The 72,089-nt window shown below is 39.5% G+C and overlaps 1 protein-coding gene across 1 annotated transcript; it reads left to right on the plus strand.

The window, feature by feature from the left end:
* Nucleotides 1-31,837: 31,837 nt before the first annotated feature.
* TYRP1 (tyrosinase related protein 1) lies at nt 31,838-54,451 on the plus strand. Its single transcript, XM_034410429.3, has 8 exons — nt 31,838-32,058; nt 32,856-33,308; nt 38,580-38,902; nt 39,785-39,989; nt 42,263-42,430; nt 46,385-46,564; nt 48,317-48,463; nt 49,261-54,451. The coding sequence occupies exons 2-8, from the start codon at nt 32,948-32,950 to the stop codon at nt 49,458-49,460; spliced, it is 1,584 nt and encodes a 527-aa protein (XP_034266320.1). The 5' UTR covers nt 31,838-32,058; nt 32,856-32,947; the 3' UTR covers nt 49,461-54,451.
* Nucleotides 54,452-72,089: the final 17,638 nt, after the last annotated feature.

The following is a 72,089-nucleotide window of genomic DNA, read 5'->3' on the forward strand; positions in this document are numbered from 1 at the left end:
GGAGTCACGCAGTCCAAATTGGGTGGCCTTATAAATCTTGAAATAAATAAAATAATAATTTCAATACAGAGGCCAGTAAGACTCCAGATGAGCTAGGTTGTTCCCCTCATTCCTATATAAATCAAAGATATGAAAGTCTGTGTCACAAAGAAGGAGATACTTGATATCAATGTATCTCTTCCATCACCCGAGTTAATGAGTTCATCAAATTTTCTCAGAATGTTTAATAGTATATTGCCAAAAGACCATCTGGTCCTGTGGATTTATTCAATGTTAACTTCTTTATTCAACTTTAACTTCCTTTATCTCCTATAATTGGCTTCTCGTGTAATTTCTTTAGCTGGTTGTAAATTGATCTGTGTTGTATTTAAATACTCTGTAATCTTCTCCAAACCTAGTGTCTCTGGTTTCCATATAGCCAAGAATAGTATTTAATAAATTAGTTTATCACCTCATTAGAAGTTGAAAAATATTTCTTACCACCCCAAAATGAAGTGTTACTTGCTTTTGCTTGGTTTTTTTCTCAGTTGATAATCAACAGTTTACCAGGTTTGGTACTTTGGTACCTTTCCTGTAATATTTCTACTTTAAGTAATGTATATTCTTAAAGTTTTGAGTTAATTCCAAAATATGTAGTTCAATCTGTAGTCCGCAGATCCCTGAGTGACCACAATGTCATCACAGGAGAATCTGTGAAGACTTGAAGAAATGTTATTATTTAAATCTTGAGTTAAGTCTTGGGGGTCTGTGGCCACAAAAGGTATTTTAAGGGGCTCCATAGTGAAACAAATGTTGAGAACCACTGTTTAAGAGCCATGATGGCACAGAGGTTAAAATGCAGTATTGCAGGATAATTCTGCCAACTGCTGGTAGTTCAATTCTCATCAGCTCAAGGTTGACTCAGCCTTCCATCCTTCTGAGGTTGGTAAAATGAGGACCCAGATTGTTGAAGGCAATATGCTGACTGTATAGCTTAGAGAGGGCTATAAAGCACTATGAAGTGTATATAAGTCTAAGTGCTATTGCTATTACTATAATTACAAACAACTTAATCTATACCAAGCATTGGATTCTGCTTAAGTGTTAATTTTAATTGCTTCAAATCATTCAACATTATCTCTTTCTGTTTTGTGTGACTTGCTTTCTGTTTAATGCCAAAGAAATAATAATCCTCTTATAAATGCTTTATTAGATTCCCATACTGTGGATAATAATAAAAAAAAGCATTAAGAACTGAATTAATTCTGAAGAAACCCTTTAACCCAAATTGGCACTTTGATTTGACATCTTGTAGTAATAACAAACCATTCAATCTTCCTTCTTTGAGTTACTCTGTACAATTTTACAATCATTTTATTTATTTACTTATTAAATTTATCATTAAACTGTGGTCTACATAAATAAATGCTGCAACTTCAGTTCTATAAATATAGGTAAGAGTGACTTCAGCATCAATGCATATTGATTCTTAAATACCTTTTGTGGGCTGGAGAAAAATAAATGTAGCCTTCCTCTAAAGCAGGGGTGTCAAACTCACGTCATCACGGCGACGTCATGTGACATATCTGGAGTTTTTACCCTTTCGCTAAAACTGGCATGGGCAGTGCGTGATACACCTCGCCCATGGGCTGGGAATTTGACAGCCCTGCTCTAAAGGGTGTTTATGTCTTCATATATCAGAAGAAGAAATAATCTACCACAAATGTTAACAACTTGCCAGTGGTTTGTTTGTTTGTTTATTTTTGTAAGAACCAGATTTATCAACATTTGGGTAAATAATCCTATTCATATCTCCAAGAATCATACATCATACATAAGAGCCTTGATGGCGCAGCAGACTAAAATGCTGTTAAGTAGCACTTGCTGCCTGCAATTACTGCAAGTTCAAATCTCACCAGGCTCAAGGTTGACTCAGCCTTCCATCCTTTCGAGGTAGGTAAAATGAGGACTCGGATTGTGGGGGCAATAAGATGACTTTGTATAAAAAAGAACACCGCTTGGGGGGGCCAAAAGCCCTACTAAGCAGGTATATACAAAAGTATGAAGGCTATTGCTTAATGCATTGTAAGCTGCCCTGAGTCTCTGGAGAAGGGCGGCATATAAATCGAACCAATAAATAAATAAATAAATAAATCTCCTCTTGCAATTTGAGGAAAAACACTTTTTAAAACAGGTTATTTTAATTTGGAGCATAAATTGAAGCAATTGTAATTTTTCTTGTTCAGTATGAAACTATAGCAGTAAGAATCCACTATAAGAATCTCTGTATTTCCTTCTAGTTAACAGGGAGGGAGGGAGGCATTAGAGAATAAGTGATTGAACTAATCAGAATCCAAGAATCAATTACAATGATAACTGTTTAGGTAAGCGTATGTAAGCCAGTTTGGTCTAGTGGTTAGGCCACTCCTAAACCATGTGTGGGAAGGACTGTAACTTGTATTTGAATATGTTTTGTCATCTTAGACAGCAGACTTTTCCTATTGTAGATATCAAATTCCCATCCTAAGATCACTATTTTGATCAGTATTTCTGAAGAGGAAGAAGACTTAAAATATATGATTTCTTGATGACTAACTGAGAAAAACTAATTTCGCTTTGAAGGGGTTTTTTGCAATAATTTTGTAGGATGAATACTTTTTTTTTAAAAAAAGGTTTATATTCTGAAAGAAATATAATAAAGTGCCAGGATTTAGTATTTGATCAAAAAAGCAAAATATTTGTTATTGCAAGAATTGCATGTGGTGACAGTTATTCTTATCTACTAATAAATATGAGGAAGATTAAACTGTTCCTAGTTCTCTTGTGTAAATTTTCACATGAACACGTTTACAGAGAGACGGACCAAATAATGGGTCTTGATTTCACCCAAGTCTTGATGGATGGGATGATGGCTGAACATATATAATGGACAGCAGGGTGTTGAGGATTAAACCCCTATGATGTAATTGCCATTCCCTTGAAATATGTCCTTAAGAGTGATATAAATATCCTTTGGTTTATGCAACACTTTCCTGCCCTAATCCTTAACCCCAGGAAAGGCTTTTGACTAAAAGGAATACGTCTCATGTGTATTGAACATGAGCTCACCTTGGTAAATCAATAATATCTATTTGTGGCAAGAATAGCAGAAGCAATGAGACAAGGTTCATGGCTTTTTCTTTGCAGACCAGAAACAACCCTCAGCTCAGAATCCCCTGAAATACAGTATGTGGGACATGAGCCACAATGCAAATCTAAGAGGACTGCAGTAACAATTCCAGGTACATATGTTAACTTGTAAGGTCAATGTGTGAGCAGTTAAATGAATTGTCACTTAACTTAGGAAACGCAGTCTGCAACAGCAAAGTCCAGCTGAGAGAGAACAGATGCCCAGCCTCTCTTTCCTCTGCTGATGCTCTCTGTAATTGATAGTACAAGAGAAAATATTCATTAACTGAATGTTCATTTCTACTTTTAGATGGTAAATAGCAGTCTCTCTGTTATGTACAAGGGCTTAGTGGCATGACTCCAATTAATATAAGTGGTGCTGTTTAAAGCTAATTTGTGAAACTGGATACAGTTTAGCTTCTCATATTTTTTAAAAAAAGATATGGGCTTTGATCGCTAGCAATTACAATTATGAGCTGAAGTTAATTGTTTCAAAATCACACAAAAGACATTTCATGCAGCTTTGCGCAGGGATTTTGAATGTGCTTGATATGTGTTTTTTTCTGCAGACCTTTCCTTCACTTCACCTTTCTCTCACTTTTATGGAGAATCATAACATCTACGGCCTATTTTAACATCTATAACCAAAGGGAAATTTGGACTACTGTTCCTTCCCTCCAAAGATGCATAATTAAACCCTTTTTCAAATGGGGGGGGATTTAATAGCAGCTGATTAAGGCCCAGAGAAAGCAAAATTTTTCAACACCCTTCAGCATCACAGAGTATTGCTATGGCAAACTCACTGGGAAGAGACTCCAAAAACATCTGTAGAATACCAAGGTAGCTGTTTCTGATTTCTGAGCATGTATTTATTTATTTATTAGATTCTTATCCTGCCTTTCTTACTTTCATAAATTGCTAGCAATAATGTAAGAACCAACACTGACAAGATCAATGAGCTTTTCAAATTTCACCATAGCAACATATGAGTCCTATGATGAGTCACGTGATCTACAGATTACAGTGATCATAGAGCTGAAGAGGCTGGATTGAAGTCAATTGCTGGAATCAAGAAATAAATAACGTAAATTTAAGCTGTCAAGAGTTGATGGATGAGGGAAAGAAAGGAGCAGACAATTTTCAAGATCACAATATGAGAAAGTTTGAATGATTACTGTGGTGAAAAAGTAGTTCACCACCCCTCATCCCCAAAAAACAAGATACTCAAAGAGCTGAACAATACTTGATTTTAAAACTGTGCCTGCTGGATGTAGGATAGAAGGAGAAAAGGGGGGACATATTTTCCTTTTGTCATATGTCCGGTAACCCTAAGTAGGAAAGGACAGAACTTATGTCTTGACCATGTGTTACAAATTGTTTTATTTTTATGCTTTGGCTACCTGAATACATGTACTGCCTGTCCTTCACTGATAGACTGAAAAGTTGAAAAAAGGAAGTCTTCTGATCAGAACACCTGTACTATTTGATTTTTATGGTACCATTAGGTGCACTGTTTGTGTTGATATTCAGTGAAAAGCTTGAAGGTTTCGTGGGAAATAAAGCAGTTTCCCTGAAGAATACAAAATGGAAGTTAGAATTTTGGGGAGGCCAATTTCAGGGGTTTTTTTTCCCCCTAAAGGTAAGAGCCATGATTTATGCCAAGCCCAAATCTTTGTTCCTTCATAGTTTTGTAATGTAATGCATGGATGACCTTGGGGAACAAGAGGAAGAGAAGCTAGGAGATAATCAGTCAAGAGAGGGAAGAATCCCTAATGGATGAACAGTCAAAAAAAGAAACTTAGGAAAGACATCATGGATCAAGCAATTAAAAGTGATGTGCCTTCAGACTTGTAAGGTTGTGTTAAGGTAGCCTTACAATATAGTACAATTAGTTCATCTTGTCATGTTTCCTGTCTGGTTTGCTTGGGAGAGCTGACAAATCACTACCACCAATCTGCTTGACTAAGGTGGGTTCACTAGTGATCTTTCCATGCTATGATTTTGGTAAGAGGCATGATATTAGTGAGATAGTAAGCAGAGAAGATAGTAATTATCCTAGCCTATTTCCCCCAAAGGAGAAATGGAGAGAGAAAAAAATCTTAACAAAAGCAGAAAGCAGCCCCAGTCTTCCTGCTCTAGGAAAACAGCCTCAAGCAGAGATTTTGAAAGATTGGGCCAATCTATTTATAAGCAAAAAGACTCCAAATAAGCAACACAATTAGGCAAGCCATAGCTGACAAGATTAGCTCAGACAAACACCTAGGATTTGCATTTCCCCTTTTGCCTGTAGAGCCAGCCATGACCCCTACCTAGTACAGCAGCATGTTCCCCATAGAAGTCTGCTACCCAATCAGCGGCCTCTCCATCCATTACTGCTGCCACCACCATTATCATGTCCCAATTGGACATGTAAAAATGGCCATAATGGTCCAGGTGGTTTAACACCTGGCCCAGGAAAAGGGCTACTTTCCCTGGGCTGCTGTCAAACATGGCCCGCACTGGCGGTGGATCCCAACATCCCAATGTTCCATAGGAATCTGGCAACAACCATTAAAATATTAAAGGGCACATTCTTATACAGGAACAGGCATCTCAACAACAAAGCCCCAAAGAATGTATAAAAGCCCATCTATCCCTACCCCATTTTGTCAGCCACCCCAGAAACATGCTGCTGTCAGTGAATTTTCTGGCATCCAAATATTCTTTCTTGCAGCCAGCCTCCATTTTATTTCCAGCATCTTTCTCCCGAATTGGAAGCAGACCGGATTTTTCTTTCAATGCAGGTATTTCTCCCCACCTCAATTTAAACTTTGTGAGTACAGTTTACCGGACTGTAGTCACTCTGCTTACCACTATGAAGATTTTCTCCATTCTCTTCAGAATGTTTCAAAAGTACCAGGGAAATAATTTTGTTTCTGAATGTTAATCTTCAACTGTAGTCAAGTATGCATGTGTGTGTGGATTATGGTATAAACTTAAAATATGACTCTGCTTTTCTGTTTCTCTATCTAGTGATTTCCTAGCAAGCAAAATCTTGTTCAACACCACTGAAGATCCTCAGCAATGTGGCTCAGTGGCTAAGACACTGAGCTTGTCGATCAGAAAGGTCAGCAGTTCAGCGGTTTGAATCCCTAGTACAGGTCTCCTGCGTGAGCAAGAGGTTGGACTAGATGACCTCCAAGATCCCATCCAACTCTGTTACTGTTACAATGTATAGATTAGGTCCTGCAACGGTCCTCTTCCTCTTCAGCACTCTTCCTTCACATCATATATTTGAACACTTCAGAGCACTCAGTGAACTGAACTTTCAGCAGAGTAATCACTGCCTGATCCATTTTAGGATCAATAGCCACTTTTTCTCTAGATTGAAAACAACTTTCCATCTTTCAACAGACACTACCACTGTTTCAATACAGACAATGTAATGGAGTATACTGTTACAAATACTAAACTCACGTAGCCCATGCTTGCAAGTACCTGGTTTCCATGAAGGCAGTAGTAGAGGGGGATGAACCAATTCATCTGTTTGACTATATTCATCCTGATCTAGAAATTGTGAACCTGAAGTTCTCTCTTGATTCTTTCCCCATACCTTCCCTTCTTCCAATGAGGATTCATCCATGGGAGACATTGCTAAATGCATTTCCTCCAAGGGAAGATTGGAGATGCTTAACATTTTTGGGGTCAAAGGTTCCGGTGGTTATGGAAGGAGCACATTCAAACAACTGAGTTGCAACCAAGACAAAGTCTACCTTTTATTTAACCTAGCTATTAAATTAGATCATTGAACGTAATCACTCCTCATGCATTCATCATGGCTAATCTACTGTTCCTGAACCATATTGATTCTGTTCATCATGTCTCCCTTCCAGTTGTCCCCTCTAAAAAAAGCATGAGTGAGGATTTGATTCTACCTGACAGCCAATTTGTTAACATGTCCCATGGGGCTACCTGTATTTTATTCTGTGAATTATAAGAAAGAGAAAATGCATTACCAAAAGTGACTTAGTTTGTTGATATCTATGATGAAATGCTCCAGAATTGCTTGATGAATTTAATATTCCCATGAATGAGAAGATGAAATAAAAGCTGCAGTGCTTTGCACTGCCAAGGGGCTTCTACAAATAAAATGGATTGATCCAATTGGGTAGCAAGCACTTAACGTTATTTTCATTTTCTCAAGTGAACCATTAAGGCATGTGCATTTTGCTTCTTTTCTGTGTTTCGGCATGCAATATAAATGCTGAGTAAACAGCAGTATTTACAAGCATGATGTTGAGGATGCTATTAGCCTGCTTATATATTGTAAAAATCCACAAACAATGCAGGAATTCAACAGAACGGGGTTAGGAAAAAAATGCAATGGACCATCCTAAGTATAGACAATTGCTTATATCTAGCAATGCAAATTGCAGCCCTATGCATGTCTGTTATGCAAAAGTAAGTCCCATTCATTCACTGGAATTTCTTTCCAGCTCAGCTTAAGAAGTTCAGTGCAGGAACGAAACTTTTCTGCACATACTTCACAAAAATAATGGCAAGCTTAGCATCTCATTTGACTGTGCCCTAAATAGCATGATCTTTAAAGTTTTATTTAGGAAGTAGAATGGCACAAAAAAACAGGGGGCATAGGGGAAATGGGATTGGTTACCCAGGGAACATGGAAATGGATGGATGCGAATGTCATTGGAAGGGACACACTGTCCAAATAAAGCCCCAAGCAGGATATTAATAGATGATAGCCAGAGGGGACTTAACAGATTGTAATGTAATGTTTTTAGGAGACAGTGGAATTTTGTTTTCCAAAATTGCACTGATTTTCTAGCATTATGCACAGTGAACATTAAACTAGATCCCTGCAATTTGTGAGCTTCCTAATGGGCATTGCGTTTAGATGTGGATATATTCATTCATTTTTAATCTGCTTATGTGTGTTTTGACTTCTTCAGCTTTTGAAATGACAGCCCAATGCATCTTTTAAAACTATTAGAGTCAGGAAGGAAAAAAGACAGCTAACAGTCTGGAGAAGAGCAAGCCAATAAGGAAAATATTGTTGGACTGACAGCATTATTTAAGACCCATTTATAAGCTCTGTTTCAGGTACTGAATAATGAGCGTGTCCATTTTTAACAAAGAAGAACAAACCAAGGAAATGAATCAATGCCTTGGATAGTCGGTACAATGCTGCCTCAAATAGTATTTCTTTAAAAGGGCAGGAGCACATTTTATATACAAATATTTTCTAATGTTGAGGTTATGGAGACCTCTCCTGGTGAAAAGCTTGAGAATTCAATTCTACTTGATAACTAAGAAGCTTCATAACATACAATGAACGGTTCTAGGAATTAGATAGGTCTAGTGCAGTGGTGGGTTGCTACCGGTTTGCCCCGGTTTGCCCAAACCAGTAGCAGCAGCGGCAGGAGGCTCCACCCACCTACCCAGATGTCATCAAATACGCTTTGCGCATGTGCAAAAGCGGCACACACTCGCTTTGCTCATGCAGCTGCACGAGCAAACTGGTAGCAAAAGTAAGTGAAACCCACCACTGGTCTAGTGCAGGGCTGGGTTATACTTACGTTTACTACCAGTTCGCAACGAGGCCACCTGCGTGCTCTTCTGCGCAAGCGCAGAAGCAATTTGATGATGTCAGGGTCAGTGGGCGGAGCCTCCCACCGATTTTACTACCAGTTCTATAGAACCGGTGCGAACCGGGAGCAACCCACCACTGGTCTAGTGACTCTAGTCTAACAAAGAGGACTAGGGGTAACAAGATATCAATCTTCCAATATATGAGGGGTTGCCATAGAGAGGAGAGAGTCGACCTATTCTTCAAAGCACCTGGGGATAAGACAAGAAGCTATGGGTAGAAGCTTATCAAAAAGAGATCCAACCTAGAATTAAGGAGAAATTTCCTGACAGAACAATTAATCAGTGGAACAACTTGCCTCCAGAAGTTGTAGGTGCTCCAACACTGGAGGGTTTTAAAAAGTGATTGGACAACAATTTGTCTGAAATGATAAAGGGTTTCCTGCTTGAGCAGGGGGTTGGACTAGAAAAGGTCCAAGATCCCTTCCAACTCTGTTATTCTGTTATTGTGGGTGCTCCATTATTGCATGATTTTAAGAAGAGATTAGATATCCATTTGTCCAGAATGGTATAGTGTCTCCTGCTTGACTATGGGGCTGGACTGAAAGACCTCCAAGTCCCTTCCAACTCTGTTATACTGTTATTGCTACATGGTATTTTATTACATGATATTAGGTGTTAAACTCCATGTGTCTCAGTACACTTGATATAATTATTAGATGATGGAGTGCAGACAACAATAGTCTTGCAAGTGTTATGTTAAATCTTGATTGACCAAAGTCATGATGGGCAGTAGAGATCACTATCTGAAAATCTCATCTGATGACAACTGCAGCACATGAAAAAATTTGCAAGTTGGGATGCCAAAGGAGTAAAAGGTAAGCAGCATGAAGTAATAAGGAAATAAAAGAAGGAAAAACACATGTGTTTTTGAAAAAAATAAAGAGGAAGGGGAAAGTTGTAATCGATCTAAATCAGGGGGGTCAAACTGGATTTCTTCGAGAGCTGGATCAGGATTGTAGTTCTCTTCCGTGGGCTGGGCTGGGGGTGAAGGAGACCAGACAGATGCCTCCTATAGCACCCTGCTGGCCATAATGGGGTGCAGGGGAGGCTGCATGTGCCCCCACATACCCCATTCGGCTGCCAGAAGCACTGTGGGCCGGTCCTTTGCTATTTCCAGGCCAGCCCTGCGGGCCAGATTTAAGCACCCCACAGGCTGGATGTGGCCCATGGCCTTGAGTTTGACATCCCTGATCTAAATGAAGGCAGTCTGGTTTTATGGAGTGAAGATGATGAAAGTAAAGAGAGAATCTACTATAGTAGATCTATGCATGAAAGAGCCACTGTCCAGAGATCACTGATCCAGAGAAAGGCAATAGAGTAAAGTACTGTATTTTTCGGAGTATAAGACGCACTCTTCCCCACAAAAGAGGGTGAAAATTTGAGTGCGTCTTATATACCGAATGTAGCCAAAAACACGGAGGAGGCAATCTCTGCAGCCTGGAACAGCTGATTGGGATTATTCCGGGAGGCCGATCCACCCACCAATCACCTGTTCATGCTGAATCAGGCTGCAATAATGTGCTGAAGCTGATCTGAAGCTGATGTTCGCTATTTGCTGCAAGGACTGTCATAGTTTGCAGCAGCAAGCAAAACACAAGCAGAGGAGAGGAGTTTCAGTTTCAGTTTTAGTTTCAGAGATCAGCACAGCATGCAGCTAAGCCATGCCCAGGCTCCCTGCTGTCTCCTTCCTTGTTGCTCACACAGCAAATACTGTTTCAGTTTCCAAACAGCCCTCAACTCTCTCACACACTGACAGGACGCTACCCAAGTGAATACTGATGGATTCTGGTAGGCAGAGGCAGAATTTTTTTTTTCTTATTTTCCTCCCCCAAAACTAAGGTGAGTCTTATACTCCGAAAAATACGATAAAAGAGAGCTCACATAGAACATTGAAAGATTTTCCTCCCATTTCTTCCTAGCCACCAGCTACTAACTTTTCATTAGATTTGGAGCAGACAAATGGCATTGCCCTTTGCCTCATCCCCATCAAAGAGATAAAAAGGAAATGTTTCACACAACATGCCTTGTCAGCAAAAGCAGCAAAAGAACAAAAAACGAAAAGAAACCTTTTTTTATAAAGAACACAGGCATGGATTAAATCATCTGGCAACAGTTTTTTAAAAGTTAGATCTATCAGCCTTTTATGTTTTATAACAGGCCGAGAACTCTTACAGAAAAGCGTGTAGTGTAATGCTGTAATGATGCTTTGCAAAGCAGTTGTAGGTACCTCAGTGGAAACCAGGAGATGTGAGAGGCATCCTACAGCTCAAGCCAGAATAGTTATGGAGGGTAAGATCTTCAGCTAAGGGATGAGACACAACTGTACTTTATAAAAACATGAACAGATGTGTGCTTCTTCATGAAGATGTTGCCATCTTGCTGGATCACTAAAATGATTTCCAACAAATAATAGCTTCTATGATGCACAACAAGGAGCATGGATCAAAAAAAACAACAACATTAATGTATCCAAATTCTATGTGACATGAAAACAGAATGAAAAATTAGAAGTTATTCACAGATAACAAAAAAACCCTAGAGTTTATATCTTGGTAAGATGTTTGCTAAAGATGGAAAAATGAAGAAATATTAAGATACGCAAATGCGGTTTTCCTTTCTATCCTTTTGTAGGAAGTTAGCACCCACCCCCTTCCTGGAAGAATGAAATATTTTAGGAAATATTAAAAAGGCAGAATATTATATTTGCCTGGATGAGAAATGAAGGAACATGTTTTCAAGACAAAGCAGCTTCCTGCCTCTCCCCCCCCCCACACACACACCTTTGTTAATGGGCCAGAGGCAGAAACTCAATCCTTTGTCAAAGGACCATCATAATCTGCAACACAATAGGACCCATCTTGGACAGAAACTCACCACATGGCACCTGGGAAGATTACATCAACCAGCAAGGCTAGCTAAGACCCCACCCCCTGGCAGTCTGACAACCAATCAGGATACTCTTTCGGGGCCCCAGGAAGTTCAAAGCCAGAGAGAGCATCAAACCCGGGGACTCGCTGTATCTCACCCCTTTTTCTGTTCAGGAACTCAAACCATGTGATCCTGTCCACCATTAAACCATCTTTCCAAGCAGTCTCCATGTTTCCAGTGTTTTTTTCCCCACTTGGAGCTGAACCCAGAAGGATATTTCTTCCTACACTTTTACTATACTTTACAGCAAGATTACAATGAACAGAATACAGAAATGCAAAAGTAATAATGAAACAAACAATAAAACGCTAAAAACATTTAAGAACTGCAAAAGAAAATTTAAATAGAATAGAAAAAGAAAAAGATAAAAAGAACCCAGAGTATATTTTTAAAATCTCAATATTAAGCATCTAAAAATATATATTGAACACACAAATCATTGGTTTACAGAAAATAATTTGTAAAACCATATTATTATAAAATAGATAATGCATACAAATTCTGATAGAAAGGAGGCAGCAAAAAAGCATGAAAGGTTGGTATATCAGGAGAAGCATACAAATAAACTGAATGTGCTAGGATTTAATTCCCCTGGATGGGGAATTCTGGGAGTTGAAACTCGCATATTTTAAAATTACCAAGTTTGAGAAACACTGTATTAGAATACCAATATGTTCAACCTTTTGATGTACACTAATAAGGCATAGAAACGTGCTGTAATGCTTCCAGTCACTACTTTCCTTGTCTAAACCCTACTGATAACACCTGTAACACCTACAGCCTCTGAAAAATGTTCTTGCTCAGAAGTCAGTGGTACCTGTACACAGAGGTGGTATTCAGCAGGTTCTGACCAGTTCTGGAGAACCGGTAGCGGAAATTTTGAGTAGTTCGGAGAACTGGCAAATATCACCTCTGGCTGGCCCCGACCCCATCTATTCTCTGTTGTGGCTCCGTTACCTGAGCCTGTGTCATCGGCAGGAGAGGAATCCGAGAGTGAAGGAGAGGAGTTGGCAAGGCCTCCCTCTCCAGGACCCTCCTCTCTGGCAATGGCTTCAGTGTCCGCCGAAGGGCAAGAGATAGGGCTGGGGCCAAGCACATCCACGCAGCCACAGGTGGACAGTGATGAGGGTAATGAGTCTTGGCTGGATCCTCGGCAGCATCGCAGAGATAAGCGCGCGCAACAGAAGAAAAGGCGTGCCAGAGATTAGGCTGAGTCACTGGACCACACCCCACAGGATATAAAAGGGGGTGAGGTGGCCATTCAGACTCTGTGATGGACAAAACTAACTACTATCGACTCACATTGCATCTTTGGAAACAACATTATCGGCCTTGGATTTATTTTACGAACTGGACAATTCTTGACTGTGGGTATTTTGTTTATTGAGTAAAAGTTCTTGGCAAGCAGCTACTGGGTTGCTGCCAAGCATCTTATCAGAAGAATTGGTTGTCTGCCAGTTTATTTAACCCCCGGCTGTCTGTTTGTGTGTGTGTGAGAGACGGGGACAGAACATTCTCTGCCTCCCAAGTCCCAGCTGATCAGGAGGAAATGGGGATTTTGCAGTAATCTGGAATGGGGAGGGAATGGAGATTTTACAGTATCCTTCCCCTGCCACACCCATCAACCCACAGAACCGGTAGTAAAAAAATTTGAATCCCACCACTGCCTGTACACAAGGCAAAACTTCAGGTCTCCCTTATCTTCATTCCTTATTTTTAAAGGCATACCAACAAGTAGCATAACTGTTTAAGTGAAGGAAAGGTGTTAGGCTAAGATTTTTGTGATGAAAGTGGGAAGCTCGTAATTACCATAGCAGCCTGTGGGAGTCCTACCCTCCACTCTGGCTAGGAATCATTAGACTAATCATGGCTTTCTAATGAATGCCCCAGTTGTCTTCATAAATGACAAAGATGCCAGAAGGTAGCACTGTGTAGCTAGCAGGAAACAGCAGGAAGCTCATTTCTTTCCTTTTCTTTTATGTATGAAACCTGGCCTATCTCAAAGTATAACATGCAGCAAAAAAGCGTGTCATTACAAAATCAGTTTCCCACCCTATCATCTAATTCTTATTTTGCTTACTATTCTGGAACGAAATTGCCATTTTCCTTTTGTAGGTACCGTGGGGACCAATACTAAAGCCTAACTTGAAGTGAATTTTGAAAATGTGGATGAGTGTGAGTGCTTGCATTTGTGTGTGTCCTGCATGTGTTATCAATGCAAATTTCAATTAGTCCTCCCTCTGATTCTAGAATACAGGCAAAGCCATGTCTCGGGGGGGGGGGGGATCAAGCTGACAAGGTTTGGTACCACAAAGATTAAATCACATACTTTTTTAAGTTGTCAAGATGTAGCCTTAATCTAGCATTAGCCTTAGAGATTATTCTTATGAAGAAACATGATGGCTGAATTGGAAATCATGCTCTAAAAAGCCCTATGCAAGTTTAGTTTTCTCTGCGTGATGAAGAAAGATGGGGATGCGGAATCAAGTATGATCTTGATTTTTATTTTATTTTTTGAAGTCCAGCATCAGCATGAGCAAGTTGCTAATGGTTTATGGATGTCATGGTCCAAAACCTCTCAATAGCACTATAATTTTTCGATCTAAAAACAGTCCAGGGTCCTGCCATGAGACACTCAGCTCAAGATATGAAAGTACAGAAGTACAGAAGAAACGACATGGCCGGTTGTGGGTTTCACGTATTCTTACCACCGGTTCACCACGCGTGCATGCTCGCTTCGTGCATGCACCTTCCGTGCATGTGCCCGGCCTGCCACACATGAGCTTTGCTCACGCGTGCATATTCCATGCATGTGCCTGGCCTCGTAAACATGGCTAAATAGGATATCTTTAGGCTGGGGCGGCAGGTGGTGGCTCACCCCCACCCACCCGTGATCTCCCCCACCCGCGATCTCCGCTACTGGTTCGCCTGAACCGCTACAAATTGGCTGTATACCACCACTGGACATGGCTACTAGCAACTGCTCTTACATTAAAAAGGAGTGACCAGCAGTCATGGACTACTCTGATTCAGGCTAAGAAGAGAAAAACATGTTGCCAGCCGCCACCTTATGCTTGCTTGTGCCTCATGGCAGTGACAGACTGCCATGAACTGTGGGGAGGGGGGGATGAAAGGGGAAAATGCTTCAAGAACTGAAAGTAAGTGCTGTGTCTCCTTGAGATACTGCCTCAAGGTCATCCAGCTAGAAGAAAGAGGGGGCCACATACCAACCACATTTGAACTGACAGTTAGGGAAACATCTTGCCTGAACTGGATTTGTTACACTGGGAGGAGCAATGAGAGACAGTTAAGGAAGAGTAGAACTTAGGGATTTTGGCATGCGATTTTCAGTTCTGGCTTTGCACTACTGCAACACACTTGATCTTTAATAAACTATACCTTTCTTAACAAATGGAGCCAAGGATCATTTCTATTTAGAGGTTTAAGTTGTGTCAGGCGTGACACATGTTATTTTCCCCATCATCATCTGAGTTCCAAGGGTCTCTCTTTCTCAGTTCACTACATATATGAGAAAGTTGAGCTTTTCCATTGCATTTCCAATTTTTGTCTGCTTTGAAGGCTAGCAGCTACACAGATAAATTGCCATCAATTCCACTTCTTTCAACAGGGGAAGGCCTAGATCAGGAATGTCAAACTGGCGGCCCGCGGAAGGATGTGTCATGCACAGGCCACACCCACTCCAGCTCTGTGAATGGGGAAAATGTTGTGAAACATCACGTGATGGCAACATGAGTTTGATACCCGTGGCCTTGATCCTTCTATTTAGCCCCACTATCTAATTTGCTCCTCTGCTCTCAGAATAAGAATTCTGAATAAGATTCAGAATAAGAATCACTTATTCTAAGTAGGGAATATGTGTCATGTATTATGAAAGCAGAAGAGGAAATTAATGCAAACCCAGATATAGTCAAAGCTATAGATGGAGGTTGTTGGGCCAAGTAACCAAAAAAGTGCATCTAAGTTTGATGCCCAAGTCCACTTCCAGCAAGTACTTCTAGCATACGGGGGTGGGTGGTTTTTTGGGGGGGGGGGTTTAAGTCCCTCTTTTTCTTTCTAAAGAGCTTCTTTGCGTAAAAGGTGAGTAATACTTCAGGAATCACTGCTATGTACCTTTCTTGCTGCGTTTTTCATTGGCATTAGCATTAGCCTTACCAGATAATGTGGCTTGGGTTGTGAATGCACCTCTCTTGATTTTGTGAGAGAGAAGCGTGGAAGACTTTCTTTCCGCCAATTATCATTCAAAGTCACTCCATCACTTTTCTGCTTTCTTTGCTTTCTGAGTTCCTTTGAATTCTGATGGGAGGGGACAGCTTTCTTTCTTTCCTAGTACAGCGTCTTGTCAGCTCTCCATTCTTACATGATGCAACATTTCAGTGTTCAAAGCTGAAAGACCAAACAAGCATTCTTGTTTTTTCCCTGACAAGCCCAAAGGCCACCATCAATTATTTTGCAAGTTCCAAGTCCTCAGAATTTTCTCTCTTCACAAGGTATAAGCCAAACATTTTTGCCATTTGACCATGGCTATTTTTTTTTAATTTATTCAAGGAAGTGGCTCAGAATCAGTCCTTTCATATTAAAAATGTACAGTTCAAATGTATTATTTATTGATTCAATAACTTCCTCACACTAGAAAAATAGATATTTCCTTCAATTTTCCTCCTGCTAGCACCCCAAAAATTGCTCCAAAGAGTTAGAAAATGCTTCATATCTGATTTGGAGCAATGCAAATGGGCTGTATAAAAAGCGTTCCATTGCAAAAACAGAATTCCTGGCTACAACACACATAACTCCAAGTCGGCCATGGCTAATCTCAAAAAAGCTAAAGAGGCATAGAACATGTTAGTATTTGGATAAGGAACTACCAAGTAATCTCAGGTAGTCTCCCAGGATTGTGGGGTGGAGGGAATAAATATACGAGACCAACAATCAAGCAATAAACAATATCCCAGTCAAGGAACAGTCAACTCAGACAAACGATCAAATAGTAAACAATAGCCTAATCAAGGAACCATCAAAAACACACCTACCAACCAGTGGTGGGTTGCCACCGGTTTGACCCAGATCGGGGAAACTGGTAGTGGTGGTGGTGGGAGGCTCCACCCATCAGCCTGGACATCTCTGCACCTGCGCAGAAGCATCGTGCACACACGTGAGCGTGTGCACGCCTGCGAGCAAACTGGTAGCGACCAAAATTGAAACCCACTACTGCTACTAACACTGAGAGGGCAAGTCACTTGTATATAAAGAGAGCAAACCCACTACCTTTTAGCACTGATGATGTTACCTAGATGGGCAATGCAATGTTTACAAGAAAACAACTAAGGTCAGAGAGCACCAAGGACTCCGCAGTTCAACCCTGAACTACAAATATTCTCTTCTATTGGCAAAGATAGGGTAGGACAGAGATAGAGATGTTTAGTTATTCATGAGAGGGCTGGACAAAAAGAATAGAGTGTTTTTATTTATTTTATTTTATTTTTTTATTTTATTTTGAATTTGTATACCGCCCTTCTCCCTGAGGACTCAGGGCGGTGAACAGCCAAGTAAAAACATCAAGTACAAATATTAAAATACAATTAATATATATATATATAAATTTGGCCCCATTAATTAAAAACGATAAACAAAACAATTAAAAACACTTAAAAAATTAGGCCAGCCTGGCTTGCTGGAAAAAGAAGGTTTTAAGGGCACGGCGGAAGGCACTGAGGTCTTGGATTCTCCTTATCTCTGGGGGCAATTGATTCCAGAGGGTAGGTGCCCCCACAGAGAAGGCCCTCCCCCTGGGGGTCACCAGCCTGCACTGTTTGGCTGATGGCACCCCGAGGAGGCCCTCTCTGTGGGAGCGCACGGGTCGATGGGAGGTCGTCAGTGGCAGCAGGCGGTCTCGAATATAGCTAGGTCCTATGCCATGGAGCGCTTTAAAGGTGATAACCAACACCTTGAAGTGCACCCGGAAGACCACCGGGAGCCAGTGCAGCTCACGCAGCTCTCTCCATACAATCAAACCCGTCCAGTTGGACCATTGTATGCTTACAATTAAGTTAATAAAATTAGTAGTTGGAGCAGATTCTCATGTAATTTAGATATCTAATTTAACCATGTGTTTGTTAGTCTCCAGATCATCATGCTCAATCTGTGGGATCATGCCAAAGCACAGATTTCTATTTTTATTTATTTATTTATTATTATTATTATCTTTATTCATTAAATATGAAACTCAGTCAACTGAACATTCAAAAATGCATCACAAATACCATTGATTGGTGCTAATGGTTGATTCAGGTTGCTGCCAGCATCCTAGGTATCAACCAATCACCTTCTTAAGATGTACGATGTTCCAAGTAGCACAGTTTTTTGCAGTTCCGCTGGTGTTATTGCAGGAAGCTGCAATTTCTTGATGTGTTTTGTAAAATTCATGGACATGGTACCAAGTGCCCCAATGACAATAGCTGTCACTGTTACATGTTTCATCCATAGCCGTGTAGTTTCGATGGCCAGGTTGCGATATTTCGTTATTTTTTCCAGCTCTTTTTCTTCAACTCTGGAGTCTCAATAAACTGTACACTTCGGCCCTCAACAACAGGAAATCTGGCGTGATATGTTCCAAATGACAATCCGTCTGTATTCAAAAGTCCCACAAGATCTTCACTGTCTCATTTTCGATAACTTTTTCTACTTTGTGTTCCCATGACTTTTCAGATACAGATATGTCATATTTTTTACATAATGACCAGTGGACTAATTTAGCAACTTGATCATGTTTAGCTTTGTAATCAGTTTGCATTTTGCTGCACTCACATACAGTATTAAATGTGAAACAGTTTCAACTTTGTCGTTGCAAAGTCAGCAGTTTGAATTGAAAAATCAGTGGATTTTTGTATCTTCGCTTTCATGGCATTAGTTTGTAGTGCTTATTCTTGAGCAGCAAGTATTAAACCTTCCGTTTCTTTCTTGCTGGTTCCCATTTTAAGTCATGCCCATGTCAAGTTGTTGCTGTTATTATTATTAATTGCTCTCATGCAATGTTGACCAATCTACAGGCAGGGAACGTGTTGAAGAGAGAAAATTTCTTCTTGCCAGCAGTTACCCTGATCTAGTAGAGAACACAGCCCACTTATTTCAGAGTAAACAAAAGCAGAGGAGAATCTTCGTGCTATATAACTAGACTAACCTAAATTTAGCCTGCAGTCTGGCCTGCCTACATTGATGAAAAAAACATGGTTTTTTTTTTTAATTGTACAAAGTTGATATCAGATGATGCACACTCTCTTCATATGGTATTTGATAAAGCAGAATCCACAGGTCCAAATGTTACAATTTTCCTATTAGATGTTATGCATAGTTTAAAGTGGGGCTTTATAGGGCAAATCTAAACACCATAAAACAGAGGAATGGTAGCTCACAAGGAGTTTTACACATAGCACAATGGTATTGAGCCTTAGTAGCTTTGTAGAATCGTATCAGCTGACCCTTTCCCCTTGAGATATTTCATATTGCTATTGTAAAAGTTATGATCACTTCCTTTGAATCACATCTAAAGCACATGATGCTTCCTCTTAATCAGCCTGCCTCTTTGTTTTATTTTTCCCTAAGTAGATGCACAATGCTGACTCATACTTACATATTGTAGAAAATACCCTACCACTTTAAGAGTGTACGGAGAAAACTGACTAAAACAGACACACACACATCTTCCATTCTCTTGTGTCCAGATATGCATCTTTTAGAAAACCACACAGGCAGCTGAAATATGGCTTATGTGCCTTTGCTTGATATAAAGATGGCTGACAAGTACAAAATACCAAAAGCTGTGGAGAAATGAACAAGGTGGCACTTAGTTTGACTTAGTTCTGTCCTCCATCGAACACAAGAGTCACTAAACTCATTTTGCTCTCAACATAAATTTCTATTAGGTTCATAATTGATTTGGAAAAATAAGATTTTTCTGGAAATGTCATTCGTCTTCGTTAAACCGGAGGCTTTTTCAAGAGCAGAAAGCAGTTTCTTTGAAACAGTAAATACCCATTCTGGAAACTTCCGATTGTACCAGAATTCTAACTTGCCAAACTCCCAACCAACCTAGCTCTATGTTGGCCACATTAGTTAGGAATTATGGGGAATGCAGTAGAAACATATATGAAGGACACCATGTTGGGACTGATTGGCTTAGAACTGGAGTACACCAAGTGTGGTCCAAAGGTTAACATTGAAGTCTGATTTTCCAAGTCCCATCAGATTCCAATTCTTTCTTATATCAGCAACAACCTTTCCAATTTCTTCCTATCTTGGCCTTTCTGTAGTGTACATGCATAGAAGATAGGTAATATACTCTGTATGAGAAATGAGGTATATAAGATACTTTTTTAATATCTTGGTCTTTGAAATTTATTCAAGCTAGGAAAAACTGAAATATGATGCGGTACAGAATTATACATGTATATGCATATTAAAATGTAAGTGTTAAATAATTGTAACAGTAAATATGCCATGCTATGAATTCTAGTATCTAAATAGGCATGTCAACATTGTTTTTCAGAATAATGCATGGCAGGCCTTTGCTAAGGCCTTCTCATGGGCCCTTTTCCCTACTTCTAATCTTGAGCTTGGAATTTCCTGATGATTCAAGTACAAACCAGGTCAAACTGTGCTTAAAGTTGAAAATTTCCAGTGATAGAGCAGCCATAACTCAAGGAAGCAAGCAGTTACATTTTTTTGAAATTAGTCAAGCTCAGTTAGGTGCTACCACCTGTTATAACTTTAAATAATTAAAGTAATGATTAATAATAATTAATTTTAATTTTGACCTCATTCCACACTCACTATTTATATATGTTAATCTTTCCCTGCCCTCTTTTGTTCTGTGTAAGACTCAGAGCCTCTGAAAATTGGGTACCATTTGCTTAATGTTACCACAAATAGATTCTTCCTTATCGCAGTGTTACATTTATAGAACATAGAATCAAAGGGCTGGAAGCAGAGGTGAAATGCTACCGGTTAGGACTGGTTCGGGCAAACCAGTAGTTAAAAATGCTACCAGTTCGGGCGAACCGGTATTTCTGATGATCAGCTGGGCGACGATCAGCTGTGTCGTGCGATTCATATCACTTAGAATTCTCGGATTTCCTGCTTTCTAGCTAATCTAAATCGCATGGCACAGTGGATTCCCACTTCCTCTTCACTGTTCCACTACCTTTGCAGACTCAGAAGCAGGGGTGAAATGCTCCCGGTTCAGATCGGTTTGGCCAAACCGGTAGCGATGACGGCCAGTGGTTCAGAGAACTGGCTCCACCCACCCACCCAGTCGGCGTTACTTTCAGTTTTCTACCCTCTGTGCATGCGCAGAAGGGTTTGCACATGCGCAGAGGGTCTGTGTGCACGTGAGCGAAATGAAAGAGCACTTCCGAACTGGTTGGGAAAGTAAGTAGATTTTACCCCTGCTCAGAAGGCTTCAAAATGTTCCTTTTTTAGCACTGCACGGATGTGCCTCAGGCAAGCACACACTCAGTAGCAGACTCACAGAACCGGTAGCAGACTTCAAAGGATTTCACCCCTGGCTGGAAGGGACCTTGAAAGTCTTCTAGTCCAAGGCAGGTAATCTTATACCATCCTGCTCAAATGATTCTATTCTATTTTTGAAAATTTCCAGTGATGGAGCAGCCATAACTCAGGGAAGCAAGCAATTACATTGATTAATTGTTCTCACTGTCAGAAAATTTCTCCTTACTTCTTCTGCTTCTTTTTAACAAGCTTGCACCCATTGCTTCTTGTCTTGCCCTCTGATGCTTTGGATAATAAGTCAGTCCCCCCCCCCCTTCTCTATGCCAGTCCCTCAAGTACTGGAAGAAAGCTATCATGTCTGTCCAATGCTTCTCTTTGATAGGCTAGACATACCGAGCTCCCGCAACTGTTCATCATACGATTTAGCCTCCATACCCTTCATCATCTGTGTTGCTTTTCTCTGCAACAAACTGATCTATTGGGATCTAATAGAAGCCGTTCAGTGCACCTGGCAAAACAATTTTTAAAAAACCCTTTCTTCTACATAATGTCTTAATAAGGCATTCACCTGTAGTTAAGAATAAAAGATAACTTGGGGCATTAATATGCCATATTAATATCCACATATGTTCATGTGTTGGGGGGGGATAATCATTAAAGCAGCCTACAAAAATCAATAGATGGTAATATATCAATCACATTTATTAAGAGGATATATTTATTAATATATAATATAATATATAATTAATATATCAAGGGGATGTGGTGGCTCAGTGGCTAAGATGCTGAGCTTGTCAATCGAAAGGTCGGCAGTTCAACGGTTCGAATCCCTAGTGCAGCATAATGGGGTGAGCTCCCATTACTTGTCCCAGCTTCTGCCAACCTGGCAGTTCGAAAGCACGTAAAAAATGCAAGTAGAAAAACAGGGACCACCTTTGGTGGGAAGGTAACAGCATTCCGTGCACCTTTGGCATTTAGTCATGCTGGCCACATGACCACGGTGATGTCTTCGGACAGCTCTTTGGCTTTGAAATGGAGATAAGCACCGCCCCCTAGAATCGGGAATGACTAGCACTTATGTGTGATGGGGACCTTTACCTTTACCTTTATATTTATTACTCGGTATACTAGGGAAAGTTGAATCAGTAGAGAATATTTGCATGCATAAAGATATCTCTCATGGAAAGTCAATTCATGTAGTTATTGCAGTCCAGCGTAAGGAACAGATTTCTGAAATCAAGATGCAAAATTGACACAAGATAAAATGAACTCGGCTTTGTCCATGCCTGCCCTCAGCAAGGGTCAGTCCCATCTATTTCACTCAGTTAAATTAATAATGAAACATAATGACACCCACTTCCTGTTTTCCAGAAAGAAGAGAAGCAGCAGCTTAGTGTGTCTTTGAGCTGCATTAACTCTCTCTGTAGCCATGAATATTAGCTGGAAGTGAGAAAGGTCAACCGACGTAAGCAAGCCAGCATTTAGAGAGATCACAACAGGTTCCGGTAGCATCATGAAAGAGAACGAAGGGATATTTGTGTGAGAAGGCCAGGGATAATGCATCTTCATTAATTTTAATGACAGGGTAGGTTAATGAAGTTATTAATCATGTAGCTCTAAATTAAGATGCCATTACTTATTCCCTTAATCAGTGTCAAAGTCAAACAGCCACTAAAGTTTAGCCCAAGTTTGTAATTGTAAGCTATTAGAAATGTATGTTTGACAATCTTTTCATTAATATGCCCGATGATGTATGAAGACCAAACTGTATCCCTGAGCTTTATTAAACCTAACACTAGCATGTTCCCAGCTTGACTCTTTTATCTCCCTGTCTGTCTTGCGTGACAGTACTAATTTTTCATACTCAACATCTGGAGCCCGTGGAATCCATGGTTAAAAATCAAATCAAATAGCCTCTAAGATTCTCTCCCTTCATACCTCCCTCTTCTTTCCATGAAAAACATGAGTTTTTCCAAAGATTGCATCCAGGCAACATAGTTACTAAGAAATTTGTACATTTATATATTTATAAAAAAAAAATATTTAAAATATTCAAGGTATTACAGAAGTCTGCTTTAACACCCAGCATAATTTTACTAAAATGTGCTCAGAGATCTCATCTGCTGACTCAATCTAACTATTCATTTCTACATAAAAGTTTTTACTGATCTTACTTGATTTAGTTCTAGGAAATTGGATAAAGGATTACAGCCTTAATGTATTTTGTTCCCTTTCTTTCTTAATGGAAAATTAATAATCAGCAGCAACAAATCTGTTCTAGGAATGGACAAGAATGAGATGCAAGAGTGATGCAGTGGTGGGTTGCTACTGGTTCGCCCTGGATTGGGTGGATCGGGCAAACCGGTAGCGGTGGTGGCGGGAGGCTCCGCCCACCCACCCAGATGCTTCTGCGCATGTGAGCACATGAGCACACACGAGCGAACTGGTAGCAAACTAAATTGAAACCCAATTTCAATTTAGTGTGACGGAGTAATGGTTCAATTACTAGCCAATCAGTACTGTGCCCAGCCATATTTTGAGAGGGGGAAAAAGATTTTAAATAGGTAATAACTAGTGTGATAGATATAAAAAGCCACCTGGGAAAGCCAAGGGAAATCATTAAAACCATAAAAAAGTGAAAGTTAGAGTATTTTGGACATGTGATGCGACACCTAGAAAAATATGGCATCCTTCACTTAATCCTTCAAGGAAAGATTGAAGGCAAACAAGGTCCAGGCAGAAGAAGAACATCATGGCTTCAAAATCGAAGGGACTGGTTTGGACAAAACTCAACAGCACTTTTTTTGGGCAGCTGCTGATAAAAACAGGATCACCAACATGATCACCAAAGTCCGATGACGGATATGGCACAAAAAGAAGAAGATAGATACATATAATGATGTTTTAGAGTTCAGAATAAGGATAGGAGCCAACCACTCTAATAATCGCATTTTATGATCTGTTTAAATAACAGAGATTAGATCTTTCTAACCATTTTCAATATCAGAAGATACTACAAGGTGAGCTTGGGGATTATGTACCCAAGGGTATGTGCAAGTAAGACCCTCCTTATGAGTAGGAAATTTCTACTGATTTTTAGCAATACAGAGTCTGGGCTGTTTGCTGCTGGAACACACAGTCTAGTCATCTGCGGTTGGTCATGTTCAACCAGCTTGCTATTATTCTGTTGCACTCATGGTTGACTTTGGATTTCTGATGCAGAATCTCAGATTGTACTAGAAGTGATACTCATGGCTTGAGATGAAAGATCTCTTGAAAGAGTTTGAAAAGTCCTGATTTATATCAAGGAAGCTTTGCACTGGTCCATTTATTTCAGAAGTGATATTAGTTTTGCCTCTGGGCATAGTTTTGCTGTGATTGAAGCCATTCATTAAAGGCTACTGAATCTGAGGGATCAAAACATTCAAATGACCACTAAAAGTAGAATCTTCTGTATATCTCTTGTTGCTATCTCATTCTTGTCTGGAGTTTTGCACTCCAGGTCTGCACTCCCTACCTTAATGTTATTGCATTTATTTGCTTCTACGATATAACACCTTATATCATTTTGGTGCACGGCATAAAAATAAATTAATATTTCCTTACTCCAGAAAACAAGAAAAGCATCATCATTAACTGATCAAAATGAAGAATGTATAAACACATGATTCAGAAAAACATGCATTTGCTTTGGGATAGATAGATAGATAAATATAACTTTTGGATTTTCTGAATCCAGTCTGTTGAGTAATAGTTGAGTAATAGTTTTACATAATATATTAAAAAAAATAATCTGAACATCTGCTGACTGCTATTTTAGCTAAGAGCTGGTTTCAGAAAACATTATCTGCAGTACAGATTTCACTATGCAAATCCTATTTGAAATGTTAAAGGGGTGGTTATCAATATAATATAATTTATTATGCAATACCATAGAAAAGAGTTATTGCTGAACTATAACACCCAGTAGTCCAAGTTAGCATAGTTAGCTTGGGATTTGTAATTCATCAATATTTGGAGGACATAGTATCCAACTCCAATAGGCATTCTTTCTGATAATCCAGATCTCCATGGCAAATTAGTACTTTTCCATTCTATGTTGCCACTAGTCCTAAAAATATCATGATCGTCATTGACAGAACCAATTGTAAATTAATCATTACAAGTTATAAAATCCATGCATCTCTCAACTGCATAATGCTATACCGTCCCCAAACTTTCAGATCCATGCTCTTATCCTTCAACAAAAGGAAATGGGAATTAATTTAGGGCTCTTAAGTATTGCAAACTAATTCTTTGATATGTCAGATATGAAATGCATATGAGCAGATTCACTTCCCAAAGTAATAATGATCCCAACAACCAGAATTTGCATTGGACCAAAGCTATTTTCAACAGGAATCTGAAAATTATAATAACCTTGCCATATTATCAATTTCGCAGCACTTCCTGCTGGGTTAAATTATTGTAAAATTAGAGAGAAACTGGCAGAAAGGAAGACATAGATGTGTGTCCGTGTGTGTGCATGTGTGTGTGTGTGCATGTGTACCTACAAATGCCAGTTCAGAGTGTTCAAAAGGAGCTCATATAACTGCTCCTCTATGAATGCCAGTTTTGTGGTTGCAACCTCTTCAACTGTACCCATTAAACACAAGGTTTAATGGGAAAGATGGATAAAGTTCATGAGGATATTTATGAGTTCTTGCCATAAAGCTCTACCAGAGTTTATGAAAACTCACAAAGAATGTTCCCAGATCCCTGAAAGACGTGAGAACAGCTGAGATTTCTGCATTTCACCCATAGGACACTTACCTTTGGATTCCAGGAGACACAAGACACGTTTGTTTCTTGTTTGATCCTTTCAAATCAAGTTTTGTTGCTATTTGTGCTACTTACACAACACAAGGAACATGAGGGGAAAAAAGTTTGCCTTCCACAGCACCCAGATTTTCCTAAAATAGTTATATGCTTAAAGTTATTTAAAATTCACACCTCTAGCTGAACATGTTGTTAGCATCTATTTTTGTCTGACAGGTGTTTTCTTGAACCTTTGGAAATAACTTTGCCCATGCTTGTATAGTCAATTTCTCATGCAGACACCTGTGTGTGCCTCTTGGGGGTGGAGATGGGGGTGGAAAGAGCTTTCAAAATTGGAAAAAACAATTTGAGGATAGGTGGATGGGCAAGTGGTGAATATTTTACCTCTCGTGTAAGATGAGCTGCCTTTCCAGTATGTATCTATATAAATGAAAAAGAAATGGAATGTACAAACATATAAAAATAAATTAGCATGAAGACGCATGCAGATGTGGGAGTAAACAGAACAGTCTTCTGATCAGACAACGGTGCTGTTTCTCTTTAAGGGGTACAAGATTATCATTTTTATACATGTCTATTCTGCAGTAAGCACCACTAAACTCAGAAAAGCTGCTTATAAAATACAGGAGGCACAGGGAACTGCCTCTATCCATTAATCCTGGGACTCTGGAATTGCAATTGCCAGCCTTCCTGCCACACTTGACTTTTTATATATTTTAAATAAGGGTTAATTAAAGATAGTAAGAAGGTGACATATTGCAAAGCAAAGCACTATCTGCCAGTGTCATCTGTAGCTCTAACGGGGCCTAGGAGGGTTGTTAAACTTTACATTTTCTTTAAAATACTAAACTGTCCAATTTATTTTTTTTAAAAAAAAGGCCAAACGTTTCATTCTGATCCCCACTTGTGACATTACAGTGCTAATTTTCTGCCAAGCACCTTGCAGGTCTTTAAGTTAACATGTATAATTTAACATGTATAACAAAATAAAATAATGTGCTTTTTTTTAACTGGGGGGGATATGGCAACACAAAAGTTATAAATGTAGCCTTTGTTGTTGTTGTTGTTAGTTGCGAAGTCGTGTCTGACCCATGGCAACCCCATGGACAACGTTCCTCCAGGCCTCCCTGTCCTCTACCATCCTCTGGAGTCCATTTAAGCTCACACCAACTGCTTCAGTGACTCCATCCAGCCACCTCATTGTAGCCTTATAGCTTGCTTAACCAGAGTGATTAAGAGTAGTTAAGTCTGTAATAAGCATTATACAAAATTTCTAAACTTTTCATCCTAAGAAAGGCAATTCCTACTAAATCCAAGCACAGAATTTAGAGATTATGAACTTCAGTTACACTAAAGTTAGTTTAACAGACATACCTCCATCAGATTACTTTGTTTTAAGCTGCCATGAGAGACTGTTGTCCATAGAGACTTTTGGCCCCGATACAACCCACATTGGACATCTTTGGGGAAAGTACTGGTGGCTCAGCAGACTGATAGCATTGTGATTAACACCAGCTGTCTGCAATTACTGTAAGTTTGAATCTCACCAGGCTCAAGGTTGACTCAGCCTTCTATCCTTTCTAAGGTAGGTAAATTGAGGACCCAGTTTGTGGGGGCAATAAGCTGACTTTGTATAAATATACAAAAGTATGAAGGCTATTGCTTAACGCATTGTAAGCCACCCTGAGTCTCCGGAGAAGGGCGGCATATAAATCAAATTTTTTAAAAAAGTACTGAGAGATCATTCGCTAATCTATCAGCCTTCAGAAAGTTAGGATTTTCTCACTCTGAAGTCATTCTGGCTGGGGATTGATTGATTGATTGATTGATTGACTATGTGCCATCAACCCTTAGCAACAACATGGAGAGAACTTCTCCTAGATGATCTGTCCTCAAACCTGGTCCTTCAAGTCTTCCTTTTCTTTGGAAGGAAGCTTGGCCACCTCTAACTTCAGCAATCCTTTTATAAAATAACGAGCATTGGAAAAATTAGGCCTTTGAATTTTGAATAAACTTTGTGGTTATAGAATAAAAGATTAAGTCTTTGTACAAACCAATAACTAACTTGAGCCTACGAACAGACAGTTCTCACAGTGCGGTTTTCATAATCAGCAATGGTACTAATAAAGTTATTTATTGTATAAGACATCTGATGTCTGAAATAACCAGTGGGTGAGCCAAGTCTGGAGATGACTTTAAATTTTTCTGGGTCAAGAAAATCTCCAAGCAAAGATGTGTTGGAATGTAGTTGAGGGAGGGGGGCCTTTTCCAAGAGCAAAGAGGCTGCCCAGCCTGGAATCTTTGGTATGTAGGAAAAGAGCCTCCCTAACCTTTCACAGGGTATATCTAATAGTTATGCAGATTTGTGCTTTAGTCTAGCAAGATTCCTGTCTATAGGCAAGCAATGATAAAGACACCGCTGTAATATAACTCCTGATGCCGTTTTTGACTTTCTTGCACTTGACACGCTGTGAAATGCTTGAAAAAGTTTCTTCTAAAAGGATTAAATGGGAATTTAATGAAGAACATTCATTTTAATAGCTATTAGTCATGATAGCTATATGATATTTTGGATCTGAGTACAGTATACTGTGTTTCCTTCTTGATAGGAAACAAGAGATTATTCCCCACCCCACCCCCCATGAAATGCTGCTGACCAGATAATCTATTAATGGGATTCTTGAAGTCACTAGGACAGGTGACAACTGAGTACTTTGAAAATCTTAGGGCTGTTTTGAACTTTAGGGCATTTTCAGCTGGATAGCTTAGACTTCACACATACACAAACACACACACACACATACACACACACAAAGAATATGGAATCTATGGTTCCAATTTTACACCCAGCCCTTCAAAGCTTACATGAAGAGCGTCTCCAAAAGTTGCCTTTGAACCCTCATGTTTAATGCAACAGATTATTAAACATAAGTAGTACAGAGGTGTATTCAGCCAGTTCGCTCAAACCGGTAGCAGAAATCATGGGTGGCCCTTCCCACCCGCCCCAGCTCTAAGCCATCCTATTTAGGCACATTTTTGAGGCCGGGTGCATGTGCGGAAGGCGCGTGCGTGAGTAAAGCACATGCATGGAAGGCTGGGCACATGCGCAGAAGGCAGGTGTGCACATGAACCAGGCACACGTATGCACGAAGCAAGTGTGCATGTGTGTGGCAAATTGGTAGTAAAATAATCCAAGTAGTACAGTGTTAGTAACTGTATTTAATGTAAACTGAAATTATATTATAAGTTTATGTTTCATTTTGTCTAAGCTTCATCCACTTTTTGTTGCTGAAGCTGTAGCTTTCCTGAAAGTAATTCTTAGGGCTGAGCATGGCCATTGCAAGGAAGAAACTTCTCGTATCAGATCATAAGAGCCATCTTAGTTGAGTCACAAAGCCCTTATGCATTCTCTGATTCTACCTGCAAGCTACTGAAGTCAACAATCCATCCACAAGCTGGGTAAGCCAGTTCTATGTGGCATCCAAGAAGAAGCTGAACTCATTAAGCAATGGATTGCTGCTGTTGCTGTTGTTGTTGTTGTTGTTTCTTCAGTTGTTTTCAAAAGGACAAAACCAGGATGCATTCTAGTTCAGTAGTTTAACCAGTTCACAGGGAGTCAGTAGGTGTGAGCAAATGACAATTGATGCTAAACCAGTAGGGTGTATGAATATAGTCAGAACTTTAAATGTTTGTGTCGTTTCCCTTGAGAGCTTAATTAGATACTGCCTTCACCAATGCAAGCTAACTTCATTTAAACCAAGACAACTGCATGAAAGTTTGGGTGCATTGCACCTGGAGGGAGGTACCAATTGGAAAAAAAAAGATTTATGTGAAAGATTGGAGGAGAGATCCAGAGAAAAACAGGAAAAAGTAGGAGTAAAATACAAGGAATAGTAGAAGAAAACAAGTGATGATAGCATCAGTCTAGGGGTTGCTTGTTTCTAAGAGTCACTGTGATATAAAGATGAAGATGTTGGCATAGTACTGGAGTGAATTAGGTTTTAGCCTGCCCTCAGGCATAGAAATTCATTTTGGGGTAGCCACATTCCTTCAGGGTTTTTACTATGTGACAAAAAAGATGTGTGTGTGTGTGTGTGTGTGTGTGTGTGTGTATGTGTGAATTCGGCAATTGAATAGTGGAATTCCAACTTCAGAGGTTTTTTTACGCAAAGGCAAGAGATGAAACAGACACACTAATAATCCACAAAAGACAATCATGAGAATAAATCAGAATATACCAATTTCTCCAGAATAATTTCAAGAATAGAATTTTGAGTGGGAAGAATCATTCCCACTCAATCTGCCATGTGGCAAATGAAAAATGTCTAAACATCTATAGTGGGAAAGGGAAACCTCCAAAAAGATCTTGAATAATACAAAATAATGCAGCCTTTTTTTAACCTGGAACCCTTCAATTGTATTAGGCCTGCAGCTCCCAGAATTCTTGTCTGTTTTTGGAAGACACCAATTTTGGGAAAGCTGCTGAAATGGAAGAATGAAATGAACTCCAGGAACTGAAAAGGGTTTCCCTTCCGATCATCTTTAGGAAGCAACCAATCCTAATTTTTGTCTCAAAATCTTTTTAGACCATAACTTTAAGTTGGTTGATATTTCTGGGACAGGTTAGAGTCAAAGTGGAGGTTATAGAAATCTTAGGAATCTTGGAATCCAAAATGTCTCCTACTCCACCCTAAATTTGCTTCCAACTTACCATATTGTGGTTTTCCAAAGCCTGTTAGAATCCCATTTGAATCTTTTTCCCTGCTCCTTTCTTAGACTTTCTACGTGCACACAGTTGGGTAGGCTTATCCTGCTCATTCTTCTTTCTATGGCTTATCTTTAAACCATCTTCTGTGTTTCACAGAAAGCAAAAAGTTCCATTTTTGATTCATGGTTTTTGTCTGCAAATCAGAAAAACTACCTAATGGCCGAACCCAAATTTGTAACAATCTTATTGCTGAATTATGAAGGCACTGTTTTACTCCCACTAACTCTGCCGTTACGGAAAACAGATACAATAGAATATAATTTTTTATTGGCTAAGTGAGATTGGACACACTATGCATATGCTCTCAGTGTACATAAAAGAAAAGATATCTTTATCAAGAATCATAAGGTACAACACTTAATGATAACAGAGTTGGAAGGGACTTTGGAGGTCATCTAGTCCAACCCCTGCTCACGCAGGAGACCTGTACTAGGGATTCAAACCACCGAACTGCCGACCTTTCTGATCGACAAGCTCAGTGTCTTAGCCACTGAGCTATGGCAGAAGTTTGCATACACTATGCAAAGACCTATCTCTCTGGAGGGGGCTTTTATGCTGAGAGAGATGGAAAGAAGGAGAATAGAGGAAGACCTTTAAAAAAAAAAGTGGTGGGACTTCATTGCAATGGCGATGAATGAACCATTGGGAAACTTGAAAGAATAGGCGGAGGACAGATTGTCATGGTAAAAAAATATATATGTGTGTTCACTAAGAATCAAAAACTTGATGGCACATAACCAATCAAATTAGCAGGAAAGGGTGAATTCTATTTATTTAGGCCTTTCAACAAGGGGTACACTTATCAGATGCTTTAAGGAGACCCTCATGCCATAACAAAAACATACACAGAGAGAAAGACAAGGGTTTTGTTGCACTTGGCATGAAAACTACTAAGCCTCTTCAGTGTGGGGTTCTGTGTTTTCGTTGCAATTACTTGGCTTTGACATTTCCTGAAACTTGTAAAAATCACAAGATCAGCATGAAAAGCATCATGTGCTGCTCGGCTACTTATTCAAAGAAGTCCATTGAGGTAGAAAAGGATTAGAAGCAGAGAGAAAGAGAAAGGGTTCTGCCAAACCAAATAGTTGGCAAGACCAGGATTAGACAGCAGATTATCCCAAGCAAATTAGCACTGCTTGGTTCAGGAGTAGAGAAACAGGGGGAAAACAGGGGAATGAAAGGAAAATTCTACCGAGAAGGGCTCAAGACGTCTGTAAATAAAAAAGGTAAAAGATCTTAGGAAATATACATTAGAGAAAAATTAGAGTGATAAAGTGCCTAATGTATGTAATTTATACTTGGAGTTGAGGAAATTAAGGTTAATCTAGGGGATATGTTTATCAGAGCAGGAGTGTTAAAACTATTAGGTATTGTAAACTATTATTGTGGTAATTAATACGTGGAAAGGTTTTTTGCTTGATATACTTGGAATTATAATTGGAGGATTGGACACAATGCTATTGTGATCCTTTGTGTTTGTGAAGAGGGAAAAGCAGAAGGTAGGATGACAGAAATATGGGAACTGAAATAGATTGATTATAGGAATATAGGAACGGCTTTGTGGATCTACAGCTTCTGTTTTCTCTGGGAATTATGAAAACAATGTTTAAACTTAAAGGATGTCATGGTTGCTTTAGATTTGCAACAAGTGTGTATGCATCTTTTTCTTCAAACCTCATACTGGGGCTTACAGTGCATTGACGCAAGAATTATTATTATTATTTTTGAAATCCTTTTTTAATTTTATAGACAAACAAACATACAATACATAATCAATCATTCAGTGTATCATCTGCGTACATCTTTTTTGTCTTCTTCTTCTTACTCCTCCTAGAGAATTATTTTAAGTAATCTAAAGTAACAACACTTTTACATACTGTTGTTTTGAATGTTGATATTGATAACCCATGCATTCAACCCTCTAAAAAATGGAAGCGAGGTATTCCTTTTCATTGGTGAAATAGGAGTTTATAGTATTAAGCAGGGGATTTTTACCCCCCTCCCTTTTCCCCTTTTATTTCAGAGCCTGTTTTCCTACAAAGAAATTAAGAGAATTTCCGAAATACTTAGAGACGCAACCTTACCGCTTTGCTTCGGTGGAATCTCAAAGTTATTATGCATCTTGCAATACCGTTACTCCTCCTGTTGGAAGCAATTAATGCTCAGTTTCCAAGACAATGCGCTACAGTGGATGTGCTGATCCAAGGCGAATGTTGCCCGGACCTGTCTCCCGGAGTGATTCCTGGTTCAGATCGCTGTGGCTCATCTTCTGGAAGAGGGCAATGCGTACAAGTGATAGCAGATTCCCGACCCCATGGACCTCAATATATGCACGATGGTCAAGATGACCGAGAGCAGTGGCCTCTTCGTTTCTTCAATCGAACTTGTCGGTGCAACCGTAATTTTTATGGTTACAACTGTGGCTCATGTCAACCTGGCTGGACTGGCCCCACCTGTGACCAGAAGATTACTATAGGTAAGCACAATAGCAAGAAAGAGAATGCAGTCCTCTTTCTGTTCTCCCTTTGGGCTCCCTGGTGCTTCTTTCCTAGCCCTTCCAATAATGATGCTGATGTTTGAAGAATGACTTCACGAGGTGTCTGCCTGATCATCTCAAATGACAAATGTGTTGGCATCTATCCTTACTATCTTTTGCTCACCCAAGCCTAAGTCTCTAAATTGAAAAGAAAAGCAGACTTTAAAAAAAAAAGAAGAAAGAAAGAAAACAAATAAACCATAAGTGATTAATTGAGAAATGTATGCATATTCATGACTGGATTGGCAGTCATGAATCTAGTGCTAATTTATTTCACACTGATGTAGTGGGCCTTCCATTTTCATGCTTCTTCTCCACTAAAAAAAAAAAATTGCCAAAGAGGATGATGATCAGAACAGCAAGAAGACCTGAGGGAGAAGGAATATAAAAGTCACAAAATATATATTTTGTTTGAAAGCTTCTTGGTAGTAAAGTCAGTAGAAGATATAAACAACAGCCCTTTAGCAATGTCTTTCTGTTCAGGCCATTAAGAATTATTAAGAATTATTCTAAGCGAGGTTTTCTATGTTGTTTGATTCCTAGAAATGACTGTTTGTTTGTCTTTCGAATGTTACATGGAATTTGAATAATTCCCAAGAGCAAGCATTCAGCCAGATGAAAGAACAATAACATAACAATAATAGCATAACAATATTTAGTAAAAAGAAGGTACTTAATGCATGAGTCTGAGATGATCTCAAAACACAGCAAAACAATTTGTTTTCAAGAGCATTTTTTGTTGTTCTCATTGAACAATAAAAATGATCCCGCTCAAACCCAGTATATGATTTCATCCAATAAATAAACACTTCACGTTGAATCAAAAAACCAAGGAAGAAGTGAAAATTCAGATTTATTTATTTTTTTTAAACAGTTCTTAGAACCTTCAGAAGTTTCTGTACATTGGGTATGTTGGGAAATGCAGCAGATTATCTGGATTTCTTTTGATCAACATTTAGGCTTGTATATAGGACAGAAGTGGGATGTGGTGGCTCAGTGGCTAAGACGCTGAGCTCGTCGATCGAAAGGTCGGCAGTTTAGCAGTTCGAATCCCTAGCGCCACGTAATGGGGTGAACTCATTACTTGTCCCAGCTTCTGCCAACCTAGCAGTTCGAAAGCACGTAAAAAATGCAAGTAGAAAAACAGGGACCACTTTTGGTGGGAAGGTAACAGCGTTCCGTGTGCATTTGGCATTTAGTCATGCCAGCCACATGACCATGGAGACATCTTCGGATAATGCTGGCTCTTTGGCTTTGAAACGGAGATGAGCACTGCCCCCTAGAGTCGGGAATGACCAGCACATATGTGCGAGGGGAGCCTTTACCTTTTACCTTAAAGGACAGAATCCACTTTCATTCATCCTGGTGGATGACCTTTATCAAGACCTGATAAAAGAAGTGCATCCCTCCTGTTCCTTTTGGTCCTCTCAACAGCTTTCAAGACTTTGACCATGGTATTTTTCTGAAGCATCTATGAGAGTTCTGGATTACAGGCACTATTTTATTGTGATTCCATTCCTTCCTAAGTGGACAGTACCAGTTGGTTATGGGAAAGAAAAGTCATCCAGACAGTGATGATTTGTTACTCTCTGTGATGGAATGTACGCTTGTGGCAGCATAGCAGAAAGGATTTCACCAGTTCTACAAAAGAAGCTCGGATCAAGAGTCATGAGTTGGATGGGGGAGGAAGGAAGAGGTTCAGGATAACCACACCCTAGAATCTCTCAGGATATATAGGTAGTCCTCAAATTAGGAGCCCAATCGAGTCCAAAATTTATGCTGCTCAGTGAAAGATTTGTTAAATGAGTTTTGCCCAATTTTATGACTTTTCTTTTCTCTTTTCTTTTCTTTTCTTTTCTTTTCTTTTCTTTTCTTTTTTTTTTGCTTTAATTTATATGCTTCCCTTCTCCGGAGACTCAGGGCAGTTTACAATGCGTTAAGCAAGTTGTTAAGTGAATCATCACACATGTTAAGTTAGTAGCAAGGTTGTTAAGTGAATCTAGATTCCCAATTGACTTTGCTTGTCAGAAGGTCACAAAAGCTGGTCACAGGACCACAGGACCCTGTAAGCATCAAAAAAATAGGAGCCAATTGCCAAGCATCTGAATTTGGATCATGTGACCATGGGGATGCTGCAACAATCATAAGTGTGAAAAATGGTCATAAGTCACTTTTTCAGGGCTGTTATAACTTTGAACAGTAACTAAATGAATTGTTGTAAATAGAGGACTACTTGTATTTAGGCTCAAGCTAATAAGGGGTTGGACTCAGTTGGATCTCAGTGTCTCATCACTTGGCTTGGATCTAATGTCAATGTGTTAGATACCCAATAGACAGAATCTTGCCAAACTAAAGCTATAAATTTCTAAGCTATTTAACTTATCTTGAGAGATTCTAGGGTGTGGTTGCCCCAAGCAGCTTTCCTCCTCCCCTATCCAGCTTGGGACCGTGTAGTCTCTTGAGCTGGGTTTCTTTCTAGGAAAGCTCTGAACTGCCAAAATCTTCCCCCTCTGCTGCTGCAGTACAGATTCCATCTCACTCTTATAATTGTTCTTTAATATATATATGAAGATGTTTGGAGAAGTCATTCACCAGTTTGGGTTGAAGAACCATCAGTAGGCCAGCTATATATTCCTGCTCCCAACCAATCCAGGAATGCGAAGGAATCGGCTGCAGGCCAATAGAAATTGGATGGGTAGAAACTGAGTTTGAATCTCTGCAAAACAGGGTTATTGTTTGTCCAAATGACATTTGACCTTTTTCCTGCCCCAGTAACAATAAAATGAGGAGATATTCTCGCTAAAATAAAAAATCCACAACTAGGGATCCTCCTAGACTCACAGCTAATGCTAGACAGCAGTCAAGGTTATAGCTAGAGAAGGTTTTATCAAGCTTCAGCCCTTTCAGAATGAGGTCCTGACAACAAATACTAATATCTTTATCATATTTAAAATTGTTGACTGAAATGTATCTTCCATGAGATTGGAAAGTTGCAGCTGGTACAGACTTTGGGAATCTCTTGCGGGCAAGAGACAGCTATCCATGTCATAAAACAGTGTTTTTTGGGGGTGCCACAGTAGTTTCCAATAAGCTTCTGAGTACAATTTGAGTTGATTTTGTTTATTGCATGGCATCTGGGAAAGCTATTGCCTCCTGCTATATGCATTGGTTGTTCCAAAATGCTGTGTTTAGAGATCTTTTCCATGTGAGATCAAGGGAGGGAAATAAGGGCATGATATTTTTTTGCTTTATAAGTTATCCCTGTGGAATAGTTCCCTATCGGAATTTCACATGAAGTCTTTCCATAGTGAAATTCAGAAGTGCAGACACAACTGATCTCTTTAGCAGAAATTGTAATGAAATTACCCAGATGTTATTAAGTAAGATTTTAATACATTTAAATGTGGCCATTGGACATGGATATCAACGTTAGGTTGTGATTTTATAGAGACAGCGACTGTGATGGAAATATATTGTTTTAACTGTTTTTATTAACTTCATAAAAGATCCTTGTGGAACTAGTGATATGTAAATACTCCAAAGAAATACATAAAGCAGCTACATCTTACCAATTCAGAACAAAAAATGTTTCCAAATTGTAATGTGCATGTAAGATTTGCAGTGGCGAAAGTATATTGTTGGGGTTTTTTTTTAATAGCCTAGGTACCAGCCTCTTTGTTTGTTTGCTTAAATGAAACTAAATGACAATTTAGGGATGCGGTGGCTCAGTGGCTAGGGCGCTGAGCTTGTCGATCAAAAGGTCGGGTTTGAATTTCTAGTGCTGCGTAACAGGGTGAGCTCCCGTTACTTGTCCCAGCTTCTGCCAACCTAGCAGTTCGAAAGCACGTAAAAATGCGAGTAGAAAAACAGGGATCACTTTTGGTGGGAAGGTAATAGCGTTCCGTGTGCCTTTGGCGTTTAGTTATGCCGGCCACATGACCACAGAGATGTCTTCGGACAGCGCTGGCTCTTCGGCTTTGAAATGGAGATGAACACCGCCACCTAGAGTTGGGAACAACTAGCACATATGTACGAGGGGAACCTTTACCTTTACCTTTAAATGACAACTACTATAACCTTCCCTTACTAAAAACTTCATTCCAAATATGCAGTGTGGGAGAGTTTCTAAAAATTGTAACTTCAAAATCTTCCTTATGAAGATAATGAAGATGTGTTCTTCATCATGTATTCTTTGCAATGCAGCCCTAAATCTTTCGCGCATCCTCTACTTCCTGAAAAAGTCTGAATTTATCATGCATTCATTCCATCCAGAGTTACCCTTTGGTAAGATGGGTGGCCAATAAATCTGATAAATAAATTCATCAAGAGGCATTTTACCTACGTCCACATTTATTCACATTCAAGGGACATATTACTGTAACTGATAAGCCAATTCATGGTATGAAGTGAAATGTGGAATTTAGAACCTTCATGTAGTTGATGAGCTTCATGAGATGATATATTAATCTATGTATCTGCAGAATAGCTCATATATCTCTTATACCTTTTCATAAAAGGTATAGCAAATCAAAAGCAACTGCATTACATAAAATGACCTATATGCATAAGGTATTTACTCTCCCTGCAATGGGGGGTGAGGTGGTGATATATTAATTTAAAACTCTTTATTATACCATGGAAAGTCCAAAAGGTTTCATCAAAAGTCTAATCCAATTCCCAGCTCCCAAAATAGTCACATTATTTATAGAGGTAAAAAGGTAAATGAGTCTCTGCAGGTTTTACTCTGCTAGTTGTTGTCAACTATGGGGAGGGGAGGTGTTCATCTCCCTTTCAAATCCATTGAGCCAACACTTTCAAAGACATTTCTGTGGTCATGTGGCCAGCATGACATCACAAAGCACCATTACCTTCCCACCGAAGTGGTACTTATTTATCTACTTGCATTTGCATGCTTTCGAACTATAGAAGTTATAAAAGCCTTCCTTAAAATCTCTGGCTTAATTTATAAACTAAATTGAATTAAATTATATGATATAATAGCCTATACTTCTGTGCAGCCCGCATTCTGGTTTTATATTTCATTTCAAAATATTAAAGTATTTTTATCCATCTTCACTAGGTCCAACATCTTGTTGAAATGTGATTTGATTTGAGAATTTTTTAATCAGGATATTGATGTATTTTCAGTCTTCTGCTGATATTTCCACTTTTCCTTTAATATGGCTTTAATTCTATTTCCTTGCTCTCCAGTTAGACGAAATCTTCTGGATTTTAGTAGTGAAGAAAAGACAGAGTTTCTAAGAGTCTTACAGCAAGCCAAAACTACAATACACCCTGACTTTATGATTGCAACCAGGAGACGTGAGGAGATCTTGGGTCCTGATGGCAACACTCCACAATTTGAAAATGTGTCCATTTATAACTATTTTGTGTGGTCTCATTATTACTCTGTCAGAAAAACTTATCTTGGGCCTGGACAGAGAAGTTTTGCTGGAGTAGATTTCTCCCATGAAGGACCAGCATTTCTCACCTGGCACAGGTATCACCTACTACAACTGGAGAGAGATATTCAGGTAAAGTATTTTTATTTATATTGCCTAGTATCAGATCAAAGAAGAGGCAAGCCCTGCCTCATTTTCAATTTGGAGTAATGATGTTCCTTGCCTAAAAGAAGCTACTGGGAAAGCTGTAGATCAGGGATGTCCAATCTTGGCAACTTTAAGACTTATGGACTTCAACTCCCAGAATTCTTGCCTGGCTAGGGAATTCTGGGAGTTGAAATCCATAAGTCTTAAAGTTGCCAAGATGAACATCCTTCCTGTAGATAATTAATGTTGGATGGCCTAGACAACCTGCTGTTTGACAACTATTTAAATATAAAATCATTCAAAACTCCCATAACCACACACACATATCAGATTAGTTGGCTTTCAAAACATCCGAATAGTACCAGGGACTTATGCAGGCTGCAGATTCCCTGAGTATACAAGGCCACTCCAGGGGTGAAATGCTCCCAGTTCGATCCGGTTCAGCCAAGCCGGTAGCAATGACAGCCAGTGGTTCAGAGAACTGGTAGCGATGACAGCCGGTAGTTCGGAGAACCGATAGCAATGGCGGCTCAAGGCTCCACCCACCTGCCTGGTCATCATTACTTCCTGGTTTTAATGCAGGAAGGGTTTGCGCATGCACAGAGGGTCGGCATCCACATGCAGCGCGTGCACTTCCGAACCAGTAGGGACTCCAGGCCACTCCCTATGTATGGAAATAGGAACTTGCTTTTTTTTTTTCATACAAATGCCTCTTATTAGAATGACAAATATCATATTCAAATCCATATATTTGTAGTTCCTGCTAGAGAAGGAACTGCCAAGATTGACTTGCATGTCCTTGTGAATTGTGTGTGTGTTTCTGCAACACAGCATGGCTCATTATGAATCCTATATTCTATCCACCAGGATATGCTACAGGATCCTTTTTTTGCCCTCCCTTATTGGAACTTTGCCACAGGTAGAAACAGCTGTGACATCTGTACAGATGATCTCATGGGATCCAGAAGCAGCTTTGATGACTCTCTCCTCAGCCCCAACTCAATCTTCTCACAGTGGCGCATCTTGTGTGAGGCTATTGAAGACTACGACACACTGGGAACCATTTGCAACAGTAAGCCTAGATTTGTAGTGCTATTTAGCTGTTATCACAGTTTCCTTAAGAGTAATAAATATATTTAAGAATTCTTTTTGGTTCAGATATGGAACTTAGCAGGCTTAATTTTGTCTTTACTAAAATTGTGCACATACACACAAAACGTTACATGTTTCATCCAGAGGACATGAACACTTGTTATCATTAATCAAGTTCACTGTCATGTGAAACACTTCCAATTTTGGATATTGAGGAAAATTCTGCTTTCTTTCAAATTTATATCTAGTCTAATGAAGGGAAGAACTAGGAGTGACATGATAGTAGTGTTCCAATATTGGAGGGGCTGTCACAGAGAAGAGGGGCTCAACCTATTCTCCAAAGCACCTGAGGCCAGGACAAGAAGTAACAGGTGGAAACGTATCTGTCATGGTTCCAAGTAATACATCCATAGCAGGCGAGACTCTGAGGCATGAAGATTCCTCAAAGAATACTTTCATTTGGAATTATCATATTGGCACATATCTGGTGAAAACCAACTCTAAGGTTCCCATGGTTTTCACCTAGTTAAAAGAGAAAGTTTTTCCTCAAACCCCGAACAATCAGTCCAATCAAGATGCTGTCTAGTTGGCTGGAGACCTCCCTCCTTCTTCCACGGTCCAGGTGTGAGAATGTCCTTGGTTCCCAAGAGAAAGTATTTTATTTTGGCTACACAAAACCTTCTATCTCTAATCCCCCTTCCCTACCCCTCAGCTCCAATGTGGCAACACTGAAGTTCCAATATGGGTCTGGTCACATCAGCTTCAGGGTTGACAATATCAAGGAGAGGTCCAATCTAGAACTAAGGAGAAAGATTTATTCCAAAATGGCTAGCTTTTTTCTGGGACACACTGGTTTGAGATTCACACATTGAGGTCCCAATTGAAAAACATGGACAGAGCTCAAAAGAAAAAAACTGGGTAAGTCCAGAGAAAAAGCCATAGGTTGTATTAACTTTAAAAATATCTTTGTTATGGTTCTTCCCTATGTTATTTTTACCTTTCTATTTCATTAACAGTTACAATTTTGCAACAGAAGCTGTATGGGTTACGTCCAAGAGGATGAGGGAGATAAATGTGACTCTAGCACAATGATTCTCAACCTTGGCAACTTTAAGATGGGTGGACTTTAATTTCCAGAATTCAATTGAAGTCCATCCTTCTTAAAATTGCCAAGGCTGAGAAACTCTGCCCTACTGTCTCAGCATTGCATCTGTAATCTAAGGCTATTGATTGAATTAATGGCAGAGGCAAAATTTAAATAAGAATCTTTCTGACTCAATGTCTTAAAAGTAGTTCTTACTGTACTTTTATATATCATAATGGTTTCTATTACTCTTTATATAAGTCTAAATACTTGGTATGTAGGCTTATATACTTATTTGGTAGTACAGTGGTCTAAGGCACCCTGTTATTAAGCTGGTTATTAAGACCAGCTGCCTGCAATTACTGCAGGTTCGAATCTCGCCAAGGCTCAAGGTTGACTCAGCCTTCCATCCTTTCTAAGGTAGGTAAATTGAGTATCCAGTTGTGGGGGCAATAAGCTGACTTTGTATAAATATACAAAAGAATGAAGGCTATTGCTTAGCGCATTGTAAGCCGCCCTGAGTCTCCGGAGAAGGGCGGCATATACATCAAATTTAAAAAAAATAATAATATTGCTACCACTCTCCTTCTACTATAAAAGCCTCAAAGTAGCAGAGAAAGAGAAGAAATCTATTCAGACTAATGTTTTATGTTTTAGTAATCCCACGTTACCCTCTTCAAACTTACATAAAAACCAATATACCTTTTATATATCAACAGCTGCACATTTGTTTAATTCACAGCTCAAAATATCTACACCAAAAATGTACCTACAGGGAAATAATGTATATGCAAATTAATACCATATTTTTATCCAGCCTGCTTTGAGGAAAACCAATGCATAAATAGAGTGAAATAAAGTTACAGTTAGGGGGGAAAAAATAACAATTGAGCACAACCAAGTGGACAGATCATGCATAAATCTATATCTTTTCTGTATTGCATGATAAGTTGCCTTTGGAAAAATAAAAGGAATTCAGCAGGTTAAGTAATGATATGCAACATTTACTGCGATTGGTTCTTAGCTAAAAACAAGGAACGTGGGATTTTTTTCCCTCTAAAATACCTTCACTGCATTATTTCTTAGATTATGTGATTAACCTGATAATCCATTAAATCTTATTCCCCCTCCCTCATGCCCCTGTTTTTGTTTTGTTTTCCAAATGTCAGGCACAGAAGGTGGTCCAATTAGACGCAATCCAGCCGGAAATGTCGCTCGTCCCATGGTGCAGCGCCTTCCAGAGCCTGAGGATGTTGCTCTTTGCTTAGAAGTCGGATTATTTGACACGCCTCCATTCTACTCCAATTCAGCAGACAGTTTCCGTAACACAGTAGAAGGCAAGTCACTCCAAAGCAAACAAACAAACTCTTGAAGCCAAAGGTGAAATCCACCACATTCCTAACATTGAAGTGGGTTAAAAAAAAAAAAAAACTGTTCAAATCCTTTTGTGGGAAAATAAATTGTTTAGGAAATCACCCCCAAGTTTCATTGTCTGGGTTTCCAAATCTGGAAACAAATAAGATGAGAGGGAACCCCTTTATTGAATTCAGCAGTTTTCCTCAAAATCAGTGGCCCTGCCAGTGAGGGGTGAAATGAAAGCAAATGTTGGCTTTATCAACATCAGCAAGTAATACTATTTGAGGCTAAGGCTTACAGTACTTTGCCTCAGGAAATGTTTTTTTTTAAAAAAAAATAAGAAGCCCTTCAAAACGTAGCATATCCTTGACTTTGTTAAAAGCAGTGACATACTAAAATGTCCACCTCTTGCTATATTATTATACTATACTATACTATACTATACTATACTATACTATACTATACTATACTATACTATACTATACTATACTACCTGGAGGCCCCTATACCAGAGGTGGGTTTCAGCAGGTTCTGACCAGTTCTGGAGAACCGATAGCAGAAATTTTGAGTTGTTCAGACAACTGGTAGTAAAAATTCTGACTGGCCCCGCATCTATTCTCTGCCTCCCAAGTACCAGCTGATTGGGAGGAAATGGGGATTTTGCAGTAACCTTCCCCTGGAGTGGGAACCAAACCATGCCCACCAAGCCACACCCACAGAGCCGGTAGTAAAAATTTTTGAAACCCACCACTGCCGTACATATTAGGCAATACATAGGCGAAGGAATATAGGCCATAGCAAATGTCTTACCCATCATGATTTACCAAACCCCAGGATAGCCCAATCCTGAGAAGTCCGGGGCCAAATGGAAACCCTCAGCTTTCTGGTGGGCCCAGAAGACCATTTGGAGATGTCTCTAGATAATGAAAGGCTAAAATTGGGGGGGGGGAGTGGGGAGTGTCTCTTGGACTTTAAAGATGGGAATGGGATTGGATATGGAGACCTTTGAGATGCAAACTGCTAGAATTCCAATGCTTTAAGTTACACGCACACCATTTCAGGAAATAGACCCACAATAGTCCTTGGGGTTACTTTGAAGTGAGAATAGGTACATGAAGCTTCAGGGAGATAAGCTACTACTGTTGCCATCCTTCAAACCCTATTAAGACTTGAAAACTCCTTTGAAATGCTGCTGATGAAGTTCTGCTATTTTGCCACCAGGTTTTGGTAATATAATCTTAGTTTTATAGCAGACATCATTTTTATTGTGCAAAGTGGACTTTATTATTTGTTTAGAAAGCATTCTAAATAAAATTAACATGATCTTTTCCAATTCATTAAATTAAGCAGTTCTACCAATCAGTTTTGATTTAGTTAAATATGTGGACTGTATACAGTTCAGTGGTGGGTTGCCCCCGGTTCACACCGGTTCTATAGAACTGGTAGTAAAACCAGCAGGAGGCTCCGCCTACCGACCCCAACATCATCAAAATGCTTCTGCGCATGGTTAGTCCAGGCCATCATAACAGGTATGTCCCACAAGTATTTTTACCTGTATCACATTTGGAGAAGTCCCATTGAATACAATATTACAGTTCAGTACTTGACATGTTCAAATGGCTTAATACATTTCACCTACACTTCATCTACAAGACTAAACAGTGAAAATATAGAATCCTGTATCCTATTTCAGTTGATGAGAATGTCTTCTCATCCTCAACCCTAAAAAAAGAATAAATGTATCTGGGAAATAGTTAGTTATATCACCATTCCTTATGTTATTGCATATTTAGAACAATATATTTTGGTACATCCAAGTTGGCTTCTGCAGTTGAGGTCTATCAACACTTGATAGGAAAGTATGAGCTCCCAATTATTAGTTAAGTATACAGGTTCTGGCATTTTTCTTAATTGCTTTGCATTTAGTAGCGTTGAACAACATGGATATTTTATGCAAACAAAATTAAAAGGGTGTGGGGTTTTTTTTTGGCCAAGACATACATACATACATACATACATACATACATACATACATACATACATATGACTATTTGTAACTCAGGGTTGAAATGAGGGGTTTCTTGAGTAGGATACAGTGGTGGGTTGCTGGTTCTATAGAACCGGTAGTAAAACCGGTGGGAGGCTCCACCCACTGACCCCGACATCATCAAAATGCTTCTGTGCATGTGCAGAAGCTTCTGCGTTTGCGCAGAAGAGCGCGTGCACGCACAAGCAAAGTGAGCATGCGTGCGTGTTCGGCTCCGTTGTGAACCGGTAGTAAAGGTAAGTAGAACCCACCCCTGGTAGGGTATTGTTTACTTGATTGTTGGTCTGAAACTTCAGACCAACAATCAAGTAAGCAATACCCCAATCAAGAAACTGCCAAAGTGCCATCAGTAAACAGCCCATCCAAATCCCTAAAATCATTCCCACCCACACAGTCAGGCAAGACACCAGATGTTACCTAATTAAGGTAATTAAATGTCTGCAAGAAAACAAGCAAACTCAGAGAGCACCAAGGACTCCTCAGATATATATGTTATGTATATGTATATGTATATGTATATGTATATGTATATGTATATGTATATGTACATGTACATGTACATGTACATGTATATGTATGTCATATGTATGTATGTATCTGGTCTCTCTCTCTCTCTCTCTCTCTCTCTCTCTCTCTCTCTTTCTCCCTCCCTCCCTCCCTCTCTCTCATTTTGATAGAAGGCTAAAAAAAACAACAACCCAGCATCAAATACATATTTAAAGACAGAGTTCCAAGAATGAAAAGTATCACAGAACCTGGACACAGAGTTGTTCCACAAGTGTGTTAAAAAAAAAGCACAGTCATATTGCAAGAATGAATTTGCAAGGAATTAATATACAGGATGCTAAATACATTATACTAAGTACTTAATTTTATTCACTCCAATTATAGCCACCTAACTTCATAACATTGGGCTAAATAACAATCAAGATTCATACCTGCCAAGAATCTAGCATGCTAGTTGGGTTTTTCAGAAGCCCAAAGTCACTTCTAAAAGAGACATAGAGAACTGAAATAATATCTTGTCGCCTGGAGTGCAGAGGAGCACCCACATTTATCAAATGCATAGAGATTTCAGCTATATTATTGCCAGGTTGATGCAAAGTAATTGTTTTATTCAAAGCTGGAAAACACAGTCTCCCTCCCTCCCTCCTTTGTCTTCACTCTCCATGTGCTCTACCTTATTTTGTGCAACAAACTATGTCTGAGCCAGGCATATTGCTAAGTCATTGATTTCAGACTTATCCATTCTTGGGAAACAGGAAGTTATATCTGGGCTATAGGATGATCTGTTTTTTCATATAATAGGCCTAGCCTTTTAGCAATGTAATTTCTGTGGAGAAGATGAAGATGGTTTTCTGATGTTATGCTAGGCAGGATTGTGCTTTGCTAGGACAGGCAAAGATTCCAGAATTGCTTTTCAATTGTTCCCAGGGTTGGGCTGCTGGGGGTTCATAGGGGTTCAGGAGAACCTCTAGCTAAGATTCTGAGCAGTTCGGAGAACGCCCAAATCCCATTCTTGGCTGGCCCGCCCTGCTCCACCACTCCCAGGAGTCTCAACATCGCCCATTTTGGATGCAGGTTAGTGCAGGGCACAGACAGAGGCTCAGGGAGGGCGAAAAACAGGCCTAACAGAAGTTCGGGAAGGCCAGAAACAAGCTCCAGAGGGCCTCTGGGGCCTGGGGAGGCCGTTTTTGCCCTCCTGAAGGCTCAAGAAAAGCTCTGGAGCCTGGGGAGGGCAAAAATGCCTCCCCCACCGTGGTGCAGGAGGCTGATTAGGCCATGCCCACCATGGACATGCCTACCCAGCAACCGGGCAGAGAACCCCTTGCTAACATTTTTGAAGCCCACCCCTGATTGTTCCCCTCTTCTTTATTCTTATGTCCAGGCTACAGCAATCCTTCAGGAAAGTATGATCCGGCAGTGCGAAGCCTTCACAATCTGGCTCATCTGTTTTTGAATGGAACTGGAGGGCAAACTCATTTATCCCCCAATGATCCCATTTTCGTCCTCCTCCACACGTTTACAGATGCTGTTTTTGATGAATGGCTGAGAAGGCATAACCCTGGTGAGATATTTGGATTTATCTTATTCCTCTGTATAGAATCCCAGTTACAATCCATACCCAACACAGTGCTTGAGATAAATTATCCAGGCAACAATCTCTGCCTCTGTAAAGAAGATGCTAAGATCCCACAGCAGCAGTGCAACCAACCGCAACTGCATCCTTTATCTCTTCTTACCAGAAGCAGAATAAAATCTAGCCCCCAAAAGGAATTACTGTATATACTGCTGATAAAGGATAAATCTCACCAGAAGATCATAAGCTCTTCTGGTATTTCCTTGCATCAGCAGATCCAAGAAAGAGAAATGCTAACATTTATTTATTTTTTTTACATCTCCTAACTTCCCGAATGTGTAGCTCTCTGTATTTCCATCTCCCAAAAGAAAAGCAAAACAATACACACTCTGTTGTGGGGTATATATTTGAAGGTAATCTTTAAAAATCTTACAGCAACGCTCTCTGTGTGTTTTTAATAGCAAGTCAAGTGGCATTTCTTAAGATTCATATGGCTGTTCGTTGCTGCAGGAGAATTCCTTAAGTTCATGCCATGCTTTGCTGAGCAATAACAGCCGAAAGGAACTGGAACGGTAGAAGTTAGATGGTTTTTTTTGTAAGTCTTGTAGAATTAAAAAAAAAAAGATGATAAAAAGAAACTTTTAGGGACTGTACCATGAGAGCAACAGCTTTCAACTGCACTGAAAGATGGGAAGGCATGCTGAGTTTCACAAGATTATGTCAGGAGAGAATTAATAGTGGATAAAGTAGTGGGCGAAGTACTGGTCGAGTTTAATTCATTGTACCCATGATCAATGTCCAAGCATGAATGTCCAGCATGAATAAATTTTCAGCTTCCATGAGGCAAAAGTGACACTTTGTGAATGTCACAAATATTCATGCGTGGGGGAAATTCCTTATAACAAGGATAATAACCTAGATTTCAACTCCCATCAGTCTCAGTCTGCGTGATCATTGTCAAGGTTTGTGGGATTGTTAATTCTAAGCATCTGGAGTGCATCCGACTGACAATCCTTATTTTAGAATGTGTTCCAGAATACTTTTCAATACAAAAGTTCTATGAAAGAGTCACAGCGAGACTCCAAGGTATAAGTTCAGATTTTCAGATGCTTTACAACACCTGAATGGTTTAGAAATACACACACACACACACACACACACACACACACACACTTGTAAATCATTGATTCACTCAACCTACATTATTATATAATATTAATTGGTTCTGTCCGTGAATCTATTCTAAGCTTTGTAATGATTGGCATCCTTAGAAGGATGGTTTTTCTATAAGGTGGCATTAAACATTGATTCAAGACTAAAAGCTTCACTTTATTTGCATGTCAGTCATGCCTCTATTATTAAAATAATCCATAGATTGTCAGTCCATTAACTAACCAAATAATACTGGAAGCCGGGCAGTATTAGGTGAACATTACATTTGGCCAGTCAGCCTGCTGTTTATACTGGATTTGGCATTGTTGTCCACCTATCAAGTCTTTCCCAAGGATACAGATAGGCAGATGATGCTGTTGTTTAATCTATCATTTTTTTATTTTATTTTAATTTATTTTATTTGTTTGTCATTTAGTATTAAATCATTTAGAATTAATCATTTAGTATTAAGAATTATTTAGTATTGTTTTATCAGCCACGAATAATGTCCAACCAGCTTTTCTGAAAAGCCATTTAAGTATTTAATTCCAAGTTTTCAAACTTTAATAGTTACTTCCTTTTCTTTAGATAACTCAACATACCCATTAGAAAATGCTCCCATTGGACACAACAGACAGTACAATATGGTACCATTTTGGCCTCCTGTAACCAATGATGAGATGTTTGTTACAGCACCAGAAAACCTGGGCTACAGTTATGAAGTTCAGTGGCCATGTAAGTTATGTAATTTTTTCTTTTCATCAGGTAGCAGATCTAACATTTTTTCTGTTAGATCAAAAGAAACATTACTATTTGTGTATATATCATGTGCAAAATAACTGTCATGGGCTGTACTGATTTTTGCAGCTTCTTTGACTGGTTCGGACCCTTAAATACTAATCAGGCTAAGTATCATATATGTGGTTTTTAAAATCTAAATATCTTGATTGATCTGTTTAAGAAAAAGGTATTTGATAAATGGTGAATGCTCCTTTTTAGCATCAGAATCAGCTGATCAAAAATATAGCAAACAAGTCTATAAGCCAAATAAATTAAATATTGCAATGTCTTGATTTAATGAACAGCTTGGTTTATAGTAAGGAAGAACAAATTTTCTGTGTTGACTACATGGTATTTTCTAGTAATGTTACCAAAAGCTTTCATTTCATTTCATGAGTTTATATTACAGAGTAAATAGCTCAGGTTTTGAACTGAATTCAGACTCCTAAAAGATGCATTCCATCAATTCAGTATTTCAATTGGTTAAAAAAAAAAAAGAATGATTTTGGGAAATGGGCAGCATAGAAAAGCTTACAAACAAACAATCCATATAGCCTATGATTTTAGATCTATGGCAATTTAAGAGGGCATTTTTAAAAAATAGCTATTTCTAGAGGGATATGGCCGCAATCAATAAGATCCTGAAATTATTGGAATTCGGTTAACTTCTACATTGTCTAAAAATAAATTCCCAAGTGGGTTAACAGCTCACAAAACTGACACTCTTTTGTGTTTTCCCCATTTTCTTTCAGCTCCAGCTCTCCATGTGACTGAAATCATAACAATTGCAATAGTTGCTGCTTTGATCCTGGTTGCAATTATATTCGCTGCAGCCTCTTGTATTGTGTATTCCAAGAGACAGGAGGAACACCAGCCACTTCTCACCGATCACCATCTGACCTATTCAGATGATTATGACAGCATTCCAACCCCAAGGCAGTCAAATGTGTGAAGATAAGGGACTTATCTGCATTTGGTGGCATCTATTGTGTCTGATTCATGCTTGCAGGAAAGCCCATTTCAGAGTGAGAAAAAAAATCTTCCTTTATCTAATATTTATCTCCAATCCATATTCTTTCTTAGACTGGTTCAACATTTCTGCTGATTTCACCCACTTCGCTCCTGTTCTATCTACAGTATGTTCACAATATAAAAGACTAACAATGAATATTTTACAGAAGTTAAAGTAATTACTAAGTATGTATTAACTGCTTTTATATGGAAGATGGTACAAAAATTAACTTTATGCTAATCTTGTTCTGAGAGCCAGTTTGATGTAGTGGTGAAAGCATCTGGCTAGAAACCAGGAGATTATCAGTTCTAATCCCAAATTAGGCATTAAGTTAGCTGGGTGACCTTGGGCCAGTCACTCTCTCTTAGCCCTAGAAAAAAGGCAATGGCAAACCACTTCCCAAAACCTTGCCAAGAAAACTTCAGAGACTTGTCCAGGCAGTCTCTGAATTGGACACAATTGAACAGAAGGAAAAAAAATCTTGTAGTAAGATGTCACAAAACACTACTAGCACCAAGGAAAAAGTTATCCTGTTTTTTAGGAATCAGTCACCAGCTAGATTGTCTCTGTACACCTCAATAGCAACCTAATTCTAGTATCTCAGCAGCCTATAGCAATGTGTTTTTCTGTAACTAAGTTTATATTGAGGCATGCTCAAATAAGACTCTGGACATTGTCTGGAAAATTCCCTCAAACAGATATTAATAACTCCTGAATCCCAAAGGTCCATCCATGTCAATCCATCCATCCAGGTTGGACATTTGTCCAATCCACTGATTATATCAGAGAAGATCTTCTCAACCTCCTCAGGCTGAACAAGATCCCTTTGCAAGAAGTTACCTCACTAATCATGCTAGATCACATCCAACTGGCATTCAATCCAACCAAACACAGATGACTAAATCTGAAAAGGAACTTGCAGACATTATTTTAGCAGTCTGCTAGAACAGGGGTCCCCAACCTGTTCTAAATTGGGCCATGCGACAATGGGTAAGGATGCACGCATGAAGCTCCACTCATGTGAGCAGCAGGCCCTTGCGCTCGCATGCAAAGTTCCACTTTTATGAATGGAGCTTCTCGCACAAGCACTCTACACTCGTGCGAGTGGAACTTCGCGCATGAACACAAGTGCCCTCTGCTCAAGCACCTTTGACTCACACACAAAGCTCCATTAACAGCTGTCACTTACACACACAAACCACTCTGGGCTGGGCCACCAAGCTGGAAAGATTGGTGATCACTGTGCTAGAGTATGTCTTGCCTTTCCTTCCATAACAGGTGTAAGTAATTCTGAGCAGGACCGTTGGACAGTTATCTACATATGCAATAAGAATGAAGAACTATTCATGTTTTGCCTTTCTTATCATCACAGTGGAGGCCCAAATCTGGGCATTTATCTGTATTCAGTCATAATCAGTCCATGATTTCTTTGCCAATATTGCTCCAGGCATATCTATAGTAGCTTTATTTTCCAAATTGCCTCAGTAAAGGAAAGACACCCTCGCCTCAAGGATAAGCAACTGTAGAGAGGCACATGGGAGGAATTTTGTCCAATGCCCTATTTTTTTCTACACATGTAATCATTGATTTAAGAACAGTGGGATTCAGCCAGTTTGCACCACTTCGGGAGAACCGGTTGTTAACTTTCTGAGCAGTCTGGCAAACTGGTTGTTGGAAGAAATCATTAGGGCAGAGAACCGGTTGTTAAATTACTTGAATCCCACCACTGCTTAAGACCATTTATTTAATACCATTCAAAGTGATGATGACACTGAAAAAAGCGACTCATGACCATTTCTCCCACTTGCAACCACTGCATTGTCCCCAAAGTCACATCACCAAAATTCAGGCACTTGGCAACTGGCATGTATTTATGACTGTTGCAGTGTTCTGGGGTCATATGATTGCCATTTGTGACCTCCCAAAGACACTTCTGACAAAAATTGGGGAACCAGAGAGGCCAAATTAGTTTAATGATTGTGTGATTCAATTAATTACCATGATAATTTGCTTAAATTTGCTGTGACAAAAGTATTGTAAAATGGAGCAAAGCTCATTCAATATTCATATCACTAAGCACTGGAAGTTCTGATCCTAACTGTGGTGATAAGTTGAAGACTACCTGTATTCCAACGATTGCCCAGATGTATGATGAAACTGCCTATAAAATCACTGGGGGAAAAAAATCCCCAAATGCATTCAGAAAGCCTCCAGGGTCCATCAAATATCTGGCTTTGTATCATCCTAACCAGTCACCCATCCTCCCAGACATAAAGAGCATCAGCACCCTACAACTTGACGAGAAAATATGTTCACTGCAGCACAAGATTGATAAAAAAAATATCATCCATCTTCAGATCTTCCACATTTACTCTGATCTAACACACACCTGCTTGTGTGAACTGGGATTAAGATCAACTGGAATAAACCCATAGTTGTAAAAGAGTTAAAAATTCCCAAATCCCTCTGAGTAGCACTCCCAGAGCAAGGGATGTGTTTTGCAGGGGGGTTTGTTTTGTTGTATATTCAGATAATCTGTGCCTTTTAAGAGGGAAAAAAAATCATTAAATCAAGTACGTTCTTAAACTGCAGTATGAACCATTATGTTGGCTGTTGAGAAAAAAAGAGAACATCCATAGCGTTTGCATGTGTGGTACTTGTTCCTTTGCTTCAATTTCATTTTTCCTTTAGGAATTCAGGGTAGTAGATACTATATTTCAGGGGTGAAATGCTCCCGGTTCGGACCGGCTCGGGCAAGTAGGTAGCGATGGCGGCGGGCAATTCAGAGAACCGGTAGCAAAAATCCCTGCCCCCACCCCTCATGCCCAGCTGAGCTGCACGATCATCAGAAGCTTTTTTTCTTTTAAATGCCTCTGACGAGCCAAGCTCTGACGAGCCAAGCTCTGACAATCCCAGCTGAGTTGCCTGCCGATCAGGCAACTCAGCTGGGATCGTCAGAGCCATTTAAAAGAAAAAAAGTTTTTTCTTTTACATGGCTCTGATGATCCAAGCTCTGACGATCCCAGCTGAGTGATCAGGCAACTCAGCTGGGATCGTTAGAGCCTTTTGAAAGCATTTTTTAACATGGTTTTACATGTAAAAAATGGTTTTAAAAGAAAAAAAATTGGCCACGCCCACCCAGTCACATTACCCACCACCACCAAGCCACGCCCACAGAACTGGTAGTAACAAATTTTAGATTTCACCACTGCTCTATTTCCTCTTCCCCTTTCCCCCCATAACAACAACTCTTTGAGATAGTTGAACTGAGGGAGAGAGGGAGAGAGAGAGAGGGGGAGAGAGAGAGAGAGAGAGAGGCCCAAAATCCTCTGAGGGTTTCAATGGCTAGAATGGATTACTGCCTCAGTCTCCCCAGGTCTAGGCTAAGTCTTTAAATATTTTTGATAACCCTACTTCAAGATCATTTAATTTTGTTCTGATATCAGTACATCAGAGATCAAAGCTCTTTATTATTAACTCTATAACATTTGATCTGCCCAGCTAAGAGGAATTTGAGTGGGTTAGCAGCACAGAAAATCATGTGCTCATTAAATACAGCTCTGGTGGGCAGAATTCTTGGCCTTCATTAGTTATGTTGGCTGAACTGTAGAACTAAATTGTTATGTCAAGTTTATGCACAGCTGATATAATTTTCCAGTTTTATGGGGAAGGGAGTCGTCCCCTCTTCCTGGGTATGGATTTAATTATATTATTGTGATCACATTCCACAACTAGTCTATGCTGAAATGAATAAACTCCACTAGGTTCAGTTTAGTTGGGATTAGCATGGATCAGCACAGGGCAGAACAATAAGAAAATAGTTCTTGGATTAAAATTGAGCTTAAAGATGATAATATTTGCATCGTTCTTAAATAAATGGTGTGAGATGCTAAAGTTTATACTTGACCCAAAGGGGTTGAGAAGTTCAATGACATTTATAATTCAAAGAAAACGGGGCTTGCATTGTATATGTACTGTCAAAATGTTACACTTCTTATGATCAAATAAAGAGCACAGGTGGGGAAAATAGATCATAGAAAAATATATCAGAAAGTATAAATATGTATATGAGGAACAGCTCTGACTATGGCATTGACCAAGCAGCATTATAGCTGATATTATTTGGGAATCTCACAAGCAGTGATATTTCTTAGAAGCATACACTGACTAATTCCTTTAAACACAAGTCACATACTTTCTCTTTTGCCATTGTGATGGCAACTGAGTACAAGTGAGCAGATAGGATCTACAGAGTTGATTTAGCCCTGGGACTACAAGCTGCTAAGCCAAAGAATGAACAATATTTATCAGTTGTTTAAGTGCTCTAGGTTTCCTACAAGGAACAGGTTAGCTGGCAATAAAAGCAGTTTTTTTTTTTTTTAAAATAGCTGCAGAAATAAGAGGTTGGCAGATATAGCTAGAAAAAGCAACATAACTTTTGGAATGGTTATCTGAGGGACACTCTCTCCCCTATTATATGTTTGTCCCACCAGATCCAGCAGAGAGAGCATGTTAGTGGTTCCATTGGCTAGGGAGCTACATTTGATGGGCTGTAGCCAATAGGCCTTTTCTGCTGTGACTCCTTTGTTATGGACTATCCTCCCCACTGAATTGAGGCTGGGCTTCATCATTTTTGACTTTCTGAAAATTTCTCAAGACCTGCTTATGCCATCAGGCTTTGGGATCCCAGGGGACTAGTGAATTATTGAGGTGGCTCTGATATTATTAATGTCCCTTCAACCAATTTTCCTCTTTTTAGCTTTGTTTTTATATGTTTGCAATAATAACAACAACAACAATAATAATCATTTGATGTTTAGTAACTAATGTTTTTTAGCTTTGTTGTACACCATCCAGAGTTACTTGCTTTGTAAAATGGATGGCTATATAAATTTGACAATAAATTTGACAATAAATAAATTGCAACCATATTCTCATTTTTCATTTTCAGTTTGTGGGAAACTGGCAACAGCAGTGACCTTTGCACACTCCATGTGTTACTCAATGACATTTTCTCAATACTTCTTAACATGTACATATAACAATATTGGATTATTTGGAGAAGTTAGGATTAAAGCCCCATACTAAATATTTTGGATTATAACTCTCTACAGATGATGCAAACTGCTATGGTTAGAGAGCAGTTTAATACACAGTTATCATGAGCCAATTCCAAAAGAAAGTGGAATAAATTCTTTTCATTCTTTGAGGAAATGCATCTTAAAATATGTATGTTTCATTATTGTTCATGTAGGTTTCAAGTATTGCCAAGTGTTTCTTTTAATTCCTACTTTGGATAAATGCCAATCCACATCCAACCTTGCTGCACCAAATCAATGTTTGTGGTCCAAAGTCCTTTGAACTTGCATAAGTTACAGCTTGGATCAGTTTGGCATACAGAGTAGAAACATTTTAGATATTTGAATGAGTGCACCTATTATTTGCTGTCCGCATTGGCTTCTAAGCTTCCACTGGCACATCAAAAATGTGAAGAATCCTATTTGGGCAAGCACAGAGGGAGGAAAAAAAGAAGGATACGGACACCTGCTAGAATTTACACTTTGAATAATGAAAGATAAATTTCAAAAGAGTTATAGGATCTTGTGAATTGAAAAAGAGTCACAGAAATGGGAATGAACCCAATAGATTCTCTACATTAACTATGGTTATTGTTTGGTCTCACAGCACTCCATAAACTCTAATTTTGAGCTGCTATTATTTGTAATTGCTAAGTGGGCCAGTTATATACTTTTGTGTTGTGTCTAAGGAAACAATCATTTTATACCTTAAGTACATACCACTTCTGTAGGTATTACTATAATCTAAGGCCTACCTTTGGAAGCTGTCTAATTATATAGTTAGTACACTGCTTTTTAAAGCACACATAGTATGCTATATGCCTACAACTAACAGGATATGTGTAGTTTGGTGAATAAGCTTTTGAAGCTTTATTTATTAGATTTGTTTGCAGCCCATTTTTCTTCAAGGTGACTCTTTCATGATGGAATTCAGTCTATAACACTTGTTTCCAAAGTTTCCAAGTACTCCAAGTATTCTTAAGAAATGTGGAATGAAGAAAAGTTAAGGAATATTTATATTACGAATACCCAGATGTAAATAGGTGGAAGACAACATAGGGTTAGGATTACAGTTGGTTAGGGTTAGAGTTATGGTTATAACTTTTGTCCTCAGTTCTCCATACCCATTAAATTAATTATATTTTACCCCTTCATGTTCCTTTGTTAAAATATTCTCAGGCTTCATGGCAGCTTTTTATACTTATACAGTAGAGAACACATTCACAGTGCTGTATAAATTCTTTTATATTGATGTTTTTCATTGAACTATTTTAAAGATGGCCTCACTGGAAAACAGAGTGAGATCCAAGAATTGATCATTCATCTGCAATTATATAGTGCTTTTGAACACAATTACCTAAAATATAGTTTCAGCTACTCTAGAAATGTAACAGCAGGAGTGAAAGAGGGAGCACAAAAAGATTTGGCATCTTTTCTCAGAATACCTTAAAGCAGCAGCTCAGTAAATCTGAACCTGTCCATAAAAGCTTATGGAGTTTGGGAAAAAAATAAATCTTTATTTATTACAGTTTTCTGAGGAGTTTTCGGAAATTCTGAGAATCACTGAAAATGATTTTAGCAGCAAACCTGTACTTGCTTATCTGAAAGTAAATTTCATGGTATTGTACTATTTCTGAACAGATATACATACATACATATATACCGTGGTGGGATTCAAATAATTTAACAACCAGTTCTCTGCCCTAATGACCAGCTGGGTGGGCATGGCCATGATGGGCATGGCTGGGGGGGGTGACAGGCAGCACTCGGCCTCCTGCACCCCCCCCCAAGCAAAAACGGCCCACGGGGATGGACGTGCCCCCACACCCTGTTTTGGGTTTAGGAGGCTTCCCTGAAGCATCCTGGGAGCGAAAACGGGCTGCAGGAGGGGCGCCACACCCATCACATCCCAGTTTGGGCCTAGGAGGCCTCCCTGCACTTACCTGGGAGCCAAAATGGGGTGTGTGGGAATTCCTGGAAGGGGCAGAGAGGGGCGGAGCCTGCCAGCAATTTAATTACTGGTTCACTTGAACTGGCTGAATCCTACCACTGCATACATACATACATACATACATACATACATACATACATACATACCACAATCATGCAGAGAGCTAGTTCAGTGCAATTGTTAAAATACACCTATACACCAGAAGATTTGAGCCACAAGGCCAGCCTTAGCCAGCTAGGTAATTTTCGGACAGATAATCTCTCAGCCCTGGGAAGCAGACAATCCTTCTGAAATTTTGCCAAAAAACCCTACAGGGACTTGTCCAGGAAGTCACAAGGAATCAAGACTGACTCAAACATAAAAAAGCAGTGACCCTCTATATACATGACCTATTAACAATAGTCAATGATTAAATATTAAGAATTGCCTCCTAAGAAACACAGTAAGTGTATATATTAGTAATTTGCAAGTCTCTTCTCAGGTAATAATGGGAGCCTTGCTTTGATGCTTGCCTTGCAATTATTCTTGATTTTTTCCAAACTCCATCTCAGCATTTTTATTTATATTTTTTGCAAGGTGGGTCCAGTTTAAAGTTAAAGCTTGTATTGCCTACAACCTTCCGTGGCTCTGAATCTGCTCCAGTTCTTGTGGTCAGGAAATCAGGAGGAAATGGATGCACTTTTGGATGCCATGATGTCACAAGCGACAGGAATACAATAGTCACAGATTCTGAAATGCCATACAGAGCTATGGACATGGAACAATACAGGGAGCAGTAATTCAATTCCAGTGATGACAGCTATTGTGTAGCAGTCACTGGGCACCTTTGATAAATCAGCTGAACTCAGATTCATTTAAAGTCTCTTTCTAATTGGTTTTAGGGAAGAAAAAGGACTCTCTTGAGCCAAAGAAGATATTATTAGGAATACAAATTGTTCCATATTTTCCCTTTAGACATCCTGGCAACCTTTTGCAAAAGATTCATAGCTTTGAATGGATTGAAAGAAAGGCCACTTAATGAACATTTGAAATTACAACAGGCACCTACCCAAAAAAAGTCCCATATGTCCCCTTTTCAAAGTTATGACACCTACAGTGGGCCAGTAGTCATTTGCCTTTACCAGAGGGTCACTGCAGCACCCTCTCACCTTTCTCTCCCCATCCCGACCTGCTGAAACCCTGCAGTGTTTAGGCCTGTTCCCCACATGCTTGTCATGCCCAACACTTATGTTTTGAACTCTCCAGATCTCAGTGGAAGGAGGGCAGGCCATGTGTCCTTGGGCCGTGCACTAATGATCCAAATGCAGCCACCATTTTGTTCCACCCATTTGTGGCAGAACAAAAAAAACTACTTCTGAAGCTTCTGAAACCTTTTGCAGCACTGTGCAGACCTCTCTGAGGCAACAAAATGAAGCACTGTTTGTCCCAGGACCAGTGTGGCAGCAACTCTAATGCAGCTGCCATTTTGTCCTACCCATTTGTGGGCTGGACAAAATGGCAGCCACTAGATAAACAGCTTCATTTTGCTGCCTTTGAGAGGTCTCCACAGTCCTGAGAAGCTTCTGAATGCTGCAGAAAGCTACTGCCTTGTTAAGGCAGTAGAACAAACTAGTTTGTCTCCGGGCTATGTGACAGAGACCAAATATGGCCACCAGTTTGTCCCCATCCACAAACTGCATTGACAAAGTGGCTTATGATCATTTTTCACACAACCATTGCAGCATCCCCAGGATCATGTGATCAAAATTCAGATGCTTGGCAAATGGCATGTATTTATGATGGTGGTGTTATCCCAGAGTCATGTGACTACTTTTTGAGGCTTTTTGACAAACAAAGTCAACGGGAAAGCCAGATTCACTTAACAATCATATTACTACCTTTACAACTGCAGTGATTCACTTAACAACTGTGGCAAGAAAGCAATAACACTAGCGCTTAGCCTTAGCACTTAGACTTATATACCACTTCTCAGTGCTTTACAGCCCACTCTAGGTGGTTCATAATGTCAGCATATTATTCACAACAATCTGGATCCTCATTTTATTGACCTCGGAAGGATGGAAGGCTGAGTCAACCTTGAGCCGGTCAGAATCGAAAGAATCGAATTCCTGGCAGTGAGCAGAATTAGCCTGCATTACTGCATTCTAACCACTGCACCACCTGAGTTCTTGGATCGTAAAATGGGGCAAATGCCATAAAATGGGGCAAAACATTGGAGAAGCTGAAAAAATTAGAACTATCACTTCAGAAGGATCCCCAAACATGGAAATCAGAAAGGAAATAGAGCTAATAAAACATAAAATCAATATATTACAAAAGGAAGAAATGATAAGGAATATAAAATTGGCAAAACAAAATTATTTTGAATCGACAAACAAACCAGGGAGATGGCTCGCCCATAAATTGAAAAAAGACAAAGCTAAAAAAATGATACAATATCTACAAGACGAACAAAGAAACTTGTACCATAGAATCGATGGGAAAAAAATATTATTCAAAATTATTTTCAAATACTATACAGTCCAGAAAATATTAAAGAAGAAAATATCATGAATTACCTACAGGAGAGGAATTTGCCAAGTATAACAGACAAAGATAGGGAAATGTTGAATGGGGCAAAACTCACTTAACAACTGTCTTGCTTAGCAGTGGAAATGTGGGGCTCAATTGTCGTAAGTTGAGGACTATCTATATCAGTTGTATGAAACTGGAATACTTCCACAGTTGAGGAAGTGGCTAGCTATAGTCATTCCTCAAATTAAATCAGCATTTCAAGGTATAGGCTTTGCAGAAGAATTACTCACCGCAAGATCATGCATCAGAGGATGGACTGTTTCTTCACAAGTAATTCTTATCACATAAGTATATTGCAAGGTGAGGAGTGGTTATTCCTATTTCCCAGATGAACAGACCACAGTGTGATAACAGATATACTCAAAGTGTCTTATGTGATTGCTCTTTCATCCTCCATTTCATCTGATTTGTAGCACTTGCTAAGTAAGCATAAGAAGAAACCTCAAGAAAAGGATGCAAGCAACAACTGTCGTATTCCTCAACAACAAAAGTAATTCAGTAGCTTTGATCACTCTAATGATATGGAATGAGATCTTATCTGTTGCCATACATAATACATTCCTGTGCCAAATTCTTCTTTAAGCCGAGAATGATTTCACTGATTGCAGTTAGCTGACTCAAGGAGTGGTATCTGTTATGATTAAGAATGAGAGTCTAGCCATAAAATTTATCTACCTAACCAAACGCAATTCTGGATTTAACTTTTCCTTCTTTTAAGATGTGATCTAATGGGAGCAAGCTGGTGAGCCGGATGTGCTCTTGGTGAAGCCAATCTGTATTTAAGAATGTTTTCTTCTGTATTTTATATCTGTACATCTTTTTATCCAGAGACAAAATTGTAAAGTAAGCATGTTCAACCCACAGCCCCGGGCTGTATATCACCCTGGATAGGTTAGTAATGAGGCTCCACAAGCTCGTAAACTTTTATCATTGTTATGTGATTTCTACACATTAACTAGATTATATATTTTATACGCAATCCAAGACAATTCCTCTTCACTCAGTGCTGCCCAGGCATGCCAAAAAGTTGGACCTCCATGTTTGAAGGGCTTGACCTGGACAATTGAATTCTCAATGTTTGTTTGTTTTTCATTAGAATGCCAAGATCCACTATTTATTCTTCCAATAAAAGAGTCCTGGAACATAATCTTGGATCTGGAATATATTTTCATGAGCTGAGATCACAATCTTGATGCACAAAAATTCATTCTTCTTCTCCACCTCATACACACCCTGTTTTGTTTTGTTTTTTTCCCATTTCAGAAGTCAGGCTTTGAACAAGGAAGAGACTATGTGTTCCCATTGTTATTTAAACATTGGTATTGAGAAAGCATTCAAATCAGATAGAAGAGTGCCCATTAAGAGTGAAGCTGGTGAGGCAGGAATCAGCAGTTCCCACACTCAAGAGAATTATTGGGTCAACATAGACAGCTCCTTCTTTGACTTTGAAGGAACAGCCAATATCATTGACCCAATCTAAAAATGCCTATAACTTAACTTTGGAATAAATAAAGACAATGTAGTTTAGTGGTTCAGATGTTCGACAGGTACCAAGGAGTCCCAGTTCCAATCCAGAAGTGGGTTTCAGTAGGTTCTGACCAGTTCTGGAGAACCGGTAGCAGAAATTTTGAGTAGTTCGGAGAACCGGTAGTAAAAATTCTGACTTGTCCCGCCCCCGTCTATTCTCTGCCTCCCAAGTCCCAGCTGATCAGGAGGAAATGGGGATTTTGCAGTAACCTTCCCCTGGAGTGGGAAGGAAATGGAGATTTTACAGTATGCTTCCCCTGCTATGCCCACCAAGCCACGCCCACCAAGCCATGCCACGCCCACCAAGCCACACCCACAGAACCGGTAGTAAAAAATTTTGAAAGCCACCACTGTTCCAGTCTACCTTCAGCCACAGACACATACTGTGTTTCTTTTGAGTCAATCACTCTCACTGAATCTAATATACAGTACCTCACAATCTGTTGTTATGGAAAAGCAGGAGGACAGAGCTGTATATATGTCATCTTGAGCTCCCAAATGAAGTACAAAACATAAATCTAACAGATAAATAGGTAAGTAATTGTTCCATTGCACTATAAAATTTGGATCTTCTGTGTTAATACAGCTTTGTTTTTGCTATAAGTAAGAAACTGATCTAAACGGGATGTTACTGAAGCTTCTGGCAAGAAAGCAGATCCTGACCATGGGATCAAATACTTGAAGAGCTCAGCTTTACTGCAGAAGCCTAATACTTCCAAGGGATCCTTTCTATTCCAGTGGATGTTTTTTCTGTCATTCCAGCTTTTCGAACTGTAAAATAGCTTAAGAGCAGGGGTGAAATCCAGCAGGTTCTGACAGGTTCTGGAGAACCAGTAGTGGAAATTTTGAGCAGTTCGGAGAATCGGCAAATACCACCTCTGGCTGGTCCCAGAGTAGGGTGGGAATGGAGGTTTTGCAATATATTTCCCCCAGGAGTGGGGAGGGAATGGGGATTTTGCAGTATCCTTTCCCTGCCACGCCCATCAAGCCATGCCCACAGAACCGGTAGTAAAAAAAATCCAAAAAATCGGATTTCACCACTGCTTAAGAGTATGTTTTATCAAATTCCCCAAATAAATGTTGCTAAGAATTCTTTGGCTGCCTTAGATTTAAAAGGCTTTATAGCCAAGCAGGATTCTTCCTTCCTATATCTCTACTGACACTGAGCTACATACAATTGAGATCTTTTTGAAGTGATAAGCCTTGTCTCAGTCCCTGGGGCCTCTGATTGAATGGACATCATCTGAGAACCCTAATCCCAATGACACAATGAGGCAGCTTATTCCATAGCCTTCTTGATATGCTTTCCTCCCATCTGAACAAACCTGTTATGGAAACTGCTGCCCTTACAGAAGTCTTTTTGCTATACCTTTGCAAGAAGGCTGATAATATTACTATATTGTAATTAATAATAAAGAAAGTAATGAGAGGTACAGTGATAGGTTAAGAGCTAGAAGAGAGAATGGAAAAACTAGGGAAGAAGATGTGAGCCAGGCAGGTATTTTGGTCTGCTAACCTTACAAGATAGTCCAAACAAAAAGCATACCAAGAACTACATCTGATTTTACTGCAAGGTTACATCTTGTAGACCAGTGGTGGGTTTCAAAACTTTTTACTACCGGTTCTGTGGGTGTGGCGTGGTGGGTGTGGCGTGGTGGGCATGGCAGGGGAAGGATACTGTACAATCTCCATTCCCTCCCCACTCCAGGGGAAGGTTACTGCAAAATCCCCATTTCCTCCCGATCACCTGGGACTCTGGAGGCAGAGAATAGATGGCGGCAGGGCCAGTCAGAATTTTTACTACTGGTTCTCCGAACTACTCAAAATTTCCGCTACTGATTCTCCAGAACTGGTCAGAACCTGCTGAAACCCACCTCTGTTGTAGACTGAAAGTACATTTCTCACTGGCTTTTACAGTCCCAAAAAACTAAGGAAAGTCCCTTCTGAGATGTTTGCCATATCCTCATTGCTTCTGTGGGCTAAGTTAAATTTATTTATTTATTTCTTTGTTTATTTCATATGGCATAACAGAATACCGTATTGATGCATAAAATTTACAAAAACACCATATAAAATATATACCAAAATACAAAGCACCAGAAAAGTGATTTAAAAAAAACGCACAATACAAATGATGAATAAAATAATGAATAAAATAAAATTATGTATGAGCAGTCACTAAAGTGGCTAAGCTTATGGCTGAACATCTAACTCGAAACAAGAAATCATATTCTGCTTTCATTGAAAAATGCCGCCTTCCTGCCAAATCACCTTGATCTGGCTTCAATCAGCTTCAATAGAGACTGCATTGTGAGAACATGACCCCTAAGCAGGCCATCTCAGAACCAAGCAAGGCAAGCTGGATAAGTCAAAAACTGGTCAACAGAATACATCTTGCAGACTTTTTTTGGAACCGCATCCTCTTTTTCAAGAATCTAAGAACAGACTGGAGAAATTGCAAGCCATTCATGTAATTTGAATCATTTACTTCTCAATAGCTTGTGGGCTCACTTTTGACCTCATCGACCCCAGCTCTGAATAATCTGATGACTGCCTAGCCACACAGCAGTTTTAGTACATAGTAGTGTTGTGGGTCATAGCTTTTGACCCATAAAACACGATATTGCAGATGAGCCATCTCTCCTTCACTGAAAGACATCAATATCAAATGGGTGAATGATTCATCCCAGATACAAGACAGAATGTCATAGCATCTCACATCATCTAAAACAGAGGACTTTACGCTGCTTCATGCATTTAACAGAACACCACATCAAATGGAAAAACAGAATGTTCTGTGAGGTGACCTAATCTTAAGAAAAGGGAGAGGTAGATAAACAAGGAGATAGGTACTTGCATAATAAGACAAAGCCCTGTAGATTTCACATCTCATGCATAATGAGAAGCAAAGAGAGAGAAAAGAAATTCTCCTTTGATACTTAGACTTTTATATAATGAGTAGAGATTATTCAAAGCATTAGGACTCTAGTTATAAAAGGTACTGATGGTTCTTACAAGAAGTCCTTATGGGTAAATCTTGTTGCTAGACATTTGGAAAAAAACCCAGCAAATTGAGAAGAAGAAGAAAAAAAGGAACAAAGCCCTTGACACAAATTAAGTCATTGTAAGGTCATGATTTGCCTAAGTAAGAAATGTGGAATTGGCATTTCAGTTATCAAAATGCCTTCCGGTTGATAGCCAATGCAATTTGGTAAAATGAGATGTGGTCTTGAGCAGTGATCTTCAATCTTTTCAGCTCATTGCAGTGGTGGGTTGCTACCAGTTCACCCCGGATTGAGTGAACCAGTAGCGGTGGTGGAAGGGTCCGCCCACTTGCTCATTGCACACACGAGCACATGAGCGCCCACGAGTGAACTGGTAGCAAAAGGTTTTGAAACCAGCCCCTGGCTCGGTGGATCAGTGGAGGCAGTAGTGGCAGGAGGGATAGAGGAGATGGTTTCACATGCACACTCACTGCTTTCACAAATGCAGCTTCATGTGCACATGCACACACACACTTGCCCACTACACATCTGTGGCACAGTTCCAAACAGACTGTGGCCTGGCTCCGGGCCACGGAATGGGGGTTGGGGAGCCCTGGTCTTGAGAATAACTGCAGACAAGAATTCACTGATTTCTGCCTGGAAGAGGATTCCTATAGGTTGAAGACCTACTCAACTCATTAGCAAGCTAAAATTTTTGTATTCACATTTGGAACTTACTATTTTAAACAGCACAGACTTCAATAATTAGAAGTTATTTGGTTACATCAAAACAAAAAGATGAGTTGAAAAATATAGAGACTGCCTCTAGAAACCAAATATTCCTTCCCCCACCCCCGATATTCATTTCAGTATGATGTAATGCCAGGTTAAGTATCACCTCAACCATTTTCGGAGGAAACCTATGGACCAAAAATAATAGAACTTTTGGTGAAACTGGCAACAGACCAAGGATGAAAAATACAGACAAAAGACCTGATCAACTTTTATAGGCAGCTGCTACCACTCATTAACATGAATTTTCAGTGCCAATTCATACATTTATTTTCTACGTCTAAGAACATACTAAACTTCAATGTAAATAGATACATAAGGTTTGATAGAAAAATGTAAAGGAAGCGAGCAAAAAAAAAATTATGCTGGAATTTGCCTAGATCATTTCATCGTCATAAAAGTACCACTATGATTATACAATCATAAAGAAAAAGTTATTTCCTACAAATTAATTACTTATCATTCTACAAATCTTTTTTCTCCAGCTATTTTCTTAGCCAAATTGCTTACTCTTTTGAAGTCCAGTAGAAGAAAGTATATGGGGAGGGGCAGGGGTAAGTGATGATGTCCCAGCAGGTAGGCAGAGCCTCCCGTCGCTGGCCCTACCAGCTTGTGCGAGCCAGATATATGTGGCCAGATTTCACCACTGGGGAGGGGAGAGGAATATAGAGTCTCCATTACTTGTTATGTGCAAGATGAAACTAACAAATTTTCTTCTACAATTTTTGTACACTTACATCACTTATGATTATTTAAGGTATGGATTTGATCATTAAGTGATCTGGGGACCAAAGGTAGATATTTCCAGAATCAAGAAATGTAGATTTTTTTCCCCCTTTTTCTTTTTTTAAAAATTATTTTTTACATTTTATTGAAAAAGAATTTTAAACTACAAAAATGTAAAGAAAAAAGAAAGAAGAAAAGTATAAAAAGGTAATAGAAACAATGAGAAACAATAAAAAAGAGAAACAAAAAGAAAGGTATTTGAAGAAGTGACTTTTGATCTTCTTTGCAATGGTTAGAAATTATTACCATTTCCATCCTCCCAAATTACGTACCATGGTTCCTTCTTCCCATAAAAAATATTTTCAATCAGTAATTCCTTTAAAAAAGCGAAATCCTCCAAAAGACCTGGATTATTTTGGTCTACATCAGAGGTGGGTTTCAGCAGGTTCTGACCAGTTCTGGAGAACCAGTAGCAGAAATTTTGAGTAGTTCGGAGAACTGGTAAATACCACTTCTGACTGGCCCCACCCCCATCTATTCTCTGCCTCCTGAGTCCCAGCTGATCAGGAAACGGGGATTTTGCAATAACCTTCCCCTGGAGTGGGGAGGGAATGGAGATTTTACAGTATCCTTCCCCTGCCACGCCCACCAAGCCATGACATTCCTACAGAACTGGTAGTAAAAAATTTTGAATCCCACCACTGGTCTACATTATATAGCTGAAAGGATACACTGCCTCCTAATTCCTGCCATATTGTACAGGTACAAAATGGTGAATATTACCAATCACCAATTCAATGACTAATTCATTTCTTGATTATTTTCAGCAAAAAGTCAATAAGGTCCAGTCTTTTATAAAACTTTTTTTCCCCTTGGTGGATAGATTACAGCTACAAATACAGTAACTTTCCACTCATGGATCACATCTCTAGGTGAGAGTTGAATTCCTAAGAGTTTATTCACACTCCAAATAAGTGTCTGATATCGGTAAAGCAATGTATGAAGGCAAAGAAATTTTAATCTCAAACAAATCAGAAGGACTAATGAACTGTCAAAAGGCAATGCGAGGAATATGTGTTTAACCTTTGTTGAATAGGATTATATTTTCTTTGAAAGTCAGGTTCATAGTTTGATGTGTTTTTGGATTCAACCCTGAACATCCAGGTTCCACTGATTGCCAAGAATGAGTTTGTTCAGCTAAGGCTAGTCTGTCATCTGCAGCATTCTTGAGGATCTCACTGCTATGACTATTACAATAGTTTCCTGAAGGTGCCTCACATTCAAAGCATGTGGAAACTTCAGCAACTATACAATTGGTTTTGGAAACCAAATATTAACTTTTGAGCAGGTATCTGGCATGCTGCCTAAACTTCAGAGTTTGTGCTAAGGGAAGGAAGGAAAGAAGTTATATCCAAGAGACAAAACAAGCTAAAATTTGCAACTTCATTGAATACATCATAGTCACAGGTAAATATATCACAAACTTCTCAAGTACTTAATAAGGTAGACATTTTAAAGTCAACTCCAATTCTCTGTCCTAGTACTTCCTTTAAAAAAAAAAAACACCAAATTCTCCAGAAGACTTCGATTATTTTGGTCTACATTGTGTGAATGGTAGGAGACAGGGCCTCTTACTTTCTGCCACTCTGTACAGGAACAAAATGGCGAATATTACCTGCAGCTGAAAGAATACATGTTTAATGTTCAGAAATTTGTTCAGCTGTCATCTTGATTTTTTTCCCCCCTTAACTGGAGATGCCCCAAGCTACAAAGATTAGGAACTCCTGTATTTGCTACTAGTTTAAATTTTGGGCGTGGGGAAAGGAGTATGCTACTGTTCAACTACAGTAATTCTAAAATCCTTCCTAGATTTCCATTAATGTTTTTGTTTTAAGCTGGTGGCAACCATTGATCACCATGGAAAATTTTTAAAAAGGTCCTCTCAAGTGTGGAAAAAGACAATAAGGTTCTTCCTTCAATCTTTACGTTAATGATTAGTTAGAATTCATTTACTAGCTAAATACACTTAGAGGTAAGAGCAAAACAAAATGGATAGAACAGTGTTTTATTTTGTTTCCTGTCTCATCTTCTAAGACAGCTAGAAACTTGTTTCAAAAAATGAAAGGCAGGAATCTTGAGATTATGACTCTCTGGAGGAAAAATGTATCCATGCTAACATCCATTACTGTAGTACTACAATTGATCTTAAGTCAAATGCTTTTGAACAGTGACAACATTCAAAGTTGAACAGTTACAACATTCATGCTAGTAAACTTCAGTGTAGTCAGAGGCTGTTAACTCAACATTATTGCCATGAATGAACAAACTTTGAAAGTCTGTTGCCAAAGGCATTATTTTACGCTTAATGAAACATTTTCTATTTTTGCATGTTACATTGAAGGAATCTGACTAACACCGAAGGAATCTGAAAATTTTGAGACTGGAAGGCAACACACTAAGGGAATTTTGTTTTAACTTTTCCATGTTTTAACCTACAATCTTTGCAAGGCACACAAATGACAACAAATAGAAGTTCAATGATACTGTTTCTTCATTTGCACTTGAATTTACTTGAAAGAAAATCTACTTTTTCCCAACTAATTGAAGATGGGAGAACCACCTTAGATATCCTTTTAAAAAACACACACAGGCATGGCAGATGATGAAGGGCTCCTATTTAATCCCCATTTTTGGAGAGGAGAATAATCTCCTTTTTGGAGTATAAATGATATACATCAAGGCCTTGAGACACAGAACCTTTCCTCACAAATATGCCCCAAGAACCAGTTTTTTCCTGCTGTGTTTCCATGATATGTATGGGTGAATTTATTAAACATATTCCTATGCTGCTGCAGTCAAAACAGCCAATCTAAAACTGACTCAGTACCAGTGGTGGGTTCCTCCCGGTTCGGTCCGGTTCGGCCGAGCCGGTAGCGGTGATGATATGAGGTCACCGAACCGGTTCTCCCCCCCCCATCCTCTCCACCCCCCACCCACGTTATTCTTATCTTTTATTTGGTCCCACCCCCAATCTATTGCTGCCTCCTGAGTCCCAGCTGATGACTAAAGGGAAAAAAACTGTTTAAACTCTTGCCGCGGGGCTTCAAAGGGCTGTCCTACAGCTGATCAGTGTTAAAAGCAAACAAATGAGTTGGGTCGTAAGTGCGAGGACTGGTCGTAAGTGCGAGGACCTTCCAGAAATGACTCTGACCAGCTAGCCACGCCCACCTAGTCACATGACCTCCAAGCCACACCCACAGAACCAGTAGTAAAAAAAATTAGAACCCACCCCAGCTCAGTACACAACATACGGTAAAATAAGGTGAACAATAACTCTTTCACCTATTCCCCAGCCCATAGCTGAAGCAGCCTTAAGTCATCTATAGTTGTTCCAGTATTAAAGAAGTACAGAATACAGAATAACATAGTTGGAAGGGCCCTTGGAGCTCGTCTGCTCCAATCCACAATCTACAGGCATGTTACACTGCCTGTAACATTTCAGACAAATGACTGACCGCTCTTCTTAAAAAAAAAATCAGTGATCCTGCCCCCCCCATATCCTAGCAGTTTTTTTCCCCATGGATAAAATCCAAACTTTTTGTTATTTAATATTCCTCCTTGATTTTTTTTTAATAAGCAACTCAAGGCAGCAAACCAGAGGTGGGTTTCAGCAGGTTCTGACCAGTTCTGGAGAACCAGTAGCAGAAATTTTGAGTAGTTTGGAGAACCAGTAAATACCACCTCTGACTGGCTCCACCCCCATCTATTCTCTGCCTCCTGAATCCCAGCTGATCGGGAGGAAATGGGGATTTTGCAGTAACCTTCCCCTGGAGTGGGGAGGGAATGGAGATTTTTACAGTATCCTTCCCCTGCCATGCCCACCAAGCCACCAAACCATGCCCACAGAACCGGTAGTAAAAAAATTTGAATCCCACCACTGCAGCAAATATATCATAATACTAGTTCCTCCTCCTATTCTCACCACCACTACAACAACCCTGTGGAAGTGGGTTGAGTGAGAGTAATTTGGCCCAAAATCACCCAGCCAGCTTTCATGGCAAGGCAGGACTAGAACTCAACAGTCTCCCATTTTCTAGCCTGGTGCCTTAACCAACAGACTAAACTGGTTCGCTCTCTACTATTCTGTACAGTCACAATAGGTGTAATCAGTTGACACCAGGGCTGGGAATAAACCAACATTCATTGGCCACTTTAGACTGAAACTGCTATGTTCCCTCCCCTGTAGTCCCAGGGCAATGCCTGCCAGCAGTGCATTCAATGGGAGCTGAAGTGTGGCTTGTTACTGAAAGAAAAAAAAAATCCAGAAAACACTTTGGATGAAAGGAGTGGGAGATGTGGATAAGAACTGGATGGAAATCAGGACCTTATAGTTCACTGTAGCTGTGCTTTACACACAACAGAGCTGGGTCTGAAGGGGAGACTGTTCTATCTGAGTAGAGTGGACCAGGGACAGCAACAATATGCTTGCAGGTTCAGACCAAGGACGGTGCCCTGTTTTCCCCACTGAGTATCCAGTCATTCATGTATGCAGTGAATGACCCCCAAAGAGCTTATTCATTGAGATGGATTTGGTGTCCAAAGTTTTGTTGTTGCTTTTTTTTTTTAATGTAGCCATGGCAACTGCAAACTAAAAAGGAGGGGATGTAATTATAGAGGTGTGCAGGTATGGAAAGAGAGAAAGGGGTGATTATAGATCAGCAAAAGGGCAAAAGTTTTAAAATGCATGTACAATTGCTTAAAAAAAATGTTTATTTAGAAAAAAAATATTGGGGAACAGTAAACGTGACTGATTGTTGTCACGTTGTATTTTGGCCTTTGTATGTAAATTGTAACAGCTTATTTTAAAATGGGTGTATGCCTTAATTAGGCAAAGAGATTAAATGCCTTGTGTTGTTTCAGATTACAGTATTTTGTTTTCTGAGACAAGAACCTATCATGTTTTCATCTTGTATACACTGCTGAGGCCTCAAGAAAAGTAAGCCACGGCAGATTAGCTGCTATTCTTTTAAAGGGCAGCCCATGTGAGATAAAAACAAATAAAAGATCAAGTAAAGTTGTTCAGCCTGTTCCCCACAGTTTAGCAATCATGCAGTGTGCTCAAGGAATCCTCTTATTCCTTACCATGAGTGGAAAAAGAAAAGATACATTGAGCAAATATCAGGCCAAAGATTTAGTTCCAATTGTTAGATAAGGGTAACACACATAGTGAGTCAGACACACAGGAAATCAGTGTGGCCAAAATGAGCCATGCTATGTTACAACCAGTTATGGAAATGTGGTGGCCCACCAGCGGCCAGCAGAGCTGGCAGCAGATTCGAACAGTGAGGAGGTTAGGGAGGAACGTGGGCAAGTCCTGGAGTATGGGAAAGGCTCGGACAAGGGCTCTGAGTCGGAGGCAGAGAGGGGGCCAAGGCCATCTGGTAGTTCTTTGCTGTCTCCGAAGTTTCCAGAATCTGACATCAGTGAGGCAGAAGAACAGCGGGAGCCTGTTCCCAGTGTGCGCATGCACAGAGCTGCAGAAGACAGGAACAATTAAGAAAACAGGGTCGACTTGGGAGTAAGGCTTGGAGATGATTGGCCCCTCCCATAAGAAATAAAAGAGAAGTGAATGGGACGCAGGAAGCAGTTAGTTCATCTGGTCGGTAAAAGCTTTGGAAAAGTTCTGTTTGACTCTGTGCTACATTTGGCCTTGCCTTGCATGTGGCAATTAGTTCTTTGGCAACATTCCAAGGGAGATAAGGTGGGTGTTTGTAAACACTCCCCTGAAAGACTGTTTGAGAAGCCTTTCGGACTGGGAATGACAATAATTCACAGCCGTATGAATTAAAAAGGTTTGCCAGGACTAAGATTGTTCTGTACTTTCTAAGGAAGCCTAGGTCAAAACAGGAAAGAGGATATTTTGACTCACCAAACATGTACAGATAGTCCTCGTTTAGCGACTGTTTCATATAGCAACTGTTTGCATTTATTACTGTGATGAAAAATTAACTTTGCAACCAGTCCTTATCTTTATGACCTTGGAATATCTATAATGGAAAGGAAAGCTGAAGTAAGATCATAAAGCAAAAGTGCTGTTTCACTTAATGACTGCTTGGCTTAACAACTGAGTTGCTAGTTCCAATTATGGTCACTAAATGAGGACTACCTGTATAATGATCTTCACAATCCACACTGGGAGGCAGTGAGCAAAGAAGGAGAGACACAAGAGGAAGAAAAAAGAAAATTGCTCAAGGATCTGGACAGATAATGTACAAATGGTCCTGAATTACACCTAGCACTGCAAACATCTGCAACATATTCTCTTCATATAATAGAGCCTATAAATGTCAATTTAAAAACTCACGTTTTGAGTGACAACTCTCAGAAAAATGCTAGATGGCAGAACGAATGTGGTGTAGTGATTAAAACGTTGAACTAGGATCAGAGAAGACTGGTTTCAAATCCACCTTAATCATAGGGAGTCACATGGTAGCTTTAGACCAGTCATTCTCTCTCAGCCCAAACTGTCCCACATGGTTGCTTTCAAAATAAAATGAACTTAGGAGCCCCATTTAAGCCACCTTGAGATCTTGGAAAAAAGACAAAATAAAAATTTATCAAGTAAATAATTTAAAATATACCTAATTTTCATGTCTCAATGGAATTGGGCTCCCCAATATATCTCCATCATTACAGACAACTTTGGGGAAATAAATTACTCTTAATGTACAAACAAAATAAATGAATGAATGGATTCACCAGTTCTGTCCAGGATGTACACCAAAGAAGCAGCCTTTAACAAGCAAGTTTCTGGTCTTCTTACCTTACTTGGAAAAAATATGATATAAAATGGAACATTTTTCTAGCCCATAAAGTGCAAAACCAGCTTACTGGTGACTGGAGATGGATGGAAGATGGTGACCATCAGAGACAAGCT

Source organism: Pantherophis guttatus, chromosome 2, assembly GCF_059756535.1.
Source record: "Pantherophis guttatus breed Tessera chromosome 2, ASM5975653v1, whole genome shotgun sequence".
NCBI lineage: Eukaryota > Metazoa > Chordata > Lepidosauria > Squamata > Colubridae > Pantherophis > Pantherophis guttatus.

Bases quoted from the DNA above. Each gene is read 5' to 3' on its own strand.
- TYRP1 (XM_034410429.3), top strand. From the start codon at position 32,948: ATGCATCTTGCAATACCGTTACTCCTCCTGTTGGAAGCAATTAATGCT. The intron at 38,903-39,784 runs GTAAAGTATTTT...TCTATCCACCAG, and splicing joins AACTGGAGAGAGATATTCAG to GATATGCTACAGGATCCTTT. The intron at 42,431-46,384 runs GCAAGTCACTCC...TCTTATGTCCAG, and splicing joins TTTCCGTAACACAGTAGAAG to GCTACAGCAATCCTTCAGGA.